A 70774-nucleotide genomic window follows, 5' to 3' on the forward strand; every position below is an offset into this window, starting at 1 on the left:
ATGTACAGCACCGGGCCAAGTTATCTAAAAAAGGAAACAGGAAAAACACAGGCAGATAGAGTCGCTTTGTCACTCGGTTACACGCGGCCACATGACTATATTTAAGGCCTGCCCCCCCCCCAGTTTTTCCTGCTATTTACCCGTGTTATCTCACAGCGACAGTTGTGGCTTGAGCAGCCATGGTATGTGCTGACTGGGAAAGTGAGACGGTGTATCTTGAGAAAGCCCACAAGCCAAAAACCGCAGGCGGCAGCTTCTGACTGCTCTCAGCTGCTCTCTCTCTTTCTCTCTCCCTCTCTCTCTCTCTCTCTCACCAAAAGCCCCCTGTTTAGACACCAATAGGCAAAGAGCTGTGAGGCGTGTTGCAAGCCCATAAATGAGGAAGCAAAGATTTCAGAATTATATAGCAACGCTGGGCGGAAACAGCAGTGCAGTGGTCGCTTTTGCAATTGGAGTTTTTTGTTTTTTTGACACTGGAACCAACGCAGAATGACCTGGACTTGCCTGCATGTGTCTGACGGTCACTGGTACGAGGGGTTGCTCCCTTTCTCCCACCTGCCCTGGTATCTCCTGGCCACAGAAATAGAACCCCAGCCAATCCCATGCTCCCCTGTTCCTGCAAACTTTTGCTTCTCTGGTGTTGTCATGGAAACTGGGGGGGGGGGGGGGGTTGATCATTACAAAGGGTTATCTCTGGCCTTTTTCTTTATGCTACATAATGACTTTGGAGTCATTATTATTTCATGCTCCTATTTTGTGTTTTAGTTTGAACAGCAGCGGGGGGCGGAGATGGCTGCATGCAGGCCTGAACAAAGCCTTCATTTTGTTTGTTTGTATGACAGAAGATTGCAGTTGAGAGCTCGGCTTCTGCCGGGTGAAAGCAAATCAGAAACAGACAACTGTGTAGTGCCAAGAACACGGCGGCGGTTTGGGCGCCGTCTGACCGCACGCGCTCAGTCAGAGGATGCATCGCTTATTCCACGTCTCCTTTATCTGCACGCCTGTGCCATCACAGTGGCAGGCTAATAGATAACAGGAAGTCTGATGTGCTGCACGAACGCCGACGGTTATGCCGCATGGGCAGCCGCGCCAGATGCCCGCAAGGGGTCTGACTCCATCATGCGGTCTGGTGGGGACGTGGTGGGCCGGCAGGCAGATGAGCCCCAGAAAGGTCTCACCCCCCCCCCCCTCCAATGTTATGGAGTCCTAAGCACATGGAAATTGAGTGTCACGTGTCCACAGTTAATCAACGCTGAGGATAAGTGGCCTTTCTCCCCTCTATAAGGGGGGTGGGGGGTTTTGGTGATGGTGCTTTGGGGGGGGGGTAATGCTCACTGCAGGAGAATGTGGTCGTGTGGCCTGAGCATTTACACAGCTGGATGATCTGCTATAGAAAATCTGGTGAAGTACCGTAGTGAGGGATGCTGCTGCAGTCGGGTTGCCTCCCCCAAGCCAGTGGCCTTCTGGGAAACTGGTCCGCGTCGCGAGCAGCCAGGTATCCGGCTGCCCCTAAGCTGCCGACGACAGCTTCAGTGGATCTCAAACTCATTTAAAGTAACATGGCACCCGGGGGGGAGGGGGGGGGCACTGCTAAAGTGTCACAAGAAGAGTGAGCAGAGTGTACACCGACATCCCTGCTAGGGTGATGGGTGTTGTTCACACCGTTATGGTGTGAAAAGCTTGTGCGTGCTCGTGCGCGTCTGTTAGTGTGTATTGCTGTTTCTGCAACTGCGTGGTTTTAGCAAATGTTTCCACAGAGCGGCGAATGGCTTTGTGAGCTTTGTCTGTTTTTTTCTTCTGGCACAGTTACTATGACAGAAGCGTCTTGGGTTGGAATCTGTTCTCAGACATTTACACAGTGACACACTTTAATGACTTTGTTGTCGCCGACGCAGTGACTGCTGGGCCGCAGTTCTGCCCTGTTTTCTTGTTTCCTCTGCGTGTTTCAGCGTCTGCCTTTTCCTGGGGACGCTACTGCTGCCTCTCTCTGTTGCCACCCTGCATGCTTCTATTCTTAACACCAAAAGTATGGAAGGTTATCGTCTGCATGTCGACCGTTGCCTTCCCCCGCGTCCTGCGGGTCACATCCGGTGTAGCTGCCAGTGTGACTCAGGCACATCAAAGTTGGTACAAACAGAAAACTTCAAACCCTTGTCCTGGGAGTTGCTCACTTTTTAGCTTTTAAGGATTTTAGCTTCTAACAAGGGAGGTGTAGCAAGCACAGGTAGGAATGCTCGAGAGAGACAAAAATCCGAAAGGAACGTGTTCCAGATGCTCCATGAGGAATTTGCTCTGTGTTTAACGCAACATCAAACTGATTTACGTTCCGGCTTATACTGAATGACCCTCTGTGTTCCTCTGCTGTAGGTCTTCTGTCAGATTTGGACCACAATTTTGTTATATAAACTGTAATAGAGTTTATATATATATATATATATATATATATATATATATATATATATATATATATATATATATATATATATACACACGGCATTGAGCTTGAATGTTGTAAGGAAGAGGCCAGGTGTTTAGAATGAATATATTTTATGCTGGCCTTAGAAGCTCCTGCTTTCAGTGGTGGTTGACAGACGGCTGGAAGAGAATTTGTCTGAATATCAAAGCTTTAGAAACCAGCTGCACCGTATAGACTTAGGGGAACTGAGGCTAAGTGGACAGAAGTGAGCCAAAGCAGACCGAAGTGGGCCAATGCAGACTGAAGGGTGCTAATGTAGGCTAAAGTGGGTTCATGCAGGCCTTGACTGCCATAACAGTGTCCCTAATAGAACAACCCACAAAGTCCATCTACTCATACTGGTAGCATTGCTGGAATAATGTTGTGTTGGGATTTGAATGCAAGGTTTTTTATCTTTCTTTTGGGAGAAGGTGGCAGAGGTGGGAGTGGCTGGTTTGAAGCCCTGCATCCATCTCAGGACCATGGTGTGGATTAGAGAAAATAAAGGGCAGAAACGATAACCCTGTCGTTAGGCGTGGGGGGGGGGGGCAGTCGACCACGGGACAGGCAAGAGACAGGAAGGTGAGCTACAGGGCCCCTGGCATGGTGAGGGACAGGCAGGTGAGCTACAGGGCCCCTGGCATGGTGAGGGACAGACAGGTGAGCTACAGGGCCCCTGGCATGGTGAGGGACTGGCAGGTGAGCTACAGGGCCCCTGGCATGGTGAGGGACAGGCAGGTGAGCTACAGGGCCCCTGGCATGGTGAGGGACAGGCAGGTGAGCTACAGGGCCCCTGGCATGGTGAGGGACAGGCAGGTGAGCTACAGGGCCACTGGCATGGTGCTTTCGGAGACTTTTCACACTCACACTGACTCACACAATTGCAAGTAGTCTCTTACTAGCAGCCTACTTATCAAGACAGTTCATGTCTAAGAGATGGTGAAAGTCCAGTTAGTCCTGCATCCCCTGTGTCCCCTGTGTCCCCTGCGTCCCCTGTGTCCCCTGCGTCCCCTGTGTCCCATGTGTGCCCTGCATGGATTTCCCTGGTGATCACCCTGCACTTACTACAGTCTCACGTCCACAGCTTAGGGATGATTTTTACCCGCCATCCAATACATCTGTCCATTGCTGAATTAATGCCCTTCACCTCCTAAGAGCAGAAAACATGAACCTCTGTGGATTCATGGAAGATTTATTCCCCCAAAATCATGAGGCAGCACATGGATCTCCCATGTTCCTCCATGAATTCTGTAACCTGCTGCTGATAAAAACATTTTGGGCCACCACCCCATCCACCCCCATCCCTTTCTGAAGGACAGTATCAAATAATATGTTATTTAATGCAATACTGGAAATGTGTTTCATGGCAAGTACCCCAGAAGCAAGATGCAGTAATGCAACCAAGTGCGCATTTATGACGGCCCATTGCCGCATTTGCAGACTTTACGAGCAGATTTTAAAGCGATGTCTTAAATCAGGCCCCTGATTTGTTTTCCTAGCAATTAGCTCATTTCCGGATCTTATACGTCGCATGCGGTGATCCGCAGATTGCCCCCTCCCGGAACTGTGCTGGAGTGGGGGGGGCTCGGGGGGGTCCCTCGGTCTGTGATTAACGGTGGCGGGGCAGAGCAGGGGGGCAGGGGGAACGAGGACACCCACTCACACAGACACACGCGCGTAGCGCTAGCCACGGCCACAGTGCGCCGGTATTGATTGTAATAGCCGACCGCGGCGTGGTGCCGCTCCGACTGCTTTTATTGGGGACTGTAAAATAACAGAAGAGACGGCCTGGAAGTTTTCCATGTATTCCAATCAGAATTTGTAAATTGCCCCATTGCCTTCATTTCCAGTGGTTACTCTTGGAACATTAGCAATTATTTTCACATGGGCTTCGCTCATAAAACCAATAATCTGGTGATTTAGTGGCTCACGGCGCCGCACCCCACCCGCCCCCACCCTGCTCCCCTGCTCCCGCCCATCCATCTTGCCACCTATTAGTTTTACTTTCGTGGGACAAATTGCTTTTCGGTTTGCTGGGCAGATACTGAGGAAAATGGGTCAGTGCGTGTTTGGCTCCCCCTTGGAAACGGAGAGCGAAGTGAAGAGCAGCCCCATGCTTTTAACCCATCTAAGGTGCCCGCTTCCGTATATACCATTATACTATTTGTGTTAGTATTTTGTATAAAAGAATAGTGATGAACTTCTATTCAGTGCTGCTCCTATTCAGTGCTGCTCCTATTCAGTGCTGCTCCTATTCAGTGCTGCTCCTACTCAGTGCTGCTCCTACTCAGTGCTGCTTCTACTCATTGCTGCTCCTATTCAGTGCTGCTCCTATTCAGTGCTGCTCCTGCTCAGTGCTGCTTCTACTCATTGCTGCTCCTATTCAGTGCTGCTCCTACTCAGTGCTGCTTCTACTCATTGCTGCTCCTATTCAATGCTGTTCCTACTCAGTGCTGCTTCTACTCAATGCTACTCCTACTCTGCAGTTCCTACTCATTGCTGCTCCTACTCAGTGTTGTTCCTACTCAGTGCTGCTCCTACTTTATAGACATGGCTGCCAGATTTCTTGAGGGCCTGGTCTTATTTTTGACCATGATATACGGTGCTCAATCAGGCCGGTTTCACAGACCAGGTCACACTTTACCGGGGTAAATGTTATTCTGAGCTGAGAGTTTACAGTGAAAGCGCCTGGTTCCGTTATTTGCTGCCTATTTCCTGCTCCTGGTAGTGTGGAATGCGCGTTGTTATTAGTGACAACATTATGCATTATGTGGCATTATGGGCGCATGCTGCCCTGCATCCTGCACTGCGTCCTACACTGCGTCCTGTCCTGCGTCCTGTGTCCTGCCCTGCGTCCTGTCCTGCGTCCTGCACTGCGTTCTGTCCTGCGTCCTGTCCTGCGTCCTGCACTGCATTCTGCACTGCGTCCTACCCTGCGTCCTGCACTGCGTCCTGCCCTGCGTCCTGTCCTGCGTCCTGCCCTGCGTCCTGTCCTGCGTCCTGCCCTGCGTCCTGTCCTGCGTCCTACACTGCGTCCTGTCCTGCGTCCTGCCCTGCTTCTTGTCCTGCGTCCTGCCCTGCGTCTTGTCCTGAGTCCTGTCCTGCGTCCTGCCCTGCGTCCTGTCCTGCGTCCTGCCCTGCGTCCTGTCCTGCGTCCTGCCCTGCGACCTGCCGCTGTTGTCCTGTAGCCGTGTGTTATGAAAGGCTGAGCAGAGAGCGGGCCGTGGCAGGTCTGGCTCCCCAGGAATCAGGTTTACGGCTCTTTTCCAGGGCGTCTCGATTATTGAGATGGATGGCCGGGGCCCTTGGAGGTGAGAGGGGCTCTGCTATACCGTGGCTCGCTGTGGCTGTCCACATAGCCGAGCTCCATCATCCTATTAGCACATCCTGGGGGGACAGAGGGCTGGAAGCCAGGGAGATGGGCTCAGATTAGCTCATGAATCACCACCCCCACCCCCAGCACCCGGGGGGAGCTGGTACCACCCTGAGCCACACAGTTAGCTGCCGCGAGCTGTTGGGCATCAGCTCCACCTGCCCGGAGCTGAGGCCTGGACATCAGCAAGCGGCTTTGGCAGGAAAGGCAAGCCCTTCCAGGCCGCCGGCTCCCTTCTCCCACACCTCCCCCGTCTGCAGCCAGCTCCGGGCCCCGGCTCCTGGCCTGAGGTAAGGGGCTCAGTGGGCCGGACGTGCAGCAAAGGGGTCCATGTGTCAGGGCTATGAAATATGTGTCTTTGGCTCTTCTCTACTCATCATGAAGTCGTGTAATAATAGAAAAGCGAAATGGGTCCCAGGGTGAGGCTGTCCCCACGGACGCCGCACTCCCCAGAGCGACCTGTAATCACAGAGCCTGAGATCTCTCACACAGGGGGGGCCGGGGGGGGTACAGCTCCAGTCGTCTTGGTGGGACAAGGGCCACCGCCACTAGTCCGATGAGCGTGGAGTGTGCCACTTCTGAGACTTGACCGGTTCACGGGGGGGGGCATTCAGCCCTCAGAGGTCAGCTTGGAGCTTTCTGGCCCGCTGGCCCAGGCTGCCCTATCTTACCGGCTGGATCCAAGTTCCCGTGATATAATTACCCAAATGTAACCTTTAATCTTACAAATTACACTGGAATACAAGATGAGAAGCCTCTGCTCTTGCACAAACTTGTCATTTAGGAATTCAGGCATTTAATTTAATTTTTTTTTGCCTTCTACTTCTACATGTGAAGCAAGATGTTCTAGATGAACATGGTGTCTGCTTTTCAGGGCCACCGTAGTGCGATTTCCAGGCATTTGGGCCACTTTGCTCTGCCACTGGGGGCAGCACAGGCAGGAAAGGGGTGTCATCACATGCTGAGTCAGGGGGGGCAGGGCAGGGCGGGGTGGACTGGGCTGCCTCCGGCTCGCTAATCCATGTCGGAGGGCAGTTTAACGGCTTCCGTGCAGTACTGCGATCCAACATAAGCAGCGCGGCCATGCATTGGGCAGAGCGCCGACCACACTGCAGAGTCCCCTCCCTCCCCCAAAACCACACAGAACTCTTCCACCACCACTTCCAAAAATACAGCCCTGTGCCCCCAGCCTGGCTGTGGCACCCCCACATTAAGCGGCTTCTCCGGTTTCTTTGCAGAGGTCAGAGGAAAAAAACACACGACTGCAGGGTTACAGTTACTCTCAGACATGATGAGCGCCTGCTTCTGCTGCTAGCCGGGGGCGCGGCCTGTGGCGGCCGGGCCGGGATCCCATGCACATGAGCAGAGCCGCCGGCGAGATCCCACGCGTGGCCGGGCCGGGATCCCATGCACATGAGCAGAGCCGCCGGCGAGATCCCACGCGTGGCCGTGCCGGGATCCCGCGCACATGAGCAGAGCCGCCGGCGAGACCCCACGCGTGGCCGGGCCGGGATCCCATGCACATGAGCAGAGCCGCCGGCGAGACCCCACGCGTGGCCGGGCCGGGATCCCGCGCACATGAGCAGAGCCGCCGGCGAGATCCCACGCGTGCCAGCAGCCTGAAGCAGCACAAGCAGCAGCCACTCACGGTGGTTTTGGTCGCAAGGTAGATTACAGCGAGCTGTGGTTTCACAGCGGCGCAGACGGAGCGCAGCCCTGCATTTGCTGACTCAGTGCCTGCCTGGCCCCCGTCTCCATGGCCGCCCCCTCCTGAGAACCGGGGCCCACATTTGGCCTCACCGCAAAAACACTTCTGTTATGAAAGTGCCCCGAGGCTCTCACCCATGGCATCCGCCCTGCAGCCGGTGAACTTTCTAGATCTTTTTTGCCTCTGTGTCACATCTGTTCCCAGACGGTGCCCCCCGTCCCCCCTGGTGGAGTCTGACCACTTTTCTGGCTTGGATGGGAACCGTAAGGAAAATGTCAATCGCGCTCTGATAGGTGCATGTGGCAAAGAGGGCAGGTCTGGCAGGGAAAACGGAAAGTGGGCTGCAGGGGGCGCTTTTTCTGGCCCGATGCGGCTGACCTTTGCTGTCGTCCCCCACCTGCAGATCCCGTGTGGCCGTCTGCTGCACCTGGTGCCCTGTGAAAATGCAGCCGCAGCTGGAGGGTCTCGTGAGCCATCTCCGTCACCTGCTCTGGTCTCCCTCTTCGCCTCCTGAGCTGCACTAATGAACAGGCTTCTAATTACTCACGGCTGCTGCTCCTCCACACTCAGACACATTAGTTGTTGTCAGGATCTTGCACAAACATTCCTCATTACAATTCTCTCTCTCTTGCTCTTTCTCCCTCCCTTTCTCTTTCTTTCTCTCGCTCTCTCTCTCCCCCTCAATCCCCACTATGAGTTTCTCTACACACAGTACCCTTATGGCAGAAGCGGCCTGTGAGATTTTCTCATTTTACACTCCTGACACAAGTGGCTTATATACACGATCACCCCGCCACGCCATTTAGGTGCTTGTCCACCGCACCAGGTACTGTACTTTTGGTGTGCCGAGAAAGCATGGTTCTCCAAGGTGTCGGTTTTCCATTGGCACCGGTGCCAAATGACAGAATAACGCAAGGCGGGGTATTTTGTACTGAATTTGAAAAATGGCTGTAGTATATCATAGGGATGGACCATGTGCGATAATAGCAACATCGCATGTTATGCATAACCCTAACTCCTTTTTTTGTTTTATAAATACCCCAATACTTATCACAACAGAATGACATTGCTAGGATCCTAGCATATTTAAACACATCCTAGTATGTTAAACAAATACTTTTAAAATTTCTTTCCATGCCATCCTGATCTTTTTGTCGTATCTATTCTTCCGACCAGATCGGCGTATGTTTTTTTTAGCTTGGTTTATCATTTTTTTCCTGAGTTTTCAAGGCGGCGTTTGGATGGTATTTTAGCTGCAGGCTATTTGAATAACCAGTCGACAACAAATGCGTTTCAAGTCCCAAAGTACTAAAGTACTGGTACTCAACCGTAAGTCAGTGGAAAACTGAAAGTACCAAAAGTACCTTTTTGGTCGGTGGAAAAGCATCCTTTGTTTCTTCTTAATGTCTGCACGTAGCAGGTACTTGTTCCCGATCTGCTGAAGCTGAGGCTCTTTTCTGCCAGGGGCTGTTATCTGCTGTTGCGTGCACGTTTGAAACCCAATTTCTCCATCACAATTAGGCCTATATGGTAGGATTAAAAAGATTAGCTCTGAAGATCATTTGAGTAAAACCACGTCCTGAGAAAACAACAGCCACTCTTATCTCCCAGATCTCATATATATATTGTGCCACTTTGTTTTAGCACGAGAGCAATGTCTGTGTTCCATCTGACACAAACTGCGGCTTTACACAAACACACACACACACACACACACACACACACACACACACACATAGACACACACACAGGCTCACACTTGTGGTCACTTGGAGATGCAGAACGCCGATTAGAGATGTATCTCACATTGGCTTGGCCGTGACGCACGTTCTGTGCCGGGACCGTACCTCTCGGGTTCCTCCACCACATCCTGCCTCTTCACAGAGTCTCCCACGCCGCTGTGAAGGAGAGCGGAACATGCTGGGGGGTCAGTGCCATGTGATGCCATGTGACCCTGGAGCGGTGGGTGGGGGGGGGGAGGTGGCTCTCTGTGGGGGCGTGTTGCCCCGCGTCGTCCGTCTCCAGTGCTGAGTCTTCCTCCTCCCACCTCTCGCTTCTTACGGTCCCGGCTAAGGCCGCTCACTGTATCACAGCAGCCATGTCGTTTGGTGCTGCGGCTTATTTGCAGGGGAATGGAAGACTTTCACTCTGGACCTGTTGTGCTGAACACTAACGTTATGGGATAAATACACAAATATATACTCAAGACAAGCGCAAGATTCAGACCCCTAATCCAGCCAGAGAACAGAGGAAGACAGGAAAGATGCTGGATTTGTCTCTGTGACGAACCTGGCAGAGTAAGACAGGGGTGGGGGCGGTGGGGGGGGGCATGCCGGGACAGGGGGCAGAGTGCCCTGCTAGCTGATTGCTCAGTGGAGATGAAAATGTGTTTTCAGATTTCTGCCTGACATGCTGTCCTGGGGGGGCGGGCGGGGGGGCTGAGTGGCTGGGATTCCTGCTGGATGTCTTGGGGGGAACAAGCTGTCAGTGATAGACATGGCGTGTATGTGTGTGTGTGTGTGTGTGTGTGTGTGCTTGTGCTTGTGCCGGCAGGTTGTGTTCACTGGGTACCACATAAACCATGGGAATACCAAACATGTGGGCTGGGGGGGGGGGGCTTGCTGGTAGATTTACTGTACAAAACCACCCCTTTCTCATTCTTGCTTTAAACGGTTTAACAGAATGAAATTCCTTACCCTTACACTAACATGCCTGAGGGCTAATTCAGCTAGGATGGTGCGGAGCAAGACTGGGCTGCCCACCCCCATTCCCACTCCCAAGAACGAGGGGGGCCGGCCAAGGCCCGGGGCTCAGATACATTGCAATGATAGTGGGAGCTGGAGTGTTTTTCCAGGGATCACTTAAACACACCTGTTCCCAGGAGCCACCTGCAGCCACGGCCAGTAGAGGGCAGTGTCTGGGCAGGACGTCGCTCGCACAGCAGTGGCCAGGCTCGTTACACTGCTTAATCACGCCGGCTGGGATTGCAGTTGTATCACAAAAACAAAAAACGTCACTTCATAGTGCTGCAGTGACACAGACTGTGTCATATGCCCCCAGGGAGGTGACTGTCGCTCTAAAGAGTCAGACTTTAATATGGTTACAATGAAGCATGTTTTTAAGAAAGAGAGTTTGTAGATAAACAGGTGCTGGCAGACACAGTCCAGGCAGAGCTACCTGAACGCGGCCCGTCAGCTGAGCTGTGGCCAGTGTAAGAGACTGGGAGATTCCCCGTTCATTTAGGATAAACGTGAACCTGCGCCGTTACACAGCTGCACCCAGGCCGCGGAATATAAATAAAACGTACACATTAAACGTTTAATAAAAAAGCGGCTTTCCGCTCAGCGGCGGTATCTTGAGGAAGCAGCCGGCCTGCATCTCGGCCCCCCGCCAGCCGGGTTTGTTGGGAGCCTCCGCAGCCGTTCTCATTAAAATCCCTGCTCTGGGAACGACATATAACCTTATCATTGTAACTGACTGCCTGCTTCTGCCGTGCAGTGGCATTCTCGTCTCCACGCCGTGGTCACCCAAAGGACGTGTTCATTTTGTTTTAACTCTTCCGCCACAAGATGAGTTTAATACTCAATTAATGTCGCTCGCACCCCAACACGCTGAGGGGATGAATCACGTACTGTATGCCTTGTGGTGTGGCTTTGGTAGGATACAGCCTCCCTTAAACAGACATGTCCTTGTAATCTGGCACGACACTCGTTTCCTGCCAGAAACCTGAATCCATTTCTGAGGAAAAATCTTTCAAAAAAAAAAAAAAAAAAGATCTCAAACAAGTCAGAGTTCATTTTACCATCTGTCCAACGTGGAATTAATGGCCCGCTGGTCGATCACTTAATGGGAACCTTCTCCGCTTATAAGAGACCCTGCTTCATGTTCTACGGCCATGATGTGTGACAGTCCCCAGTCAACACTCCCCCGGTAAACGTGGCCCAGCTTCTCACAGTAATGATTTATGTAACTGTGCAGGGCAAAGTCTCATGACATCATTTCCTCTTCTGCAACGTAAATGCAATCACAGATCTGTCCAATTATCCTCAGGACCCCGCTGCTTATCCTGCCTCTTCTCATGACATCTCCACAGGAAACATGCAAGCGATGGGCCTTGAGTCATCCTGCATCTTCGCGTAGCGATTCTCATAGGTAGTAGCATTTTTAAAGTGGAAGCGTCTCCAGAACATGTCAGGCCTATGCGGTGAAAGCCCCCACCCCCAGGCTTTAGACTGCCGAGCTGGGAGATGGTGTGAACAGATAGTGCACAGATGGCGGACACTCTCATCTTTGTGTCCTTTATTTCTGCTGGCAGGACAACAGCAGCCAAAGACTGGTGTCACCTTTCATCACGCGCTGCCGAGCCATGGATCTGGGGGTGAGGAGAAGCTGAAGTGTCTGGGAGCTGCAGGCGGGGGGGTTCCATACCGCCGGTGTGAATACGACATTTAAACTGTGCTTTCTAAATTTAATAAAAACTGAATCCCATTAACACACACTAAATATACAATTTGTTTTAAGCTTGCCATGGGTGCTGATTATGGTAATGCGTTTGGAAGCTGGAGGCTTGTTTGGAAGACGTTTGGAAGGTATGAGCTGATAATTAGAGACGCGTCCAAAGAAAGTTAGACCTTCGTTGGAAAGAAAAACAAGGTGCTTGCGTCTGCCATACAAGGACCACGCAAAAGTGCTGATTCGCCGCAGATGTGCCGATTCGCTCTGTCTCGATGTTCTTGTTTGTACATAGAGGTGCCCCTATCCTCGATGTTCAGGAAGCATTTGCTTCATACTCAGGGAATCAGATGTGCTTTCCAGATGATGAAAAAGAAGGTCAGAGAGGCCGAATCTCACTCGGGAACCAATAATCCGCCAATTAGGGTGCAGGAGGGCAGTGCACCAGGGACAGATGGGATCCAGAGCGGCCAGCTGTCAGCAGGCACTTGTCCGCAGTCTTGGAGGTCCTCGAGGTGTCCCTGGATGAGCTCCACATTGCAGGAAGGGGGGCCTAGTTGAGTGAGAGGGGCCGCCACACCTTCTGCCCGATCCACGGCCATGTCCGGATCCCGCTCCTGATCCCGCTCCCGATCCCGATCCCGCTCCCGCTCCCGCCGCCTGTCATTCCGTTCTGTTTCTTGTTCCCACCCGTTTGAGTGGCAGCCGACACGACAATCCGGGGTGGCCTCATGCCGTCCCACAGCGGAGCCCGTGTCATTCGGTGGGGCGTGAAAACTGTTTGTGTGAAGTTAATTCTGCCCGGGGGGGGAGAGCTTTGCTATATTAACATGTGGCTAGAACAAAGGGGAGGAATCATCTTTGGTGGAGGTCATAAAATTAAAACATGAAAATGAATTGTAGCTGCCTGGGGGGGCGAATAGCCTTTGTTTAGTGTCAGGTGGAAATGGAGCGCGCTGTCAGGACTCGTCTGCCTTCCCCGCTCCTCCCGCTGTAAAAATCCAGCCGTGTTCTTTGGCATCTCGAAAGTGTATAAGAAGAGGCGGGAGCATTTCAGGATCTCTGCCGCTGAAGGGTCAGGGTGCTCTGTCCGCCCAAACGGAGCGAAAACCAGACGCTTAGCGGGACAGCAGCCTCACTAAAAACAGCACTAAGGTTTCAAGGTTTTTTTTTTGCTTTTTGTCTGATGGCATGCAAGATAAACATACAAACGTAAACATACCAATACTGCAAAAGCGTGAGAACGACTCAGAGTGTTTCAGTCATGTGAGCAGCCTGTCCGTTCCCTTCACCTGTTAGACCATCTGCTGTTTTTGGTTTGTTTTCCTGCCTGTTTCCCCTCATTTTCTTTGCCCTCCCCCGATTGGCTAAATGTGCCTCCCATCTCACTGGCATCCCATCCAGGGTGTGCCCCGCCTCGTGCCCTGGGCATGCTGGGATTGGCTCCTGGCTGGCCACGACCTCGTCATGGGTAAGCGGTTCAGAAAATGGATGGATTTCTGCACAGCCCTAAAGCCCCCCCCCCCCCCCCTGCATCTATGTGTCTCGCGGTTCTGTTTGTCCTCCCCGCAGTGAGTCTGATATGAAATGATATATTAGGCTGTAGATGAAACGATCTCTTTGCTGGCATCCTGCTGTCCTTCCTTCTCAGTCCCTATATTGCTGTTCGCTGGGTATATCCCAAAGTCTGGGATCTCACTAAAGTTTTTAAAAATGACCCACCACACAGCTTAATATGTTAAAATGTTGCCAGTGATTATTGACCTATTGACCTATTGACCTATTGACCTGTCTGTTAGCATGGTCCTTCAATGTAACAGCAAAACATGCTCCTTAAGGGCACATTTATAAATGATAATTGAGTTTATCTATAGAATTTAAGGTGTGTTTCTGACATAAATTGACTATGCATGTTCTATTATAATTGTAAAGTACAAAATGCACTGTGAAAATCCTTGAGGCATGTTAAAATCCACCACTGAGGGCACCAGCGGGGCTCTAGTGCCACTGGGGGGGGGGGGGGCAGCAGGCACCAGAGGGGCTGCTCAGCACTGTAGGGAGATACTGGTCCACAAACTGGCCGGTGGCACAGTGTCAGTCTGGAGCTCATTAACCAGCTACCTTTTGGGACATGTCGGGGGGGAGGGGGGTGGGCGGGTTAAGCGTGAGAGAAGGCAATCAGCCATTTAGCACCAACTTAACGGGTCCTGTTGCCGGGGGGCGGGGCCACTCCGATATCAGTGGACGAGGGCTTGGGATCGATGCTTTCATCCTACCATTCCACATGAGTCCCCCCCAGCTGCCCAGACACCCCCAGACGTGTCCCAGGGAACGGCCACTTCGCAGAAGGCGTGAGGCTTCATTCCTGAAATCGAATCTGATCTTGGGACCAGATTAGTATTGAACTTTATTCCACGTGAGCAGAGTCTCCGTGGAATTAATTGAATCTTGGTTGGATGCTCCTGAAATCCCGCATCTTTCTGCACGGCTTGACAAATTAAAATTCATTAAAATGGGATATTTCTCTCACAACTTAATTTGGAGGAATCGCACCAAATCACACAAACACGCACTGCTGTGTTTATTAGCTTTAACAGTCGCCAAGTAACAGTTTGCGTCCGTCTAACAAATGTAATAATTGCACAGTGACTCGTTCGTCGGCTTCTCCCCATCTCACCTGTTCCCGTACTCCCGCCAGGCGTGAGCTGGGTGCACGATGGACCCCCCACATTTCGCATGGGGCCGCACCAGGGGGGGGTGGGGGCTCACTGCGAGCCACAGAGGCACTTCACCATCCCGCTACAGGAGTGTCCCTCCCGCAATCCCGGCCTGTTGACCATGCTTTGCTCGGGGGCCCTCACTGGAGTGGCAGCATAGAGGCCACTTGAGCCCCCCGCCCCCCCACCAGAGGCAGAAGGATCACAAAGCCCATGCTAATGAAAGGCACCCTCTCTCTCCTGAATCCGTGACTCCAGTTGTCTGCTTATGTCTGCATGGTAGCACCTGGACTCAGAACAGCTTCTTCTCTGATCACCATTTGAACCTGAGCAGCAGGTTGCTTCCAGGTTCAAAATTTCTAAGACAGCAGCACACAAGAACAAAGAGAAGCAGGAGACACCGGGAACGACCAGAAACCAGCCAGGTAGAGGGCAGAAGTGACTTTCTAACGCCAGAGATGACCGTTAACTTATCCGATAGTTTCTCATGAATCGCAGGACGAAATCAAGTGACTTTCAGAAGGAATGGGACACATTAAGTGCAGGTGTGAAGTGCACTGCTAGGACAGTTTGTATCAGGCTGCTAGAAGCAGGACTGAAGTCCTTTGTTAATGAGAAATAGAGAAGAATCAGGCTGCAGTTCGCAAAAAAAATACTATTGACAGACTCACACCCATAAATTGAAAATTGAGTGAAACAAAAAAGTGTGTGTGTCTTTGTGTGTCTGTGTTTGTGTATGTCTGTGTGTGTCTGTTTGTGTATGTATGTGTGTGTGTGTGTATGTCTGTGTGTGTATGTGTGTGTCTGTGTTTGTGTATGTCTGTGTGTGTGTGTGTATGTCTGTGTGTATGTGTGTATGTGTGTGTCTGTGTTTGTGTATGTCTGTGTGTGTGTGTGTGTGTATGTCTGTGTGTGTGTGTGTGTGTATGTCTGTGTGTGTGTGTGTATGTGTGTGTCTGTGTGTGTGTATGTCTGTGTGTGTCTGTTTGTGTATGTATGTGTGTGTGTGTGTGTGTGTGTGTGTGTGTGTGTGTATGTAGATGAATTCATGGTCAACTGAATGTGTTGCTGTCACCACAGGGGAGGTCGACGTTGGGTAGCTGAGCCATCGGCCCCCCACCTCTGAAACGGCCCAGTGGGGGCCCATTAGACACTTTCTTTCTAAGTATGCATATGAAACCTCTTCTCCATATGATACTACAGGTATTACTTCCTTGTATACAAACATTCATGTTCTGTAAGCTATTGATATTTCTCCAGACATGAAGGAAAACTGCCTTCTTTGTGGCCGGAGCTGATCTGCAGGCCATCCATGGACCCAGATGAATACATCCAAGGGGTCCATACTGTGTGAAGAGCATCTATCCTAAAATGCAGCTCTCAGCCACCTCACAGGGGAGAGGAGGAATCGTGTAACTGTCACCACTAACCACAGTCCAGCTTGACTGATTATTTTGCCTTAAGTTGGTAACCTGTCTGGTTGACTCTCTCTCTCACTCCCTCTCTCACTCCCTCTCTCTAGTGCCCTCTCCTTCTATCTCTCTCTCTCTCTCTCTCTCTCACCTCTCCAGCAGAGCTCTCGTCCGCTGCCAGATTGCTTCTCTTGTCCAAGTCGCTTCGTTCTCATGACACGCTATGGGAATTTCACGCCCTGTGGGTTCTGGGTCAGCAGTGACGTAAGGACCAGCTCCAGCAGTGTGAACCTGAATCACGGCTCGCGAGGGTGGGGGGAGGGGGCGGGGGGAGGGCAGTGACGGGGACACCGCAAAGACGGCGTCACAGGACTCCCATGTCGCTGACTGTCTTTCAAGTCACACACGACAGGTGTCGCCATTTTTCCCGCTTGCTGGCAAACAGGGCAGGAGACGCAGTGATGTGACAGTGAGGGGCCACCAATCACCCCTGAGGAGCTGAGGCTGATGCCAGTGACGGACTTCTTCCCTTTAGATGGGAGGGAGCGGATTTATTACTGAGAGACACCACATGGTCTGTCTGAGACCATGACTGCCAACCGGAGCAGGACATGGACACTAGGGGGCGTTTCTCAAACGCCAGCCTTGTTCCACCTGGGCTAGATCTTGACTGAACACTTCAACAAGTGCTCCCCTGGTGGCAGGATGTTGATAAGTGTTATATTCTAGATCTTTCTGTCTCTGCCTGCTGAGTCCCACTGTCCTCTTTGCATCTCCATGCCACATCTTATTGCAGCTTAATTTTGCAATTGAGCCGTAAGGGATGAGTGGGGGCAGTCACCCCAGTGAGGCCTTCCTGACACTGCCTAATGGCTTCTGTGTCCCACCCCAGTCGCAACAGAAAGGTAACTCATGCAGAAACGCCGGGCAGCATGATCCGGTGGCAGCCGCTGCTTCCTGCCTGCTACAGTCTGTGACCTATAACCAATTAAGATGCCGCGAAGCCTGCGTGCAGCTTCGCAGCTCGGCTGCGTGCAGCTTTGTGGCTCTGCTGCATGTGGCTTTGCAGCTCGGCTGCGTGCAGCTTTGCGGCTCTGCTGCATGCGGCTTTGCGGCTCGGCTGCGTGCAGCTTTGCGGCTCTGCTGCATGCGGCTTTGCGGCTCGGCTGCGTGCAGCTTTGCGGCTCTGCTGCATGTGGCTTTGCGGCTCGGCTGCGTGCAGCTTTGTGGCTCTGCTGCATGTGGCTTTGCGGCTCGGCTGCGTGCGGCTTTGCGGCTCGGCTGCGTGCAGCTTTGAGGCTCTGCTGCATGCGGCTTTGCGGCTCGGCTGCATGCGGCTTTGCGGCTCGGCTGCGTGCAGCTTTGAGGCTCTGCTGCATGCGGCTTTGCGGCTCGGCTACATGTGGCTTTGTGGCTCTGCTGCATGTGGCTTTGCGGCTCTGCTGCGTGCAGCTTTGTGGCTCTGCTGCATGTGGCTTTGCGGCTCGGCTGCGTGCGGCTTTGCGGCTCGGCTGCGTGCGGCTTTGCGGCTCGGCTGCGTGCGGCTTTGCGGCTCGGCTGCGTGCGGCTTTGTGGCTCTGCTGCATGTGGCTTTGCGGCTTGGCTGCGTGCAGCTTTGTGGCTCTGCTGCATGTGGCTTTGCGGCTTGGCTGCGTGCAGCTTTGTGGCTCTGCTGCATGTGGCTTTGCGGCTTGGCTGCGTGCAGCTTTGTGGCTAGGCTGCAGTTTGGCCTTTTTACCGCCAGCACAGAAGCCGCAATTGGCTGGTCATGTTGGACTCGTGGCCCCGCCTCACTGCAGCCCCCAGGGACGGGCAGTCACCGCACAGGACACATTTTGGGCAGATTTCCAGAACTGTGTTAAGTGGACAGCGGGAAGAACCTGATAGGGGGAAAGCAGCACTCAATCAGTCCAACATGTCTGAGAAATGACAGCTGTGTTGCAGTATGGGGGGGGGGGGGGGTTATGCTATTAGTGATAAAAGTACCTTGGCAGATTTCAGCACCATGGACCAGTGTGTGGGGGGGGGTCATGTATGGCTGGCACTTCAGGACCCCTGCTCAGCTGACCTTGGTGCAGATCTTTGCCATAGAGATGCCAGCCAATGGGAGCTCTGTCTGCAGGATCACAGGTGGCACTAGCCAATGGGAGCTTTGTCTCCAGACTTATGGGGGGCGCCGGCCAATGGGAGCTTTGTCTGCAGGCTCAAGGGAGTTTGGGATTTCCCCTCGCTGGAAGGGTTCACCCTCCACATGAGAAGTGACATGCTTGTTTTTAGAGAGGTAAGTGCAGTGGGTCTCCCCAGCTAATGCCCCAGCCACTCCTTCCAGGGCTCCCCTGCTGGTCCCCCGTGATGCCCGGGACCGAGTCAGTCTGCTGGGGCTGCAGCCCGGCAACCCCCACCCACGACCAATAGTAGCTGTAGCATAACTCCTTTGTCTTGCCAAAGGCTTTTAGATCCTGCTCCTGGCCAGAGGGTATCAGGGTGACTCGAGAGCCTTTGTTCCCTAGGAAACGAAGCCAGGGGCAGTAATGAGCTCTGTGCACTTCTTACTGGTAGAGAGGAAGGTTTAAGGTGTTAAAACTGGAGAGGAGATTAAGAAAATAATTTTAAAAAAATTGCTGTAGAAGAAATGTCAACGATGGTGAGGTAGGGCAGGATGATCCTGTGATACGGTCCCATCTAAACTGGCACTGATGTCACCCCAAAGCTATTTAGCCAAGAGGAAGGGGGGGGGAGCTTTAGGGAGTTTCAGGTGCGTGAGTGTGAGAGAGCCAGCAACTGACTGAATGGCCAAGACCAGACGCAGGGTAACATGAGGGCTGTGTTTATGTAGGGCTGGGTTCAGCGCGGTACCTCGCGGAGTCATTGTTTCTTACTTTGTTTATCACGCCCTTCAAAAGGGGCCTGATTCATACACCAACCTGTTTGTGCTGTACTGGAAACCCAGTTTATGCTCGAGGGCAGAGTTACACGCTTCACTGCTCAGCCGCAAAAGCTCCCCGCGCCGCCCTGCCGGGATTGACACCTGCCAGGGGCCGTGATTGGGGGGGGGGGGGCATGTCTTGCAGCAGCCAGTGAGAGGGGGCCAGGGTGGCCCCCCCGGCCTCACAATGGGGCCTGTTTCACAGGTGTGGAGGTGGTTAAATGTTAACTGTGGCTCATTGTGCAGCTCTGTGGGTGACTGTCCTCCGGGGCTCATTTCAGCGAGGTGCTTTGTAGTGTTTATGACACGGAAGGAAAACAGGAAGAATTCAGCTAGGATGCACTGGCAAAGAGAACCCTACACTGAATGGGGGGGGGGGTAATGATAAAACAGTGTGCGAAAAGCCCCAGCCAGCAACGGGTGTCTCATCTCGCAGGGTGGGGGGGGGGATCTTTTTGAAGTGCACCGTGAAGCCAGCGGACAGGCCCGAGTGCCCCAGCCACTTTGTAAACAGCGCGATGGTGATCACAGCGAAGTCACCACGTCACCGAGTGTGCGGCGAGTGTCGGATGCGTCCCCCTCCATCACCAGCTGATAACGCGGTTCTTGGAGCTGTCGTCCCCGGGAACCCAAAACGGTGTTGGTCTATCGGCAAGCCGGTCTCACACGCCCCCGCCGGAGCATCGGATGGGGGGAGGGGGACACTTTGTCAACCTCCTTATAAAAGCAGCTGCCTCTATGCCATTGCTAAAAATACTGTCCGTGCTCTGAAGGGGTCTCAGCCTGTCACCCCCCCCCCCCCCACACAGAAGCTGAATATATCATTCACTAACAACACCCCTGGACTACCTTTCTGGGAACGCCAAGGCGAAGCGCCGAAAGAGTGCTGTGAGCACTTCCTGTAGTGGTCTCGTCTAACTTGGCCCACGGAAAAAAGTGGCAATTAGTATCATTTTAGAGAGAAGAATCTTTGTAATTCTTCATCCGCGAGCCGCTTGACAGATGAACCCAAAGAGAGAGCAGCAGCCAATCGCAGGGACCTGGTCGGCGTTGCATTGTTACATCGATCATTAGAAACTGGAAAGGCAGCAATGCGGGGAGATGCGTCCGGCCCAAAAGCATCATCACCGAGAGTAAAAGCAGCCACTGCACGCCCTGGCAGATTGGTGTACGGAGTCCCGGGGAGCACTAGGGGGGGCAAATCCCACACAGACACAGCTATTGATTCCTATAACAACAAGGGAAAGAACCCTCAGTTGCGGAAGGTCTTCTGCGGCCTGGTGCTCAAGCCTGCCTGCTGTTTACTTTGGGAGCCTTAACGAATCGACCTGATAGGCAGCTGTGTTTTCTAAAGGCTTACACCTCACAGGTGTCTTTGGAGAGTTTTGCTTCCTTTATTATGGGATTAGAGTAAATCCATCCAGCCAGATAGGATTCTCAGCGGACTTCTCGTAGAAGTTTTGATTTTTTTTTTCTTCGTTGGTCATGAAACCTGGCAACTCCAGATTCTGCATGATTACCATCCCCCCCCCCCCCATCACAGCAACAAACAATCCACAAGCTGGATCGACTGGCTGCCCCACCGCCTCTGTGCAAATGTGGCTCCTTGAGTTTTTAAGATATTGCCAAGTGGCTGTTGATGTCAGAGAATTAGAATTTCTGAGTGGTAATTGGCTCCTCCCCCGCTCCCAGCCCCACCCCCCCTACCCGGCACCCCCTCCAGTCCACAACATTCAACTCAGGCTGGGGCTTCTGCCAAAGTCTCCGTCTTTTGTTTGGCGACACTGTTCATGTCTGCATTTGTCCCTTTTGATAGTGCCTTTCATCCTGTTTGCATTGATTACAGGCTGACGAGTCACCCTGATACCCCCCGGCCCATACATCCCCTTGGTGCACACTGGGCCCATTGTGAGCTGGAATGTGTCTCTATTCATACGCAAGCCCACATAAGAAAGCATGTCAGTAACCTAGAGGCAGCGCCGATACATGGACCGCAACCCCGTCCTTCACGCCACTAACAGGAAACTTGCTGCAGAGGGGAAAAATGAGGCAATATAATTAGTGATTAATTTATTTATAAGAAGCATTTTTATTCCCTTTTAAGATCGCCGCTTATTATGTCACCACGTCGACATTCCCTGCTGACAACAGGGCTGTCAGATGCTTTGCGAATAATCGAATCATTAGGCAGGGCCTTTATCAAGCAGCCGGCACAAACACGGCCGTCAGACGGAGGCTGTGCTATAATTTAGTAGCGTCTCATTTTTACTGCTCCGTCGTTAAGAGGGCTATTAAGATTTCTGGCCTCTCGGGTCAAGAAGAATCAAGTGTGGGGCTGGAGACAGCAGCAGGGCAGCTGGGGGGGGGGGGGGGGGGTAAAAACAGAGCGTGAGCAGGGGGGCGGGACAGGACAGACGGAATCGGATCTGTGATTGGAAGCTGCCACTTTGAAACGCAGGAGAAGGAACGGCTTTATTTATTTATTTCCGCCCGAGACCTGTGGGAATTCCGCTGTGAGCCAGGGGAGACGGGGCCTTCTCAGAGAGGACGACCCACACTCTGTGAAGAATTAATTCCGCCTCTGCAAACAGCCCAGTTTGTAATGCCTAGGGGTAGAGGTTTTGCAGTGCCTGGGATTTCACAGTAAATAAACAGTGCGGGGATCTCTGAGTGGGAGGCCCCTCTACTAGGGGTTAGGCCCCAATCTTTTGTTGCCTGCAAAAGATTAGCCTGCCAGTTATGTGTGTGTGCATTTACGCTTCTCACACAGCCTACGGTCCATCTACAGTAGCACAGAGATACGCCATATCCCACAAGGATAATGTGACAGCAACCGCAGGAATCAGGTGTCTCAATGTGCCACTAAACTTGCTTAATTTCTACACTTCTGACACCCGCGCTATAAAAACCGAGCAGCAGAGACATCCTAAAGCCCCCTGAACCTGTTTGTGAGAACTATTTAATGTATGAGCAGCAAAATGTCACGTATATGAGCTGTACTTAATTTATCATTCTTAAGATCTAAACTAGATTATACTGCTGACATTGGCTTTTTAAACATTATTTAATGTCGTATGTGTAAATATATATGTGTGCGTGTTCGTATGACTCCCCGACTATACGTGCACCGAGAAGGGTAGAGGGGCGAAGTGACCCCGCTCGCCCGGCATCTCAGCTCCAGCCCGGGGATTCGCGGCTGCCACTCCCGCCCCACGTGGGGCGTCGCAAAGCTCGCAATTAGTCCGCCAATGAGAGCGAGACCTTCTTCCGGGTCTGACCCCGCGGCGTCGCTCCCCTCCGACACGCCATCAAACGTCCGGCTCCGCCAAGGTCCCGTAGCCGGCTTCTTTTATAACCCTGCGATCTTAATGTCATAGTTTGCGACAAAACGAAGGAGTAATTATACTTTTTTTTTTTTTACAAGAAACCAACCAAGAATATAGGGAAAACAAAACTTGCTCTAATTGGGCGTGAAGTTTCAGTATTTCAATGACATTTTCCCGTCCCCCCCTTAGTAAAACGGCTAAATAACATACTCGTCTCCCATAACAATTTGTGAGATGAAGAAAACTAAATCGGTACTTTTTCCGTACAGGACAGACGTACATATTACGCCAGAAATAAAAAGGTCTTCATTTAAATGGTAGCAAGAATACAGCATTCTAGATTAAGGAACTACGCCGGACTTATCAATAAACCAGACACATATAGTTGTTTTGGGTTAAATCGCGGAATTTTGGGCTTTCATAAATTTATCGCTCTTTTTGCATTTTTGTGTTATTTTCTATTATCAGGGTTTTTCCTGTTGTAAAAAAACAGAACGCCTCCCCTTTTAGGGATGAGGAACCGCAGGAAGGGATGGCGCTAACCAAAAACACGAGCGCTGAGAAATACGCGTATTACCTTACACGTGTTAAAAATTCCCTTTAAATCTACTAAGAAAAACAAATGACGACGGAATCCGCTTGGTTGCAATGAGCCTGTGTGAGTGGGGAAAAAAGCTTTGTTTTGCGGTAATAAAAATGTATTCGTTGAGCAAAAATCAAACTGATATTTAGCCCCTACTTGTTTTTTTTTCCCTTTGTTTTATGCAAGACCCTTTTTACCACATGGAAGTGACAGATTGTTTGAGATGGAGGGAAAAGCCATTCGAAGCTAATTAAGCAGCCATTCCAAGCACTATTCGCAGGCGGGAGGCTGAGAGGCACAGGCATTTGTCAGCGCTCGACCCCGCGTGGTATTGATTGACAACACGGGGCCCTGACTGACAAGCTTGCTTCGCTCCAACCAATAGCCGTCGAGCGAGTATCACCGCTGCGTGCTCATTGGACGGAGCTCTAGACGGCTCACATAATCCCACGTGGGTCAGAGTAGTGCAAAGCAACACGTGATAGGCCGTCTTTCTCGAGCGCAGACATGTTGTGCCTGAAATTGTAGGGTGTGCAGATAATACGCGATGTCTAAAAACAAAAAGTAATTTAAATGTAATTGGTCGAGGAGATAAGTTTGATCATCAATGCACGACTTAAAGTGCAAAATGCTGTTCACCTACATTAAAAGAAATATTTAATTTAAAATGTATGGCCAGTTGGTTTAACTTTCTGAACCATATTATGTTGATGTCATGAATTTTAAACCCTTGAATTATTGAACTAACAAGCACACAGGATACACAAGACACTTTCTGCGGTAGTGAAGGTACCTAACTGTCTAGATAGCCCACAATTGTGGTCACGGGACAGAATGATCCACTAACGCTTTATTATTCCGACTTACTGAGCAATTTGTTATAGCGTTGGGCGTCGTTCTGTGTTATTATTCATAGAAAAATTAATAACATAACGCGTGTATGGCTATTTTGGTTAAAGAGTTAATTAATTTCTATAGATTTCATGTCGCATTTCATGTCATGATTTTAAACATCGATGTAATGAAACAGATTCAGAGGAGAAAATATCAGTAATAAAAATCAAAATCATCGTTTGTTTCTTTTGTGAATTCTTTATGCGATTTACATTGGTGCGTGAATCATTATTATCGCTCGTGTATAAGCTATTTTTTCAGTACCTGTCCGAGTCCAAAATGGCGAATATTATGGGAGACATTCCGACCAATCAGTATGTCAAAGAACCACGGACCCCACGTGGGATTGCCACTCTCTGATTGGGCCATGTAAGTAAATTCCTTGTGAGAAGCCTATTGGCTGGTGCGCGGCGCTCTCGCGGCAGTTGAACCCTCATGTCAGTGTTCTGTCTGTGTGTGGTTCAGGCGAGCTTGGTGTAGAGGCTGGAAAAGACGCGCGCCGAGTTGCTTCATCGCGAAGCTCAAACTTTTCCGCAATTTTAAACATTCTTCGGACTCGGAGGGATGGTTTCGGACCTATCGCAGGAGTCGTCAGTCTGTTTGCTCGGTCGGGACTGGCATGTTCAGGAGTTTTTCTGCGGTTAAAAACAAAGTCCCGGGGCATTTGCTGTCCAACCTGCAGTCGGACTGGCGTTCCGATCCCGTCCTTCTCCACGGAGTCAGTCGACCGTGATCGCTCGACTTCCCGGCGAGCTCACTCGGGAGATGTGCGTACGGCTCTTCTCCCGGCCAGGACTGTAATTTCGTCGTGCGACGTCGGAGTCGCCGCGCTAGATCGCGAACGGAAGAGCTCCGGACGCGTCTGGACGAAATACTGCTGCCCTTCGCGTCCGTGGCGGACGAGACAAAAGGTAGCCGGAGCCATCAGATCCGCTTGTCTGTACGCGTGATGGCGAGCTGGTTACAGCGCTAATCAGTCTGCTGGCTGCGCGATCTCAGTGCTACAGGAATCCCAGTGTGGCTGCCTTTTTAACACAGAGAACGGGTCAGAGACTAACGGGGGAAAGATCAGCAGGCAGACTGCTATCTGGTGACGCTTTCTAGTTATTAGTTTTCACGTTTCGTTGGTGCGGATCGAGGGCAGTTTAATTGCAATGTAAATGCGTGTCTTGTATAGGTCGCTGCTTAGCTACTGCTTGACAAAACCAGTCGACCAGCTTGCAATTTTCCCGATCATGCTTTCTAAGATGTTTTCTGCAAATTGTATATAAATAACCTGATTTTTTCTCCATTGAGAAAATCGACCGAAGTACTCGATTTTCCTCCTTTTTTCCCCATGGAGAATATTGTGCGACTGCTTCGGCGGCTCAGTTTTTGTAGTGCTCGAGTGGGCTGCGTGTGTCTTTCATTAACTGCCTGCCTAGCACTTAATATTTCGTTTTTCCTCTTTCTGTCCCTTTTGTTTGCGACTGAAGAGGATAAGGAGCTGAGCACCGTGTCTTGGTGACCAGGACTGGCCGCCGTGTCCGAGCGCCTTGTGCAGGGAGGGGTGGCGGGCCGTCGCTCTTCCTCTTGGATTACCGAAGTGTGTGTTTCCTGGATTTCCAATTAAAAAGAGGAAAGGGGGGCCAGAAAGTGGGGGATACCTTCAAGATGTATCCGCAGGGCCGGCATCCGGTAAGTGGATTTAAAGAAACCAGCGCCACCCCGCCACTCGGGGGCTGACTTTCATTCCCGTCCGCTGACACTGGTGATTAGTAAGATGGGGGTGTTTCAAATACCGAAAAATCAAAGCCGTGTTAAATCATATCCACTTTTAAGCCTTTGTTTTTTCTATCACTTTTTGTTTTGTTCCATGGCCGTTTCGGGCCGGCGGGAGGGGCACAGGTTAAGCGCAGTCGTCTGTCGTCGGTTGCACTGTTTATGTGATGGTGGTTTATTATTGCCATAAAAAGGGGGGGGAGGGGCTGGGCTGTGGGACCCGTTCCGGGTGTTATACCGGCGGCCGGGGAGTGCTGTCCCCCGTGCTACTTTCCCAAACACCGGCGGCGTGGTTCTGATGGAAATAATGCGGCTGTAATCCGGACCCCGACGCCTGCTGCCGGGCGAAGGGCTTCCATACCTCTCGAAATCGCGCTCTTGTTTTGGTCCCATGTGCTGTATTTTTTGCTTTAACGTATCAATGTCATTTAGCTTCATTTTTATTTCATATTCTATCTAATCGACAGACTCCATGCTCAATTTATTTTCATTTACTACCCCATTTTCCCTTAATACCAGTTTGATGCCTTTTTCTTAATTCATGATGTTTATTACTTTTTCTTTTTTTCCTTTTCTCCCCTAGGCGCCCCATCAACCTGGTCAACCAGGGTTTAAATTTACTGTGGCGGAGTCCTGCGACAGGATTAAAGATGAATTTCAGTTTTTGCAAGCCCAGTATCACAGGTAATAATTTAAAAATGCATGGGGGGGTTGAGGGTTCTTACTTAACCCCAGGATGTGGTGATGTGTGCAGCATGGATGCACAATGGCAAATCCTGTGCCTAATGTAATTTAAGCTGCTGTGTATGTGATGATGTGGTTTGGGCAGAGGCACCCAGCTGCGTGCTAATAGTCTGATGGCTCTGGGTATTAAGTTAGAGGGAATTCAAAATGTTTGACATGACTCGGTGACCTTTTTTTTTTTATTATTAATGAACACACAAGCGAGGAGACTGACTTATAATTGACACCTTGCTTTCAATTTCAGTCTTAAGGTGGAGTATGATAAGCTGGCCAATGAGAAGACGGAAATGCAGCGTCACTACGTCATGGTAAGACGGGACTGTGCTGTCTCTCTGGGGTGGCCCTGTGCACCTGGGCTGTGTAGGGGGGGGGGCTGGGACATGTGCACGGCTAATTTTGAGAGCTGTCCATCTTATTCCCCTCCCCCCCCCCTTATGAAAGACCTGACTTGACTTGGAACGCAGTTTCACGGAGCTGCCTTGTTTTGTTGAGCTGCGACCGTCTTCCTTGGGGTGGGTGATATATTTAAGGGGGGGCAGGGTGGCCAGAATGACTGCAGGCAAGCGCACAGCAGGGTAAAACAAAGTATATCCCTTTATAGTTGACCCAGTCACATTTGCTAATAAAAAAAACAGAAACCGAATTGTGTATTAATGCTGTTTTCACCTTAAGGAATCGGAATGCTAGGATCATTAAACACTGAGCCGGGTGCTTGTGCAAGGTTTAAATAGAAAAGATAAACAAATCATTTCCATTTGTACACGATATAATGGTACAGGTTGAGCAGTGGAGGTACTCCTTATCTTGTTTATACATACTGTACAACGGTTGACTTTATCCAGCGCCGTGGTACTTCTGTTAAATAGTTTAATTTTTTTTTTCTTTCCCGCCGGAAAGGTCGTAGTGATCTGGGGGGGGGGACTAGCTTAGGTAAACACAGAGGAGTGACTGAGACCAAGCATTTACTTGTGGTGCTGGGTATACAGCTGCCACGACGTCTTGACTCTGATCTAAGATTTACGGGCCCCTTGTTTGAAAAGCCGACTGAGGCTCGGGGCTGCTGAATGGACGTCTCAAATCAGCACTTTTGGGGGTGTCTCCTTCCCCCACCCTGCCCTGTTTTCATTCAGATGAGAACAGTCACCTTTCACCGGGCTGTGGGGGTGGGGTGGGGGGGGAGCTGGTTGCGGCTTTTAAGCAAGGAAGGAACTTGAGAATTAATCAGTGACACTTTCTGTCCAGTTGGTACCTTCCTCTCCTGCTCTAAGTGGCTTTTTTTTTTCCTCCTTCTTAACCCCCCCCGTCTCTCAGACGGAAACCGCATACCCACCGAGAGTGTCTGACTGCTCTGCCCTTTTCTGAAACCTTATTTTAGGGTGATGCTTGGCAGGGGGAGGGGTCCCCCGTTACATTTTATATGCCCCCATTTGTATTTCAGTCACTTTTTCTTCCAGATGATTTGTCTTGAATTTAATGTCTTGGTTGTCCTGAATTTGGTCTGAACTTTTGCATGTTGGGTGCCGTCATGAGGTTTAGCATTTAATTTTCCGTTTCTCCTTTTTGTTTTCCAGTATTATGAGATGTCCTATGGGCTGAACATTGAAATGCACAAACAGGTATGTAACCGACTTGTGGGTTGTTTGTGGGTTTTGTAAACTGTTGTGGCCTCTGGGGCAGCATGTTGCCCGCAGGGACTCGGGGTGTGGATGTGGGCGAGGGCTCTGAGCTGCCGTCCGCGCCTGGGGGGTGTGGCTCTCAGCGTGGCGGCTGCGCGGCCTGGCCCGGGCCGTCGGGAGCTCTGGCCAGACTGCTTAGAGAACACTGACAGGTCAGCAGGACAGAGGGCCTTCTGGGGCTGCTTTGATAAGATTAAAGTCAAGACTTTGGCAGGAGGGGAGATGTGTGACTTAATAACTAAAGCGAATGGACTCTGAAGATTAAACCTGATTATTGCAGCCTCCCTAATGCCTAACTAACAATTAAAGGAGAGCCGGCGCCTGGCGTGACGGCGGCTTCCATAGGTCTTCTCAGAAGGTTTGCTTGACCTTGTTTCTGGTTACTCTGCACAGGATGTGAAGTCCTTGTTTCACAGTTTAGTCCTTTTGTTTAATTTATGTGCAGGAAGAAAAAAATGACTTAATGGTGAGATCTAGGGAGACCTGATGACCGCCATTCTGCTCCAGGAGCTAAATAAAAGCGAAGTGTGAATGGCTCTGTTGTATTTATCAAGTGTGTGTGGTTTTTTTTTATGTGAAAGTGGAACAACTACGGCTCCTGTCTCCTGTGAGAACATGGGGGGGGGGGGGGGGTGTGTTATTTGTAGTCCTGGGAGACAGCCCGGCCCAGCATAAACTGGTTAATCGACTTGCTTGGATTAGTTCTGCTCTTATCGATGGCCCGGTGGGTCTGGCTCAAGGCTTTGAATAATTCATGTGGCAGCCATCTTTACAGCAAAGCGCTGATGACATCAGCACTGTGTTAACGTCTTGGAGTGGGGGGGGGGGGGGGCGGGGGTGACAGAATAGGCTGGGCTTCTTCATGCGTGCAAATGTATTTGCCAGGTTGGGTGATTTATTCAGAGCTGGGGGGTACACCTGCCTGCCGCAATGGCCCAGTAACGGCAGAGACCTTATCGCCATGCTGGCTTGCGGCAGTGGGGGCCCCCAGCCCTGAGATTACCCGATAATGTCGGCCACAGTGCTTTGTTTTGACAGCAGTATTACTGCTCAGGAATTGGGAAGTAATTGTCTTAGCCCGCTGTAGATAAGCAGTTTTAATTATTGTAGCTCGTTACGGTGCTCCTGCGCAGCCTCCCAAGTGCACGCCAGGTGGGGCTGAGGTCTTGTGCGAGGTCACCTGTGGGCCATTGTGTGTGCGTAGCTTCGCACACGTGTGCACATGAGACTCGTGGGCTTCCTGACTGGAAGTCGCAGAAGCTCTTGTAATCGAGGGGTGCTTTGTGAAAGAGAAGCCCTCATTCAGCTTCCGCAGGGGTAGGTGTGAAGCGGTGGAGAGAGCTTGTTCAGATGAATAATTTATACAGGATTCTGGGAATTATTTGCCAAGGTGATGATGGTTGACTTGTCCCTGAGCCAAAACAAACTTGTGCAGTGTTTGAGGTGCGCGCAGCGCTCTCTGGGGGGGTGGGCTATGGAGATAGTCCCTAGTTACGGGCAGCCTTAGAACAGCTCCTGAAGCGTTCAGTTAGGGGGCGTGGCTGGGGTTCAGCGCTCCCTGGCAGGGATGCACGTGCCTCTTTATGCTGAAAGCACGCTGTCCTGGGTGGATTTTAAACCAGATGTCTGAATTATTAAAACTCTGCTCAGGAGAAGCTACACCGCGATATGTTTGCGTGTTCTGGTCCTACCTGGAGATGTCCTCTCCTGCGAGAGCTTCACGGCTGGTGAAGTCATGGTTTTCTTTTCCCTTTTTCGTATGGGGTGCTATTTCCCACCCCTCCTAATACTGCCGTGCTCGGGTTTGTTCAAGACGATGAACAAATGTGAGCGCAGAGCAACATTTAACCCCGCGTGCCCTCCCCCTGACCCCAGATCGATACAGAGGCAAACGGTAATGTCGACTGTCAGTCGGGTCCCAATTAGCTGGGCGGGGGGGGGGGGGCGCCTATACTCTGGGATAAACTGGCTGTCCTGCTCTCCTGGACCCCCCTTTACTGGACCCCCCTTTACTGGACCCCCCTTTACTGGACCCCCCTTTACTGGACCCCCCTTTACTGTGCCCAGTAGTGCTTCTAAACATGTCAGCTTAACGTTTTATTAAGTAATGATGATATGAACCCGGGGTGGCTGCACAAGTGCCCCCCCCCACACACACAAGGCCTCTCATGCTGACAAGTGGCTTGTCGTTAAAGGTGTGCTTTACCTATTTCATTTCCTGCCCTGGGATTATTTGTGGCCAGGAAAAGTGAAATGCATTGCTACAATCAACCCCCCCCCCCCCCCCATTTAAAACTCCTTAGCATCTCACTCAACACTGCCGGTGCTGATAGGCGCAGACAAATGGCTTTAACGTGCCTCTGACTGGCTGGCCTGAGAGCCCTTCAGCGGGTGCTAGACGCTCCGAGTGCCTCTGATTGTCACCCTGCTCACCACTTCAGGGCTCTGCTGTCGTTGCCTTGGTGATGGCGTCCTGTTTGTACCCCGCGCTGAAAGCAACCCAGCAACGTTCCTGCTCCGGGCTGTGCGTGGAATCTGGCGTGTCTTTAAACATGCATCTGTTTGGAGGGGGGGCAAGGGGCAGATGTTTGTGTTTTGATCTCATTCTGGATGTTCCCATAGCGAATGAAGTGTCAGATTGCGAAGGAGGTGTGTCGGTGACCTCGTTGGGGTTTCCTTTTCGAAGGGGTGGTATGCCCCCCCCCAGTCCCCCCAAGTCACAGATGAATATAAACGCGTCTGATAGAGTGGGGAAGGAAATGCAGCCTTCCTGGGCTCCTATGTGCTCGCTTCCGTTTTGGATGGAGCGGTGTATCTGCCATAGGCCGGATGGGGAGTCACCTGACCTGGGTGTTGTGGGGTGGGGAGGGGGCAGGCAGGCAGTCCTGCATCAGTGTTCCCATCACCTGGCTTTACCGAGTGATTCCAAATCATTGAATGACTTGTTAGGGTGTTCAAAACGCAAAAATAACCTGGCCTACTGTTGTGTGGCTGTCCCTGGGTTTAGGGACTTCCTCATGTGACAGAGGGTTTCATTTGTCTGCCTTAGAGCCACCTGTAAGCAGGAAGGCAGGCCTCGTCTCCCTCCCTCTCTCTCTGACTGCCCAGCCCCCTCCCCCCTCGGCCCTCCCTCTTCTGCCCGTTTTATCCGCCATTAATTTGCAGATCTGATCGACAGCCTGAAAATTCAATTTAATGACCTGCCTCTGTGCACTTAATATGATTTTACAGCCTGCTACGGTCAAGCAGAGGTACAATTTACATAATGATCAGAGTGCGATAGGGCGGCTGCGGTTGCTGTGGCAACCTGGCAAGGGGCTGAAGAAATGGTGGGGGGCTGGGGTGTTTGACAGACAGGGAGGGGTAGGAGGTGGGAACGGAAAAGCTCTGAGTCGGAGAGTGTGGCTGCCCCGGTCAGGGAGCTGAATGTGGCACGTTTGGGACACGCCTCACCCCTGGGTGCCGGGATTGGATCACACTGGGGTCATGCTAATCGCCTGAATGAGGGTGGGACTGAGCTAATGAACCCCCAGCCCCACCTCGCACTTCGTCTCTGTAGGATGGCTTTGGTCAGCGTCGTTTTAAGTACTTTGACACATTTTTGCAGTGTTTTTAAAACGTGACGCGCTTTGGGTGGAGGGCTCTGTCTGCAGCCATCTGGGGTCACATGAAGGCATCGTGTTTGGGAGCGGCTTGGCAGTCGGCTTCAACTGACCTATTTGATTTGTAAGTCGCTGCCATGCTGAGCGTGTGTGTGTGTGGGGGGGGGGGTATCTGTCCTTCACGTGGCCCTGTTTGGGAGCAGATGTGAGCCGCCTCTGGGCCCCATCGAGTGGCCTACTTGTGCCTGCGGTGTCGCCCTGCTCGGCTCGGAGGCCTCGCTATGAAATTATAAATGACCAGCTGCTGGTGCAGCCCCTCCCGGCCCAGGCGTGTGGCAGTGATACAGCCGGCTGTCTCCCCGCGCACATGCACCAGGGCGGCGCTCTGAAGTGGTGCCCAGCGATCCTCCCTTTGCTAATGGACGTGGCACCGGCTACCGGAACGGGGATTCATCCTACTTTTAGCCAAGCCGCCCCCCTAGCCCCCCAGAACCGCCTGCTCTCCAGATGGACCCAGCAGGCAAACGGGCCCAACGGAATGTTTGGCCGGTCCAGAGCCGCCAGGACCGCTGTGTGGGGCATCCGGGTGCCAGGCCAGGGCACGGTGGCTGAGTGTGTGTGAGTGTGTGTGAGTGTGTGTGAGTGTGTGTGAGTGTGTGTGAGTGTGTGTGTGCCCATCCGCCCCGCCCTCGCTCACCTTCACCGCGTCCTCACATGTCACTCAGGGGCTGATGATGCTGAACCACCCCTCCCTGTGGAGACCAGCCAGCGGGAAATCTCACAGTGAAACCTCTCTTCTTTTGCAGACTGAGATTGCAAAGCGACTCAATGCAATCCTCGCTCAGATCATGCCGTTTCTGTCACAAGAGGTGAGTCCAAAAGTTCATGTATATAGTTTAGTCTGCGAATTACTAGTTACCCTGTTAAAAATGAGTATTGTAACTGTTTTGATTACTTCATCGGAGTAATGTAACTTTACATTTGGTTACTTTTTTTGATTTTTTTTTCTGACAAATATTTTAAACTGGGAAAAGCTGAAGTCTCATCAGTCCGCTGACCTGTATTGTTTGGCAATATGCCAAGAGGAAGCGTTACTGCATGGGGAAAAGATTCAGAGCAACAAAATGAAGAAAATAATATATTTGGGTTTTAACTCCATTATAATCACCAACATCAGTAACTAATTTAATTACAATTAATTGAATATTTCCATTGTAATTTAATTATGTAATGCTGCACATAACTACCTACGCGCCAACACGTAAATGATATAATAATATGTTTAGTGATGTTGGTATAATGTTGTCTCGGAGTGTTTGGCCCCCCTCTGACCCAGCCCTGTGTGTCCCTCCCCAGCACCAACAGCAGGTCGCACAGGCTGTTGAACGTGCCAAACAGGTGACAATGACCGAGCTGAATGCCATCATCGGGGTACGTGGACTTCCCAATCTGCCCCTCACCGTGTGTATACCGCTCTTTATTCCTTCATTTGACCGTTGCCGGGGGTGAAGCTGCACACAGGGGGCAACAGAGGCAGTTAGAGGAGGGGGGGTCCAGCGGCTGCTCCTGTGTCAGGGTCAGCTGCTCCAGGGTCTAATGATCACTTGCACGTTTGATTTGGCCATCTTACTCTGGGGGCCGGGGGGGCGGGGGGGGTCAGACCGAGAGGCTAGGGGCTGTGAGGCAGCTCGCCGTCGCCCCCTTGTGTCCGCAGGCTCACCCCCGCTGCTGCTGCTTGTGTGTGTTTTTTGTCGAGCTGCTTCCGTGTGTGTAGCGGCGTGTTCTGCTGATGCTGTGTAATGGCCTGTGTCGTTGCCCTTTGGGCGAGTCGGTGCTGTTCCCATTCATGCATGTGTCTTCATTCCGCCCCGAGGCACGTGAGTGTGAGAGTGTCCGGGGGATTTTATGGACTTTCGACGCTGCCATTTATTAATTTATTTATTTATTTTACACGTTTTAATTGACCACTCATCACAGGTTCCGCTTTAATCGGGCGGAGCGGTGTGATCGCCCCCTGCTGGTCAGTCTGTCCAGCGTCGCATTCCTGACACGTGTGGAACCGCACATCCTGTGGAAAGATGCTTGTTAGCAGCTCTGCTCCGGCAGACAGGAGCCAGGCTTCCTTCTTCCTTCTCCTTTGTAACACCCCCCCCCCCCGGTGCTCACGTAGCCCCCAGTTCTGGTGCCGTGTGGCGGGGGTCTGCCGGCCTGCCTTGATTAGCCCCCGAATGCAGCCATTAGGGGCCTGTGCAGCAGGTCAGGGCAGCTGCAGGCAGATATTGGAATTCAATTAAGGCAAATGAGCCAGGACTGTGACCCCCTTTTTCAAGGTAATTGCTTCCTCGAATGCAGCTGAATGCAGCTGTTGGTGAGGCCTGTTAAGCAGACGGCCGTTACAGGGGGTGGGGTGGCTGGGCCTCAGTACACACGCACGCGCACACACACACACAAAAACAGACATTATTCGCTGGATGGAGATGACAGGGGCTCGATTCTGGCCCCCACCCTCCTTGTGTGAGGCTGTGGGTGGAAAGGGATTCGTTACAGATTCATTGTTAATCAGAAGCCAGCAGCATTTGGCAGTTCTTTACAGGTGGGGGGGGGGACAGAATGCAGTGTGTCTGTGTGTATATTTTACACCTGTTTCTTCCCCCCTTCTTACTGGAACATGCGTATGACCGATAGGGGTGACTCCTAACAGATCTGTGGCCTCTTAAATAAGCCCCCCCCCCCCCCCCCATCCCTGGGGACATGTGAACCATGTGCATGTAAAACACTGCACCCCCCGAAACTGTTAGCTCATTTTGCATAACTTTTAATCTGCACATTTGAGTATCAAATTCTGGTCCCTGTTTCCTCATCTGGCTGCCGTGTCACTGCGGTTCCGCGCTGTCCGACTCCCCAGGATGGTGCAGCACCGATGCCCTCAGCGTCACCCTCTGTGCCCGCCGGCTGCGGCCCCTCACCAGCCACCAAAGTGCCCCTAGGCCTTCTGCTTGAGCCTTTCAATGCCGCTGCAGACGGAGCCCCAGTCACATCTGCGTGCTGGAAGGTCGCGGCTGCTTGTCTTTGGGAGAGGGGGCTGTCTCTCTTGGCAATGATGAGGTGCTGGGGGGCGTTGGTTGATTGCTTCTCTGTGCAAAATGTGTAAATTCCTTGTGTTGAGGGGGTTTGGGGGGGGGGGGGGGTGTCTGAAAGTGCCGTTCACGGTGTGAGAGCGAAATCCTGCCATTGACAAAACGGCCTTATGACTGACGCTGCGTGTTGTGCTGTCCTGTGGTCCCCCAGGCAGAGCGTCCCGGTGGTGTTTTTGTTTTGTTTTATTCCACACCACTCCCGCCCATCCCCCCCCGAGACTGACCTGCATCTCTTTGGTCGTCTGCTGATTTCGCTGCAGCTTTATAGTCATTTGTACAATGTAAGTGTGTCAGGATGCAGGTCTTTATACTGGAATATTAAATTAGAATTAGGTGTCCTTCTGCTTCCCGCCCCCCCCGCCCCCCCCCAGCTCCTGACCTTCTAATGAGGCATCTTGATGATCATCTCGGCGTGTTACCCTCATTAGCCAGAGTGAGCTAGGATCTTCCTCCTTGGATTAATTGGTTGTTGTGTTTTGATGATTCCCCCCCCCCCCCCCCCCAACCCCTGTCTCTGCACAAACAGGCCTTTTCCTGACAGCACCAGCATTAGTAATCCTGACGTTTTTAATTCATGTTAATGTGTCTTTCCGGTGCAGGTCTGCTTAACGAGCACACGATGTCCAGGGTAATGGCACGTGTGCTTGCTGTTGACCTCGCCCCCCATGAACAAACTCTGGAAACATTTCTTCAGAGCTCACGATTAGGTTTTTTGCTGATGGTGATGTTGAAGGATTATTTATTGTATGCGGGCGCGCCCCCCCCCCCCCCCGCAGATGACTGAAACGCACATGTTCGGGTCGACCTCACTCGTAACCACCGAGGTCAAACCAGAGGCCTGTTAGTGAGGATTTCTGTAGCGGTCATGAGTCATCGCCGTGGCTTGATTATAATTAATTGATGGCTCCGCTAAGTGTATTTTAACCTTGTTGTAAAGCAGTCACCTCGGTGCTGAGTGCCTTTTAACTGCAGTTTGCTTCCTAGAGCCCCTTAAATATTGACACGAGTGTGTGGCAGAACACGGGTCCCCGAGTGCAGGTGACTTTGGGCTGGACTTTCTGAATGGAACACTGACAATGTTAAGCATGGCTAACATTTAAATTGCTCTGGGGGGGTGGCGCCAGGACTCGCCGGGACTCGCTGGGACTTGCCGGGACTCGTGCATATCAGCCCTGTCTCTCATGTGACTGGCTGCCCTGCTGTTGGCTTGGTGACACCCTTCTGGCAGAGGCCCCTGTGAAGGACTGACCTTCAGACCCTAAGCTGATTGCCTTACGGCGGAACACTTCATAGATTTTATTATTCTCCCTTTGCCTTGTGAAGGGTGCTGCTCACTGACGATGCTGTCCAGTACCTCTATCCATATCCATGCATATACAAGTGGTGTGTTGGACTGGTGTGTTGCTGCCTCGGGGGCATTTCAGGGTAGCCAGTCCCATGGCTGAGGACTGTTTTGCAGGTGTGGCCCACAGCTGCCTCCCTACTGTGTAGGCGGAGCCTCCGCCGGCCATGTGTAGGCGGAGCCTCCGCCGGCCATGTGTAGGCGGAGCCTCCGCCGGCCATGTGTAGGCGGAGCCTCCGCCGGCCATGTGTAGGCGGAGCCTCCGCCGGCCATGTGTAGGCGGAGCCTCCGCCGGCCATGTGTAGGCGGAGCCTCTGCCGGCCCTGTGTTTGGGCATGCCCCTTCTTCCTGGTTGACAACGACCGCCCTCCCCCCCTGCTGGCCTGTCCATCCACAGCAGCAGCAGCTCCAGGCCCAGGCGCACCTATCCCATGCGGGCCACGGCCCCCCTGTGCAGCTGCCCCCACACCCCACCGGGCTCCAGCCACCTGGCATCCCCCCCGTGACGGGCTCCGGCTCTGGCCTGTTGGCATTGGGAGCTTTGGGCAGCCAGGGACACGTCCCCGTCAAGGACGAGAAGAACCACCATGATCTGGAGCACAGAGGTGAGGAGCTGACCGTACGCCAGCCACAAGGGCTCGGGGATCCGCTGGTTAATGGTCTACTTTATGGATTTTCTGTGTGTGTGTGTGTGTGTGTGTGTGTGTATATGTGTGTGTTAATTTGTTGTCTCTCTCCCTCTTCTTGGTCAATCAACTTGTCACTCGCCTGCCGCCATTGCTCTCATAAAAGACCGCGAGTCCAGCACGGTGAGTCTACCCTCTCTCTCTTCCCGCCGTACTCCCTGAACACTTTGCCCGCCCTCCCTCTCTCCCAGCCCGCTCTTCCTGCCTGCCTTCCAACTCTATCGCCGCCCGCCCTCCCTCTCTCCATGGCATACTCCCTGAACACCCACCCGTATTTGCCCGCCCCTCGCCCTCTCTCTGCCCGCCCCTCGCCCTCTCTCTGCCCGCCCCTCGCCCTCTCTCTGCCCGCCCCTCGCCCTCTCTCCGCCCGCCCGCCCCTCGCCCTCTCTCCGCCCGCCCGCCCCTCGCCCTCTCTCCGCCCGCCCGCCCCTCGCCCTCTCTCCGCCCGCCCGCCCCTCGCCCTCTCTCCGCCCGCCCGCCCCTCGCCCTCTCACCGCCCTCTCTGCCCGCCCCTCGCCCTCTCTGCCTGCCCCTCTCACGGCTTCACACGGCTCCCGCCACACACGTTTACATGTGACAGCGCGCAGTTTGGGTTTCGTGCTTGGCTGCAGCCTAAATCTCAGCATGGGGATTAGCGTCTCTGTAACTTTGTCACAATTAAAAGGGACTTTAAGGGGGGAGGGGGGGGAGCTCAAAGGCTTTATCCCCCAGCATCGCTATTTTCAGATGTTCTCCCTCCCCTTCTCTCATTCCATTAGCACGTAAATATTTATGACTACAAATGCAGAATTGTTTCCTCCTCCTTACCCGGCCCCCCCCTCCACCCCTGGTGTCCTGCTTTATAAGCGAATTATTACAGCTGCTTGAATCTTCCTGATAAATGATGGGGCTGCCCGTGGCGGGGATCTTGTTTCCAGCGAGTGGCTCCTGTGAATGGCCACAGTCATGTCTGCAGAAATAGAACCCCTCTGGTGATTAGCTGTGCCCCCCCCCCCAGCCAGACCTTCCTGTTGTCCTGGGACATCTGATAGTGTGCTGGTGACTTCTGGGACACAGTCTTTCTAAAGTAGGCCTGCTAATATCCCCCCCCCCCCCCCCAATAAGCCATGTGTGGGGCTTTATCTACCCCCTAGCAGTGTTCAAGCCCTTTTTAAAGATGGCGGTCAGGTGGGTGCGCACGGTGCCACACCCACTTTACCTGCATTATCTGCGTCCCCACATTGCAGTTTGATGCTACAGCATAACTTCCTTGACTGCTTTTTAGCATCTTAAGATGTCCACCTTGTCCCCCCCTCTCAGGCACGTGATTTGTTAAAGCGGCTGGTCACATGGGCCTCAGTGAACCAGTGGTTTCTTGAAAGCTAGTCCACGTGCCTCTGTCACGTGACCTCATTTCCTCCCCTCTTCTGCGGTTGTAGAACAACTCGGTATCGCCGTCGGACAGCCTACGTACCGCCAGCGAGAAGCACCGGGGCTCCTCCGAGTACAACGTGGACTCGAAGAAGCGCAAAGTCGAGGAGAAGGACAGCATGAGCAGATATGTGAGTGACCCACGCAGTCTTTCCGTCTGCCACCCTGCTCACTGCTGATTTAGCCCCCCCCCCCCCCTCGTGGTGACACTTCTCTCCGCTCTTCCTGCAGGACAGCGATGGAGACAAGAGCGATGACCTGGTGGTGGACGTGTCTAACGAGGTGGGTGGGTGGGCTTGCCATGCATTTCTGCATCTCCTTGTGTCCGCGTGTTTTCTCGCCCGCTTACGTCCTGCTGGCTGTCGTATAGGACCCCGCCACCCCGCGGGTCAGCCCCGCCCACTCCCCTCCAGAGAATGGCCTGGACAAATCGCGGGTCCTCAAGAAGGACGCCCCCAACAGCCCTGCTTCAGTGGCCTCGTCCGGCAGCACGCCCTCATCCAAGACCAAGGAGCACGTCCATGTAAGCCCCTCCTTTCTCAGGGAGCTGCCCGCCATGACGTACCTCCCTGCTACTGCTACTTGCACGTATGGTTCAGGCATGAAGGCCTCCTCATTCTCCTACTCCTGCTGTACATATGTCTATGATCACCACATGTAGAGCATCATGAATGTCCTGCTACTTCACGTATGTTTCATGTCTGCTTGGCTCATCTGGGAGGTGCAGCCAATGCATGTGAGGACTGCGTAGGATGGCCTGAATAAGGAGTATTTCCATAGCACTCTGAATTTTAATATAACCCCACCCCCCCACCCCAAAACAGAATGACAAGTCTTCCACACCTGTCCTGAAGTCCAACACGCCTACCCCACGTAATGATGCCCCTACCCCGGGCACAAGCGGCAACCCTGGACTCCGGCCGATTCTGGGCAAGCCCCCTGGCATGGAAACGATAGGTAGGGCACTTGTGTTCCCGGCCACCCCCATGTTCCCCCCCTGCTCCCACCGCCCTCAGAGCAGCCAATCGTTTCCCTTATCACTCTTCCCACCAGCTCCGGCTCTGAGGACCCCGCTGTCCATCGCTGGGTCCTATGGCACACCGTTTGCCATGATGGGTCACCACGAGATGAATGGTGCCCTCACCAGCCCCGGGGTCTATGCTGGCCTGCACATCTCGCCCCAGATGAGCGCTGCAGCAGCTGCCGCTTACGGCCGCTCTCCCATGGTGAGTGCCACCCCCTCCGTATGCTTTCTGGATTTTCCGGTGAGCTTTGCCCATTCGAGTCTGGTGGATACTCTGTGAGCTCCGGAGCCTCACCTCCCCGACCTTGCACCTACAGGTTGGGTTTGATCCTCACCCACACATGAGACCCCCGGGCCTGCCCGCCAGCCTCACGTCCATCTCCGGAGGAAAACCGTGAGTGTCCCCCAGAATCCAAATGGTGCGGTGTAGAATCCGAAGGGTGTGGTTTCTCGAATGGCACGCCGGCTAGTCCAAATGACGCCCTGGCTAGTCCCTGCTCAGCAATGCTGTGCACTTCAGCTTCTTATTAAGGCTTTTGCCTAATTGTGCTAATTGAGCTACCTGGTCCCGTGCAGCAAGATCACCTAGTTCTCCAACAGAAATGTTTGGTGACATCGCTCTCTCCATCCGGCCCAGGGCATACTCATTCCACGTGAGTGCGGACGGGCAGATGCAGCCGGTACCCTTCCCGCCCGATGCCCTAATTGGGCCCGGCATCCCGCGGCATGCGAGACAGATAAACACGCTGAGTCATGGCGAGGTGGTGTGCGCAGTCACCATCAGCAATCCCACGCGGCACGTCTACACCGGCGGCAAGGGCTGCGTCAAGATCTGGGACATCAGCCAGTCCGGGAGCAAGAGCCCTGTGTCCCAGCTCGATTGCCTGGTGAGCTGCTCTCCGGATGGTCCCCTTCTGAGGACACGATCAAAACGCGACCCCATCTGGGTTTCCGGAGATGCTTCCCTGACTCTGTGTTTTCACGAAAACCTAAAGTTTGTTTACCGTTGTTCTTCTGGAACAGAACCGGGACAATTACATCCGGTCCTGTAAGCTGCTTCCGGACGGGCGCACGCTGATCGTGGGCGGGGAGGCCAGCACGCTGACCATCTGGGACCTGGCCTCACAGACGCCACGCATCAAGGCGGAGCTCACCTCCTCGGCGCCCGCCTGCTATGCTTTGGCCATCAGCCCTGACGCCAAAGTCTGCTTCTCCTGCTGCAGTGACGGCAACATCGCTGTGTGGGACCTGCACAACCAGACCCTCGTCAGGTAGGCGGGGCTTCCCGCGACTGGCCCGGAGTCCGGACATGTGCAGCGCCGCCGGGTTCTTAAGGCCATTCTTGTTTGTGTGGTTGCAGGCAGTTCCAGGGCCACACAGACGGGGCCAGCTGCATCGACATCTCTCACGATGGAACCAAGCTGTGGACTGGGGGGCTGGACAATACGGTGCGGTCCTGGGACCTGCGGGAGGGCCGGCAGCTGCAGCAGCACGACTTCACCTCCCAGGTAACCCCCCCCCCCCCCCGCCCCCACACACATCCGATTGAGACCTGTGGGCTGCCAAATCCCAGCAGACTTTTGTGAGGTCGTGACTTCTGACCCCCCCCCCCCCAATGCAGATCTTCTCCTTGGGCTACTGTCCGACGGGAGAGTGGCTGGCCGTTGGCATGGAGAGCAGCAACGTGGAGGTTCTGCACCACACCAAACCCGACAAATACCAGCTGCACCTGCATGAGAGCTGCGTGCTCTCGTTGAAATTCGCCTACTGTGGTGAGGGGGCTGTATTCCTAACGGTTTCCCTCTTGGTTTCCGCTTGTGGACCTCGTCACGATACCGTTGTGCATCCTGTTAACCTGGGTCTGTGTCTCTCTGCAGGTAAATGGTTTGTGAGTACTGGAAAGGACAATCTGCTGAATGCCTGGAGGACCCCCTACGGAGCAAGCATATTTCAGGTATGCCAGATCCGTCCATCCAATCGGGGCACACACGGGCCGCCATAAGGTGACACTGGGCCACGGAGAGTAATCGGTACTGGATAATATGGAAAGTAACCCGATCATATCTCCCCCCCCCCCCCCCCCCCGCAGTCAAAGGAGTCCTCGTCCGTCTTGAGTTGTGACATCTCGGCAGATGACAAGTACATCGTCACAGGCTCTGGTGACAAGAAGGCGACAGTCTATGAAGTCATCTATTGAGTCCTGCAGGCGGCACACTGGAGCACCATGGGTCCTGGTGGCGAGATCTTCACACACGTGCACACACACGCATACACACCTGCCGGCCCCCACCACTAGAATCAAGGTCTTGGACACAAGTTGGACTGGGTTCGGAGGTGTTCTCTTGCGTTCTCACCCGTTTGACGTCCTGTGTTGGAAGCCCCCAACCCCCCCCCCCCCCCCAACCAAGTGAGCGTGCTCCATACAGCACTAGAGAAGTAAATATCTGGCTGTAAACCTCCCCCCCAACCCATATTTCCTTCCTCGGATTGTTTTATTTTTATTTTTTTAAACGAGAAGAACTTTCTGTAATGCTGCTGGAAGCGGCTCATTTTTTTCCTTTTTTCCTTTTTTCCTTTTTTTTTTTATCGTGCTCCCTGGAAGTCTTGTGAAAAGTGTAAATATTGGAGTAATAAAACATTTTATATATATATATATATATATACACACACTTATATATTTTCTTGTCCCTGGTACCTGGTGATGATTCTGTTCTTGTCGTTTTCTTTATGCCTGATATGGGAGATGAAAAAGTAGTTCGTTAATATTATTTTTTTTTCTTTTCTTTTAAGGGGTGCTTTGGATTTTTTCCCCCCCAAAGTGCTTTATTCCAGGCTGACCTCCACTGTTAACAAAGTATAGTTTTCCCAGAAATGTATTTTTTTTGCTCTGGAGTGAGTTTGAAGAGGATTTTCCCTGTTGGTGTTGGATGCTGTCCGATGGCGTGCAGGGAGCTTGGGGCCCCTCCCTCAGGCACTGCCCTGGTGCATGATGGGAGATCGAGGCAGAAACCTACCTGTAAATGAATCCGCTTTAGCTGTGCAGGTGGAAATGGGAGGTTTTTTTTTTTTACTCAGCGTTTTGGTTACTAAGTGTCCCGTGTGTTGTCATGGCACCCGTCCCCATTGGTCCTGCTGGAATTGAGAATCGTGTTGTCCAATCGGTGCCGTGCGTGCGGGTCCCTGCCCTGGTCTGAACCAGATGGATGAGGCTTTTGTTTTCGTTTTATCTTTTTCTTTCCTTCCCCTCACAGTGCCTGTATTCCTGTGGGTTATGTGTTGGGGGGGGTCTTCAACAGGGATAACGCTGCAGTATGGCATAATGAGGAAAGGGGGGGAGCAGTTTGATGCGGGGCCCCTGGCGTGGGGCCCCTGGGCTGTGGCACTCGCTCCCTCTTTGTAACTGGCTTCTCAAACTCACACCAAAGTATGTAGCAGACAGTCAGCACTGAAAATATGTACAGCGGTTAATGATTCAATAAAATGTTTTTGTAAAAAAAAAAAAAAAAAAAAAATCTATATATACACACACCTGGGTGTAAAGAGAGATGTATTAATTCCCAAACCTGATTACGTCTGAGAGGTTTAAGATGGATTTAAGAGCCAAATCTTTATAGTGTTGAACATTTACATAGAGGTTTTAACCTTGTATTATACTGGTTAAATAATTGGTATGTAACATTTTAGGCATATTTTTTGGAATGAAAGGCACCACTCTGTAATAACTGTGTGACAGTAACTACAAAAATGTAAATAAACTTTTCCTTTTAAAGTTAGCGCTGACTTGGGAGGGCAGCATTCGGGCACGGTTGGCATTCGGGCACGGTTGGCATTTGGTGTCGCTTTTAATGTCAGTCTGAACCAGTAATGTACAAAGGTCACCTGGCTGAATGGGAAGGCTTGTGCCAGTTGCTGCTTAGACTAAAGGTGGATGTTGTGGAGTGGGGTGGGGGGCAGCCTTCTGTTTTTGCAGCTTTTCTGTTTTGTAGGCTTTCAATCTGACTCGGCGGTGGGTCTGAATGAAGACTGAAGAAACGAGTGGGATGCGATTCCCGAAAGTCGCGGTGGATTCTCAGTCGTTGCTGATTTTGCACCGTGTGGGGGTGGCGGTCACGTTTCCCCAGCGCCTGTGTCCATGGCAACCAGGCATCTCCACCCTCTCTCGAATGAGCTGTCCTGGCTCTAGGTCGGATGTGCACCCTGGGTCCTGCCGTGTGCCGGGTTCCTCTCACACCCTCACCATACGCTGTTGGCTTGTGCAGCCATCGGAGCCTGGAACGGCCAAGGCGGACCGGTGGTCCTAGCGCCAGCTCAGCGTGGAGGACGTGGCCCCGTTCTGACTTCTTCCTTTCTGCCCTGAAGCTGGATATTTCTGAAACTGGGCTGCTTCAGCTTCGTGGGTTCTCCGCATTGAATAAGGAACTTGGGGGTGGCACTTACTACCCCCGGACCTTCAAGGCTTTCTTCAGAATGAAGAGGTTCTACACAGTGTGGCCCCCCCCCCCCGCCCCCAAAGGAGGAAAATTTATCTATTTCCCGGTTCCCTGTGTGTTTCCCTGCTGGCCCCCGGGTGTCCTTCGTGTTCATTTTCACATTCTGCGGGAGGACTGGGGCATGCTGTCCGCACCGTGCTGGGGGTGTGATGGACGCTGGGGGCGGCTCCAGTCACCGGTGGGCCGGACATGTGCCGCGAGCATCGGGGGGGCCGGCCTCTGACAACGGCAACAGGGGTGGGGTCCTCTGCCGTCCCAGATGGCACCCTGAAAGGCGGCAGCTCAACTTGGGTCCGATTTGTTTGTGTCGTCTGCACGGCATGGAAGCCTCAGTTTGGCGTGATGGATGGTCCTCGAGAGTGAATTGAACTGCGGTCAGAACCCGCCTTGCAGTTTTGAGACCCCTCCCCCCCCCTTGCCGTGTCACTGTACCCAGACCCAGAACCGCATGCCTCCCATGGCCTGATTTATTTACTATTTATCTGCAACATATGGAATTCTACCTCTGTCTGTATCTGCGTTTCATTCTGAAACCTGGTGCTGATTTTTGACCTGGCTGCGACCGCGCTGCGCGCATTTCCAAACTGCACGTCATGCAGACAGCCCATAAATTGCTTGCAAACAGTCATCCTTTTTTTTTTTTTTTTTCCCTGTGAAATCACACGTGTTGGCTCCGAATAGCTCGAATCAGCCCCAAAATAATATTAAATGTTATATTTCATTATTTAAAATAAAAATCCCTGAATGTGGCGTCTCTGGGCATGATGTCCGTTTCTCCGCAGCTTGGTCCTGCTGGCCTCTGAGTGCCTGTCCCCCCCCCCCACCCCCCCAGCTCTCAGCCTGAAATGCTAGGCTTTCATATACTAGGCTCCTGTCCTCCCGCCCCCCCCCCCTCCTGGCTCTTCAGATACCCTGGTGCTGGAGATAAAGGCCGGGCTGCAGGAGCTTTCAGTGGGTGGGGGTGGGGGTGGGGGGGGCGCCATGCCTCGCCCCCCAGGCTGCCCCTCGAGCTGGGCTTCTGTAACAGTCCTCACCTTTCAGCTCCTTTGTGCGTCCCTGAGTGCATGTGCGGCCGGACGGGGGCCGCAGAGTCCCGCTCCCCAAAGCGGGGGCTTTCCTCCTCACTTAATAAGGCAGCTGAAGAATACCTGGAGATTAAAGGGCCCCCACTCCTGAGAGCTCCGCGCTGGAGAGGCTGAGTGCTTATTGTTCCCGGCTGGGCTCCATACACCCTGCTGACCTCTTCCGGAGGAGGCCTCTTTTATCGCCGCGGCCAGGAGTGACCGCTTCACACAAAGCACACTTTGGATGGGGGGGGGGGATTTGTAGAACGGCATGTTTTTTTTTCTTAATCGCCTTCTCTGATTTCTTGTGTTCTTGGTGTTCTTGGTTGATAACTCTGCACCAGAATCCTGTTTCCTCACTGAGAATCGCTGCGATGGGGAGGGGCAGCTGGATAAGATGGGGGGCTGGGGGGGCCGTGAAGGCACACGGGCACCTCTGATGCTGCCCTGCTCTTTGCCCCGAGGTGCTTCACTGATGACGTGGGCTTGGCTACAGGTCCGTGCTAAAGGGAGGGGGGAACGGTGCCCCCCACCCCCCCGAATAATCCTTTAATCGTTAGAGTATTGGCAGTCCTGGGTTTTAGCTGCGAGGGATGTGAAAACCCCCAGTGCTTTGTGATTACAGTGTTTGATCTGGGTAATAATGTCTTTACTGTTTGGCTGCGGGGGCCTGGGGCTGTGTGGCTGTAATCCGCCGTGCATTCCATCAGAATTACGTTTCACAAAGACCACCGGAGCGCGCTCTGCCCAGCAGAGGAGCCGCAGCAGGGGGAGGGGGGCCGCGCTCGGGGCAGCACTGGCCGGGGACGGGGTTGCTATGGACATTTGGGGTAGTGAAAGGGGCAGAGCCGCTTCCCGGGGGACAGATAGACAGACGGCGGGTTCCGTGTTTGTTCTCCTCGGTGGTTCTCTGCTCCTGGGTCCCTGCTAACCTTAGGCTGCTTCCTTCTTGTTCTCTTGGCTCCAGATGCCGATCGAAATGTCACGTGGTGAAGTTCTGCGTATCGCTGACGTTCCCAGACCGTCAGAGGCCTTCGCTGGGCGACCTTGGCTGCATTTGATCAGATTCCATCTGATGTAGATGTGGTAACCGGAGGGTTTGGATGCGCTATCTTGACGTTAATGCCGGTAGCCTGGGGGTCACAGCAAGGTTAGTGTAATGCCTGTGATCTCATAGTGTCCACTGAAATATGGAGGCCATTTTGAACCTTTGCAGTGCAAGTCTCTAAGTACAGCAAACTCTAGAAACTAGAAACTTTTGACCTTTGACCTCAACTGAATGTTTCATAACATTCCGGCTTGTCCGTTGTAGAGTGTGGTTTTCACAGTGGCCGTTCGGTGTTCTTTTGGGGGCTGTGAGGATACGTCATTCCTCACGCCTCGCCGTAGAATGAGTGTGTGATGTGGCCTGACAGATTAGTGAGAAACACACACACTCAGGGGTCATATTAATGTGCTCTTGTGGGATGTGAATAACAATGAAACATCCTGTCATTTTCGCTCTGAACAACATGTCTTTTTTTGGTCATTTTCACATGTATAGAAAAGTTTTATAAAAATCCCCTCCGGCGTGTTGTGTAAGCGAGGGCCCCGTTACAGTAAGCGGCTTGCCCCAGGGCACAGTGTGCTGCCTGACCGCTGTTGGCTGACTCATTTCCTCCGTGAGGATGCATCGCCGTGACTTGCGGCTGTGGTCTCCCGCGTCTCTCCCGCGTCTCTCTCACTCTCTCTCTCACCCTCTTTTAGCAGGTCATGGGTGGGTTTAGCGTGATGCAGATTCATGGGCCAAAGAGCCCCAGAGACACCCCCACTGCGGGCAACAAGCCGGTTCTGTGAAGTACAAGTGCTTGGCATGGCCGTGACGACCAGATCGCCGACCCGCGCCGTGGTTTGGTGATCCATTACCCTCTCCCCCTCCCCCAGTTGGAACAGTGTCACCGGGTCACGGAGACCTGTTTTTAGCCATGCCGCGATCTTTCGGAGCGGGAAACCGGTCATGTCAGGCGGCTCCGAGCCGTAGGAGTGTGTAAACGATGCCTGTGTTATATCTGACAAGCCCGTCCCCCGCACCGTTTCTGTGTGAATCGAGGCAAGGCAGCCCGGATTTCCGGTGGTTGCCGTGAGGCCCCCCCCATCTGGCCTCCGCTCATATTTACTTAATAATTTATTACTTTGGTGTGTATGACTCAAAAAAAGGTTCAGCTAGAAGGCTGCTGCTGTTTTCCCCACATATTCAGGAACTGCGCGGTTTGATGGTGTGTTTTGGGTGTGTCCACGACAGGGTGCCCGCGCCGAGGGCTCACAGGAACCGCCAGGAAGTTCCACACACTGACAAGCAGCCGCTACCCAGCACTGCCGATGTCTGATCCTGCAGGGCATCTGACAGACAATCTACGTGACTCCTGGGTCCGTGTAGGTCCGGGGCTTCCCCAGCTGCAAACCATTCTGCTAACTCTGGGTCATGCATCAGCTGACAGTGTTTCGCGGAAGGTTCTAGAGTAGGGGTGTCAAACTGCAGTCCAGGGGGGGCGGAGCCCTGTGTAGCTTAGTTCTTTCCCTGTTTCACCACAAATGATTCAGCTCAACAGCTATGTGGTAATTAGCGCAAGAAGTTGAATCAGGTGTGTTAAACGAGGGGAAACCCAAAAATGAGCAGGGCTCCGGCCCTCCAGGAGTGGAGTCTGACACCTGTGTTCTAGAGCCTTACCCACAGACGGCACTGGGCAGCCAGCGAAAGCTGACTCTCGAGCCAAGCTCACTGAGAATCATCCATGGAGAGACATCACGGGGCAGCCAGCTGTTACTCTTTAAAAAAAAAAAAAAAAAAAAGTGTATCTCACTTTTTGCTTTTCGTTCTGAAACTAACCACATTAAAATATAAAAAAAAACATGCAAATTTTGAACTTTTACAAGAATGTCATGCAAGTTCAGAACGGAAAAAAAACTGTTAGGTTTGAATAATTGTCCTGAGAACCAAACTAACAAAATGATGTTTCTTGGATTTGCCTCCATCCCAGATAGAGGTAGTTTATGATGAAGCATGTAATTCTGGCTGAGTGGAGATGCTGAAAGGCCCCATTCTGACCTTTTTAATGTTAACAGTCCAGTAATAATAATACCCAGCTGCCCCATATGTGTGTTCACTTAGTTACACGTTAATCCCCAGTTGCCTCACATGTATGTTCCCTTCATTACACGTTAATCCCCAGTTGCCCCACATGTGTGTTGCCTTACATATACACTAATCCCCAGTTGTGCCACATGTCTGTTCCCTTAGGTACATGCTAATCCCCAGTTGCCCCACATGTCTGTTCCCTTCATTACACGTTAATCCCCAGTTGCCCCACATGTCTGTTCCCTTCATTACACGTTAATCCCCAGCTGCCCCACATGTGTATTCCCTTAGGTACATGCTAATCCCCAGCTGCCCCACATGTGTATTCCCTTAGATACACGCTAATCCCCAGCTGCCACACGTGTGTTCCCTTAGTTACATGCTAATCCCCAGCTGCCACATGTGTGTGTTCCCTTAGTTACACGCTAATCCCCAGCTGCCACATGTGTGTGTTCCCTTAGTTACACGCTAATCCCCAGGTGCCACACGTATGTTCCCTTAGTTACACGCTAATCCCCAGCTGCCACACGTGTGTGTTCCCTTAGTTACACGCTAATCCCTAGTTGCCACACGTGTGTGTTCCCTTAGTTACACGCTAATCCCCAGCTGCCACACGTGTGTGTTCCCTTAGTTACACGCTAATCCCCAGCTGCCACACGTGTGTGTTCCCTTAGTTACACGCTAATCCCCAGCTGCCACACGTGTGTTCCCTTAGTTACACGCTAATCCCCAGCTGCCACACGTGTGTGTTCCCTTAGTTACACGCTAATCCCCAGCTGCCACACGTGTGTGTTCCCTTAGTTACACGCTAATCCCCAGTTGCCACACGTGTGTGTTCCCTTAGTTACACGCTAATCCCTAGTTGCCACACGTGTGTGTTCCCTTAGTTACACGCTAATCCCCAGTTGCCACACGTGTGTGTTCCCTTAGTTACACGCTAATCCCTAGTTGCCACACGTGTGTGTTCCCTTAGTTACACGCTAATCTCCAGCTGCCACACATGTGTGTTCCCTTAGTTACACGCTAATCCCCAGTTGCCACACGTGTGTGTTCCCTTAGTTACACGCTAATCCCCAGCTGCCACACGTGTGTGTTCCCTTAGTTACACGCTAATCCCCAGCTGCCACACATGTGTTCCCTTAGTTACACGCTAATCCCCAGTTGCCACACGTGTGTGTTCCCTTAGTTACACGCTAATCCCTAGTTGCCACACGTGTGTGTTCCCTTAGTTACACGCTAATCTCCAGCTGCCACACGTGTGTGTTCCCTTAGTTACACGCTAATCCCCAGCTGCCCCACATGTGTATTCCCTTAGATACACGCTAATCCCCTGCAAGGGGCTATAAATTAAGAAATCTTTCAAGTGAATAACAATAAGAACATTGATGATTATTGTAATGATGATAATGACAGTATTTAAATAAGGAGCCATATGGGATTTAGCTGCCCCCCCATAAGCCTGTATGAATTGATAGGCAACATGGTGGCTCCGCCCCCTTTCTCAATGCCCCGTGGCGTGGGGGGGGGGAAGCGACAAGTCTCCGGCTCACTCACATGGCTTAGTGTGTTTGCTTGGCTTTTGTTCTCAGACCCTGACATGACAAGAGATCACCCCCCCCCCCTCAGTAAAAACAAAACAGAATGCTCCACTTAAGCGCGCAACATGTTCCCTCATGGGGCCCTCGGCGCTTAGGAACAGATGGCACGGCGAAGACGGGGGGCCACAGTCAGCTGCACCCCCTACAACACAGAGGAAAGTTGGGGGGGGGGGGCGGTTCCACCAGCTCGGGTCCTGCAGGTCCCCCCGCCACTGCCGCAGATGCTCCCACGTGACCCATCGTTATAACAGCCTGATTCTGGAAACTGCCATCTGCCCCCCTGTTCCCAGCCCACCCCGCCCTGGCTTTGACATCCTCTCCCGCTGCAATGTCCTTTGTCCTCATCGGCCACCTTATCTTTGCATAAAATAAGGTAGGGGGTGTTCAATTGCTCCCGCAAATATGATGTGAAAGAGCGGTAGTCATCCGCACGTTTCCGCTCGCTGGGCTGCCGTGCCGTAGAGGGGCCGCTGCATGTCAGGAATGCACCAGAGCCGTTATCCGGGGGGGCGGGGGGCACTCAGCTGACTGCGTTTTCTGAAGTGTTACTCTTTAGAATTTCTTACATAACTGATTGTGCCATTATGTATCCTAATCACCTTTGCATGTTAACATATTTTGGAAGTGTTGTTCTGGATTAAGTGATCCATTTTTTAATGCAGGCTACCTGTTCGCTGTCTCCTTGTCAGCTGATATCTCTGCTGTATTCTGTGCTAATTGGTCCAAAGATTTTGAATGCTTTTCAAAAACGAGCTTAAGTTAGACATGGATTTGCAGCCAGCTATGACACGGCAGTTACCCTCCTGCCTGCTGTGAGTGCAGTTACCCTCCTGCCTGCTGTGTGTGCAGTTACCCTCCTGCCTGCTGTGAGTGCAGTTACCCTCCTGCCTGCTGTGTGTGCAGTTACCCTCCTGCCTGCTGTGAGTGCAGTTACCCTCCTGCCTGCTGTGTGTGCAGTTACCCTCCTGCCTGCTGTGTGTGCAGTTACCCTCCTGCCTGCTGTGTGTGCAGTTACCCTCCTGCCTGCTGTGTGTGCAGTTACCCTCCTGCCTGCTGTGTGTGCAGTTACCCTCCTGCCTGCTGTGTGTGCAGTTACCCTCCTGCCTGCTGTGTGTGCAGTGTGCCTAGTCTCCCTGGTTTCTCTGTGTTTTTTCATACAAATATATGTATTTATTATACTTGTGGTGAGGGCACATTTGTTTTTAAATTTAATTATAAGCACCACAAACAAAAAACCCTGTGCATATACAGGCATTATCCTTCATTTGAGTGCCCTGGGGGTGGCTTGCACAACCCCACTATTTGCCTATTATAAGCAATTCCAATGAGGAGTCAAATGAGGTGTGTTTGGAAAAAAAGGAAATGTGATGTAAACGAGGTTGTGCAGCTCCTGGGGGAGACCCCGCCCACTAGTCCTGGGGGAGACCCCGCCCACTAGTCCTGGGGGAGACCCCGCCCACTAGTCCTGGGTTTGACCCCGCCCACTAGTCCTGGGGGCAACCCCCGCCCACTAGCCATGGGCCTACTGGGCATTTGTTGTTGCTGAGGATGGATATATGGAGTCTTTCCCTTGAGGGTGGGGGGCAGTATTCCCTGCTGGGGTAGGTGTTACAGCTCTGCCCCAGGGAGGTGGAGTGCGAGAGGTGACAATGAAGGTGACTGTGCTCTGAGACTCCATGAACAATCACTGTAGCTGCTTTTGTTTGGGGTGAGTGTTGGTTAGGCAGGACAAAGGGTAAGCGTGGATGTTTATATGTTTGATGCTCTATATTTTTACACCTCTGTGGACTATTACCTTAAGCTCAGTTCTTGAGCTTTCAATAATATTTTTATGCTATAATATTTACGATTAGGATCATGTTTTTAAAATTTCAGGAATTGTCCCTATATGCCGCCTGTGTCTGAGTCCTGTATGTCTGTCCCATATGACCCTTGTAAGCCACCAACCTGAGGCTGTTTGGCCAGGTGAGCTCAGGCTATGGGAGGGGATCTCCCTGGTGTCTGTGATCGCATTTATATTGGATGGTTTCCAGGAGGAACCTGCTCTATCTATGATTGCAAATCTCCGGTAGGCGCTGCTTAGTGCAGAAATACACCATAGATAGATTTATCATGCTGACATGCATGCAAACGAGCGTAGCTCAACGGTTAGGTGAAGCCGCAAGACGCACTGGCGCACACCCACTATGACGGTGGTGTCGGAGGGAGCTGTGCTCTGATTGGGTATGAGGCGCCCCTCCCCAGCCACACCCCGCATGCTGGAGAGGGACCCCACCCATGTCTCCCTTGCTCCAAATCCCAGATGTTTCTCTCTTTCCTGAATTGTCTCCGGCCTTCTCTGATACCTTCTTTTGAGTCCAGAAGGTGCCAGGGCAAGGGCCAGTTTCCTGCGAAAAGATGAAAGTTATGCTACGTTGGCCTGAAGGTTTTGTACAGGATTGAAGCTTTTTTAACTAGTTGGTCTTTCATCTCCTTCCAAGCAGAATGAATATTCATTACTTCTGCTTCCGTTTTTTTTTTCTTCTTTTTTTTTTTTCCCCCCCAATAACGGACGGGCATTTTGCTTATCGTGATGTTCAGTTAACCCATGCAAAGCCAGGGCTGTGGGCCGGGACCTCGGAGGACGGGCGCTTGCCTCATGCCAGCTAACCGAAATGTAAATGAGCTGCAGTGTGGTTCTGGGTGGTGCATAAACAGATCGCAGAGTAGGGGCGGGTGCCAGGTAAACATGCGTGGCTGGCACGCAGATTAGCGGCACAAAGGCTAATAAATGATACACTAGGGCCTTAAGCAAAGGACAAATAGCATCAGATTAACCCTAATGCTTTAGTGAGCAAGCGCCACGAGGCCCGATAGGAGGGGAGGAACCAAGAAGGGAGAGGAAAATCCCCAAAGTTAATGGGGAAGCCAGTGGCGGCTTTATAATTAGCTGACATTTCCGCATGTGAGCACGGCGTTATGGAGTCTCTGCATTCGCCAAAGCGCCAGATCTGTAGGGAGACTTTTTGTGTTGCAGTCGATGCTCACGCTGGTGGGGAAGCTCCCCCAGCCACGGAGTCCGGCTCCTTACGGCTGCTTCTCAGGCCGTCCCAAGCCGGCTGGGTGACATAATTCCTGCAGTGTTGCCTGGTTCTTCCCTTGCACCCCCGCTAAGTGGGAGGAGCTGCCCAAGGAGCCTTATGAGATTCCCCAAGCACCTCCGCTGAGACCTCTCTATCCCAAGGAGCAGTGGCTCTATTTCAAGATGTCTCCAGATCTCCGAAATCCACACCCTGTCATCAGAGTAGGCCCGGAATCCTCATTTCAGCCTTGTGTTCTTTTGGACATTCTTTTAGGCTACAGATCTATGACGCTATTGTACTGTATACGCAGGTCTAAATTTTTATCCATTATTATTAAGTACTGTACATTCAACATGTATTGCACAAAGCTATTTCTGCACTCAGGCCGTGTTAGATGAACATGTTGGTCTGGGCACCTCAGTCAGGCAGACAGAGATCTCTCCTCCCAAGCTGAGGCTTATACTGAGGCTTACAAGTGTCAGACCAGTTAAACTGCATTTAATGAGTGTCTGTGTATTTTATGGCTATTAATTGTACTGGTATATTGCCTACTACCTGTATATTGCACAACGTCTGAGCACAATGTCTTGTCTTATTTGCTGGTATATCGTGAGATGGCAATAAAGTTCACTTTGACTTTAAAGGAAGAAAGGGATAGCCAGCTAGGGATAGCCTGTTAGGGATAGCCAGCTAGGGATAGCCAGCTAGGGATAGCCTGCTAGGGACAGCCAGCTAGGGATAGCCAGCTAGGGACAGCCAGCTAGGGATAGCCTGCTAGGGATAGCCAGCTAAGGACAGCCAGCTAGGGATAGCCTGCTAGGGATAGCCAGCTAGGGATAGCCAGCTAGGGATAGCCTGTTAGGGATAGCCTGTTAGGGATAGCCAGCTAAGGACAGCCAGCTAGGGATAGCCTGCTAGGGATAGCCAGCTAAGGACAGCCAGCTAGGGATAGCCTGCTAGGGATAGCCAGCTAGGGACAGCCAGCTAGGGATAGCCTGTTAGGGATAGCCTGTTAGGGATAGCCTGCTAGGGATAGCCTGTTAGGGATAGCCTGTTAGGTGCTGATTAGGTGCTGTACTAATTAGCAAGTGAAATAAAAGCAGATCACACACCTAGCTGTATAGAAACATGTAAGGAAAAGCATAAGATGAAATAAGTTACAGGCAGCATGAATATGTATAGAGACTGGCAATAGATAGGTCAAGGGGAAATGGGGACGTTTTGTTGATCGCTTGTGTGCGTTTTGTGAATATTAGCATATTTATGTGCGTGTCGGCATGCTAATTAGCAATGTTGGTGGATATGTTGTTTTCACACCAGTGTCTTAATCTATATGTATTATAAATATTTCCCAACCATGAACTAGTCTCCTAATGAAATTGCTAAAACAACTCCATGTTGGTTGAGGCGCAAGGCGTATTTTGCATTGTTATTAGGTTTAATTAGCACACAGTAGTGTCATGCTGCCGGCATCCTCCTGTGGCATCATGCAAAAAGCGTGCGCTTTGGTGCAGTGTGACACCCCTGCGCTCAGCACCGTGAGCACGCCGTGTGCTACTTACTCTGTGTAGGAATGGGTGTCATTAATGGTGACCTACAAAACCATGTTGGTTTGCTGTGGTCACACGGTATAAGGACATTCTGTCCAAGGCTGTGCGGGAGTCTCCTTCAGTAGGGCTGCTCTTGTCTGTGGTAAATATCTACACATCGACTATCTTAGGCCTCATGAGAGTCCTGTCTGTATTGGCTGTGTACTTCTATCTTTGCTGTGATTTAGCAGAGCCTGGACTGCGACCTTGTCCACCTGTATGTCTGAGATGGCAAGGTGACGGGTGCCAGTCCCCTTCGTTTGTGTCTGCCCAGGCGATAGGAGTAGTTGCTAGAGGCCTGAGCTGCTGGGCCCCTGCATGTACAGGGCTCCCGGATGCTCCAAGATCCTCCCAGATACTACTGGATGTTCTTGGACGCTCCTGGATGCTCTCAGACGCTCCCGGACGCACCCAGATGCTCTCAGATGCTGCCGGATGCTCTCTGACGATCCCGGACACTCCTGGATGCTCCCGAACGCTCCTGGACACTCTTGGACGCTCCTGCATTCTCCAAGACTCTCCCAGATAGTCTTGGATGCACCTGGACGCTCCTGGATGCTCTCAGACACTCCCAGACGCTCCCCAAAGAAGTAGCTTTGAGATATGTGTGGAGCCAGTGCATTATAGGGGCGTGCTGAGCCATGTTCTAATCCGTCACAGCATTGTAATCCCAGGCAGCAGTGTGAAGGAGTGCTTAAGGAACTGGCTCTGCATGCGAGGGAGATTGTTGGTTCGCATCCCTAAGTAGTGGGCTCGTTCAAACTGCTGGGGTGTATGCCTGGACCACAGTGAAATGAGCCAGCACCTGCCCGCTGTTCTCAAATCACCGATGACACGCTCATGAAAGCGCCCATCTACATCTCTCTGAAAGTCCTCCTCCAGCTTCATGACAATGCTTAAGCTTGTTTGTCTTAATCAGTCTTAAACAGTTTATCTGGCTTAATGACTGGATCCATGTGACCTGGCAGTTTGAAACGGACCTGAGTAAGGAGATAATGTGACAAAAGACCTGCTTAAGAAATAAACAGGCAAGACATTCAAAAAGGATGCAAACTCTGCACACGCAGAGGGGAATCAGAGGGGCATGGGGATCCTGGCAGATTCTGGGACTCCCTACTATGGGGGGTCCCCTGCTCGGCAAAATCTATCGAGGGTACCCCGTCCCCTGGCCCCCTGCTCTACAAATTTCTTTGTATTAATTGTGCCAACCCAAACGGGGACCAAAGGTGACGCTTTATCAAGAGGTCCCCATATGGGTCGGTGGGCCCAGCTGAAAGGGGGTGTGTTCTGGGATTACATATGCCCCCCCCCCCACCCCTTAGCCTCATCCCCATCTGACGCTGCCCCTCCTCCATCTGATGCCAAACCCTCCTTACCCCAGTGCCCGTCGACACCACCCCCTACCACATTACCCTCATGCCAGTCCAACACCATCCCCCCCGCCGTACCCTCCTGTCAGTCTGAAGCCACCCCCCCCCCCTTGCCCTCAGGCCCATCTGATGCCATCTCTCACCAACCCCCCCCCCCCCCCCCCCCCCGTCTGACACCATCCTCCCCCTTACCCACATGCCCATCTGGCACTGCCCCCCCCTTACCCTCATGCCCATCCGATGCTGTGCCCGTCCATGCCATCCTCCCTATCCCCTCACTTCGTCTGGGCTAAGACGCGCGCAGCTGCTGCTGGCCGTCGTCGTTGCCCTTGTCGACTTCAAACAAACAAACAAACCAACCAAAAAACCAGCGTTCCTGCATTAACGACGAAAGCCTCGGAGAGCCAGGCAATCTCACGCACCCCCCCCCCTCCCCCCGGGCTGCAGATTAAAGCAGGAGGAAACATCACGGCGGCTTCGGTAATTGCCCTGGTGTCTGCAGCAGACAAAAGCCCCCGCTCCGGCAAATCCTCCAGCAAATCGTCAAGAGGCAGTCAAGGATTCTTCAAGACCGCAGCAAATTGTGCGGCTTTTCCTAGCGAGCGACCAATGGCTGGATATTATGAGGCCGCTGCACAGGCTTGCTCATAATGACCAGCCGCTCTCGTATAATGGAGTGCTGACGCAAAATGGCTGTTTTGTGCGTGTTGCCTGAATGGAAAGCCGTCATCTTCTTTGCTTTCACCGTCTCCCCCCACCCCTGTATTTTTTTGTTCTTGGCTGCTCGTCCTGATTCCCCTCCATGTCGTTGCTGCCGTTGCGTTTGGCGTCCCCGTTAGCATCCTTAGCATCGTTAGCAGAGCGCTCCTTCTGCGCTGACTAACAGCCACGTCCATTGTAGCACCTTTTGGCCCAGAAGAGTCCTACAAATCCGGCCGGCCCATTTTGTGCCGCTCACAAGTTTGCAAGTAGCTAATGAGCCGTTTGCCGTGCTTGTATTAAGGGGTATAGCAAAATTAATAGGCGCTTTTGTCAGGAATCCCTGAGGCCCTCCCTCTCCCTCCCTCCCTCTCTCTCTTTCTCTCTCTCTCTTTCTCTATCTCTCCCTCCCTCTCCCCCAGCTGTTCCCCTCTCAACCCCCTTTGTATGAGTGCTACCTGCTTGGCACTTTAATCCGTGTAGGGTGCTGTGGGGGGGTGGGGTGGGGGGCGCAGGCAGTACTCATTGTCGGTTCAGTCATGTTTAGGAATCAGCCGTTTTCCAAGAACAAAGGAAATTAATTGGTGTTTTAGGCCTAATGAGACGGCTGTGAAAATTAACAGGCCTCATCAACAGAAACAAACAGAATCCTTCAGCGGATTGCAGAGGTTCATCGCTCTGGCTAAGCTTCTGGCGCAGTAATAAATCGCAGGTCAGGAGAGACCATCTGTGCTTTTCTAAAGCGCCGATGAACAGAGCGGGAGTGGGGAGGCCTTGCCGGACAAGATGGTGATTAAGGAGAAGAGACGCGGGAGAGGCGAAGCGAAAGCTGACCCCCAGTGTCACATCACAGTCTGACTACGGCAATGGGAGGGAAATAAACAAACAAATAAATAAATGGACAAACAAACAAATAGATGATAAACAAATAAATAAATAAAGGCCGCTCTCATTTCCATGTGAAAAGCCACCGGCTTTAGAATATACGTTCAGAAAGCCAAAGAGCTCTGATTTCAAGGCATATTTAGCCCCTATTCAGGGAGCAACAAAAGCCAGGCATTCAGGCAGCCAATAGTGGGTCCAGTCTGATTAGGTGGGGGTGTGGGGGTGCCGGGGGGGCCGGGGGGGCAACCTGCAGAGCTGTCCCAGATCTCATTCGCTCCCTCTGTTTACTTAATCCTCCTCCTTCTCCCACTGCGGATCTGTATTTTGGGAATGGGTGAGCAGTTCTGAGCAGGGTGTGTGTGTGTGTGTATTTTGTACTTTGGTTTTGCTATAGAAATGAATGGACAGTCCCCACAAGGATATGAGTACAGTCTGTGTGTGGATTAGGTTTATATTACATTGTGGGGACCAAATCTCTCTGAAGACTACTGCCACCACTGTCATCAGTCCTGTAAGCAGTTTGTGTGCTTGAGTGGAAACTTATTTGATTCCCTCATGATGAAGTGGACGAGCGACGTGCCGCTGGGTGAATGTTTGATGACCTGTAGTCTGATCCCCCCCAAAACAGAACGAGGCTGAGGTGGGAAGGTTGCTGTCTTGCGGGAGCTCTGCCACGAGCACGCTGGCCCTGTTTGTCGTCTATTCCGTGCCGGTTACAGCAGTTTCTTCTGCTCTCTTCCTTAAGGTTCAGCTGCTAGTCTTGTAATGTTAAGGTGGCCCTGTTTGCTGTGTTATAAGGCCCCTTACATAAATCACTGACTTGAAGCCAGGGAGGTCATATTTAGCTAGCTGACATTTTACTATTTGGTAACGCTTTACATTAAGTGCACCTTCATAATGTATTCATTAAGCATTCATAAAACATTCATAAATTTCATGCAAGTACACCTTAACATCGTAACATCCCTTAACAGCTGTAATATACATTAATAACAAAAATTACACAATTATGGGGGCAGCATGGTGGTGCAGTGGTTAGCACTGTTGCTTCACGCCTCTGGGACCTGGGTTTGAGTCTCTGTCTGGGTTACATGTGTGTGGAGTTTGCATGTTCTTCCCGTGTCGTCGTGGGGTTTCCTCCGGGTACTCCGGTTTCCCCCCACAGTCCAAAGACATGCTGAGGCTAATTGGAGTTACTAAATTGCCCATGTGTGATTGAAGGTTGTGTGAGTGAATGGTGTGTGCGTGTGCCCTGTGATGGGCTGCCCCCCCCCGTCCTGGGTTATTCCCCACCTCATGCCCATAGCTTCCAGGATAGACTCCAGACCCCCCGCAAGCCAGAAGGATAAGCGATTTGGAAAAAGAATGAATTACATGATTATGTTGTATGTTATGTATATTACAGCTGTTAAGGGCTGTTAGGATGTTAAGGTATACATACGTGATACTTAATGAATACATTATGAAGGTGCACTGAACGTTTTATGAATGCAATATAAAAGCATTATGAAGGTGCAGTTAATGTAAACCTACTATTCTATACAGCATGACGTGTAATTCTGACATAGTGTATAATAAAGTTTCGGCAGTGGTTCTGATTTGATGGTTAGCCTGTCTGTCATAGTGACCATAAGAAATGTAAAACCAAACAGCACCACGGTACCTTATCAGTCCTGGTATCCTGTGCAGTTGAGGGAAGTGTGGGTCTATCGTCTTATTGCTGCAGCAGGAATAAATAAAAATTGCTGTGGTGGTAATTGGTAAATCTGTGTGTGTCATCGGGTCCAAGATGACTCCAAATAAGCCACACAATAAGGAAATTAATCATGAATTCCATTCTTCTGTGCGATAGCGCTTTTTTATCTATGTTTTCTTCAACACACAAATGTCGCACATCAAAGCATGTTGGGCCAGGATTGTTAAGTGCAATATGAGCGCAGACCATTTGGGGGGGGGGGGCAATTATACTCAGGCACGGTACATGGCAATTGGACCAAATGTGAGTACAGTACGTCCAACTGCACTGTGCTGCAACCCACAGTCTAGTGTACTGTGCCTTGGCACTGTTCAGGTATGCAGTGTCACGCTAGTCAAACGAACTGGACTTTAAGGGTCAGTCACGCTGGGGTATGGAACGCATCGGCTAGTGTGAGTGCAGACTGACTGTTACTGCAAGAGAGAAACAGCGACGGTACCCCCCCCACCCCCCACCCCCCACCTCCATCTGCGGCTTGCAGTAACTGCGTCGTAAGCAGGCGGTTTCCACGGCCGCGTGTGAAATCTCCCGGCTTGTGCAGCTGGAGGGAAGCGTGCCGTCTGCACGGTGATGCGATGAGCCCAAAGGTAGCTGGGGCCGCCCGCCGTAAATCATCGCCGCGCTTGCCGGTAATGCCGCACTCTGCCGGTATTATGGTGTACGGCACTAATCAGTCTGTCATTCCAGCCAGTGATAAAAAAGAACTCTCCCTCGCTACTGAAAGGAAAGCATTGCTTAATTATACTTGGTGTAAATGTTTTCACACGTTTAGCTCACGGTGCCAGTAATGATGCTGATGTGCCATTTTGCAGGCTTATCACACTGATACTGAGGCTTTTCCTCAGCTGATCCCAGGTTTCCAGTTCGGGGCATTTTATCCTGTCTTTCAATCCCATCTGGGAAAGATATTGCGAATCAATAAAAAAGCTTTTTCTGCTAAACTTGCTTGTAAACATGCAGTTTGCTACATACAATTTAATCAATAAAATAATTTCTGCTGGCTGTGGTCAGATTAAAATCACTGTGACTGGTGTGGTATTTTTAAACCAGTAATAGGTAGTAAAAATATCATGCGTCCGTATGGTGAACACATGACAGGAGTCATCGTCAATTTTCCGCCTCTCCTCCAGGTGCAGGTGAAGATTCCCACCAGATGATGGACCTTTTGCTCCTTGGCAGACGTTCCAGGCCCCCGGTGCCCAGAAAAAGCAGATACGCTAAAATTATTTCCCACAGGTAACCCAACTAAAATAGGATAATTGGAGTCAGTTACCTGAATACTTTGTTAAACTATGAAGCTGAGGCTGGACGATATGAGTACAGCTGACTTTGCCTCTTATTGTCAAAGTGAACTTACCAGCTACTGCAGGCACTTCATGCTGCCATCAAAGGAAATTCCTGAAGACCTTCTGGAAAGTTGTAGGTGTGGATCTGTCTGGGAAGCGTTAAAAATCCATTCCTGTGGCTTTATTGTCCACTAAGCCAACTTTATTAACATATTGTCCAAATGGAGAAAGTCTAGGAGCAAAGTGACTCTACAGAGGAAGGTCCATCCAGCCAAAAGCGAAGATCGTGTTGTATAACAAAGAATGCTGTCTGTTACATTCTAAGGGAACTGGGAATCTTCTGTGTGTTTCTATATTTTAGCGGAAGTAGGCAATGGTGTTAAACGGTATTAAACCACTTTAAAGGGTTTAATTTCCATATCCACTCCACGGGCAGCTCCCTCCCAGCCTGGCCGTGCATCATGATGCCAGCCGCCCCCTCCCTGCCATGGCTGCCAGCTGGGGGGGGGTTCATGACTCCCACATCAGAAATATGGGCAGGAACAGGACACATGGCAAAGTGGCACGATGGAAACCACCCCCACAAAAGGCGGATTTATAGAATGCAGTGTGACTCCTATAGTTACCTGTCTGGGGGGGTCTGCATCAGGTGACTGCTTATGGCATGCGGCCTCCCCATACCTGAGAGCATAGATTCTACTCAGAAATATAAATCAGCTTTAAGAATGTGAGTGAGGGGGGAGGAGTGCGGGGGGAGGACATGGAGACTGACATTAGTGGCATCAGCTTCCTTATAAATCAGCTTCCTTGTGTCTCTCAGTCTTTGTTGACAATCTGATAACATTCAATATAAAAATATTCGAAAGATGGGAGGGGCAAATAGTTGTTTGTTCATGGTCTTGTAAATTCCACTTATTTCAAGACTGCGTGCTGTTTTGTCAGCCCTCTGATGGTATCTTAGTGCTGTGTGAACTTCTGATGTGATAATGTGAGCGGCAGCCTGTGTTCTGGCCTCTGGGCTCAGATACGCATTCCTGTAAGCAGGTAAGAGGTACACACGTCCGTCTGAATGCAGCACTGGGCTTCCTCAAGCTCAAAGAAGGATTTCCGTTCTGCTAAAGGAATCCAAATGCCGTTTCCAAATACAACTGGGACACTTGATTTAAATCTTGTCTTATCATAGTGTGGCTCCTTGTGCTGTATAGAATTATGAATATAGGCTTTGTAAAAGTTTGGCTTGTTTTCTTTATTCTGATGTCATATAAATGTTTGGGCTGTGCTGGCTGACATCTCAGTATGTTACTGTGTGGCTGATGATGGGTCTTTGTTATTTGAAATGCATGCATGAGTGTTTTGGGTTGTGTCGACCTCATCTGTGTGACGACTTTGGAGCAGGCTTGTCTGGATCAGAAACGGCACCAGGACATTGTCTCCCTGTGCCATTCGTCACCATCGACATAGCAAATTGAATTCCTGGGAGTCCTCTCCATCAAAAAATAATATTGCTGGAGAAGTCAATATTGCTCTGCCTGTTCGTTTAAATTCAGCCCGTTTCCCTCGTTAACGAAGTCCCGTTCTTTTTAGCATCTGTCCATTTATCTGGCTCAGAAGCCACGCCTCACCACACACACGCCCTCGCAGGAGCATCGACTTAGAAATCCATAGGTATTGATTAGTTGTTTACAACATCATTGGAAGTGTCATTTACGAGGCCCCTTCTGCTGTGAGGCTGTTCTTACTCTCGATGCTAACCGCGTGATGGTGGGCCAGAGAATCCTCTGGAAAAAGTCATTAACGTTACGGCACCCCTGTCCTGCTGATCGGAGAGAGAATGGATCTGATCGCTGCCCAGCGAGGTGACTGGAGCCTCAGCGTAATGCAGTCTCCTCCTCCATCCTCACTCCTCGTCTCCATCTTTCATGATCTTCGGCCCTCTTCAGGTAGCAGGATTAGTGTCGGTTGGGATCGATGAGTTCCTCCGCTTCATTTCAGAACCGGACCTTCGCCGTTCCAGACGATTATGCTAAAATAGTTTTGCAGTAGAAAAAAATGTTTTTTTATGGAACAGACTACAGGTCTGGCTTTTGATGTGTCAGATATAAGCGTCTGCTGGCGTGAGATGAGCCCCTGGCCTGGATCCTCTTCCTCTGGACGGCGGCTGCCCCCCCCACAGTGGCTGGAAGGCCCGAAGCCGCATTTTGATGACCGTTGGCATGATTCCTCGGGCCTGAGGCAGGAACACGGCAGCTCCTGTCCAGGGGCGGGGTATCCGAGGGTTGCTACTCGCCCCCCCTGTCTGTGTGAATCGTTTAGCGAGAGGTATGATGTCATATCCCTCTGGGCCCTCTAACTGGGCCACAGGCTGGATGCCTTTTAGTCGAACCGCTGGATATAATCCTGAACTCAGCGAGTGTTTCTCTGCGAACAAAGAAGCATCGAATGCTAATTCCCCGCGACCGTCACCCTCCGCTTCCCCCCACAGTCCATCCATCAGCGGGACCGCAGGAGTCGCCTGCTGTTGCTTTAATCGATTGCTAATGGATTCAATTTGATAATTGAGCAGCTGCCTGGAAGCCAGAGCTGCAAGCGAATGAGGTGGAAACGCCAGAGGCAGTCAGGCAGGCAGATAGCCCCCCCTGCCAGCTCCAGCCCCTCTCGGCTCTTTGTCTACCGCCAGGGTGACTGATCCGAGGATGTTGTCTTAACCTAAACTCTTACACCTCTAAATCCTGTCCCACCCTCACCCAGAAATGCTCTAAGACCTCTTCTCAGGAAGCAGCAGAGCCTTTCGGTGAGTGAGTAGCTTGGGGGTGGAGGGGAGGGGCACAGGCGTGTATGTGCAGCCTGCTTCTGCGCTAATCCCAAGTTTTTGTGCTTGGAAATCTGAGCCATCGTTGTCGGCCTTGCAGGGCTGCCAAAGTGCTGTGGGCGAGACCAACCCCCCCTGCCCCTGAAGATGGTGCTGTGGGGCCACTGTGATGCTGGCCCTTGCCAGTGGCTGTTGGGGGGGGGGGGGTGGCTACGTGTTGGATCTGTCCCACTGGGCTCCGTCTAGGAGGTGAGCTCATCCAGCCTAATCCAGACATGTGCCATGGGACCGGAAGTCACTGTCTGTTTGGTACTTTAAAATACACTTTTTCCCCTGGACTTCTCTCACATTGTCTCTGCGGTTCTCCAAGTTTAGACCTATGACTCAAGAATACGATTCAAAACATTTAACAGCAAGGAGATTGCCTTTATGCAATCTCCTGCGACAAATATAAAACATGCACTACATTTTGACACATATTGACAGACATATGGGGGGGTGGTGCAGGGAACTGTGGGATTGATTCTTTGTGTGTCATGTTTTGTGTCCCCCCCCCCCCGTTCACAGATAGTTTCTTCCAGGTGCACCATATTCCTTCCATGGTCCAAAGACGTGATTTACACAAGCTGGTGTCTCCACGTTGCACGTCGGATTCAAACCGATCTTGGCTTTTCCCAGATTTCGTCAAATCCCTGATTTATACCAGTATGTCAGTGTTTCCCAACCTTTTTTTCGCCATAGCACACTTTTCATATGTTAATTATCCCTGGACACGCCATTGTGTAACATACGCTGCTAAGTGGCTCTTACCAATAACACGCGTCACCTTGCTCTTAAACTCTTGGTTCAGGATCAAGTACATTTTCTGAAATTTTCGTTTTCAAAAATGTGTCCATGATCTTGTATTCTCACTACAGGGCTGTGTGCAAATGGTCAAACACAGGCTATATACACGGACAAGGGTCAATAGTAGGGCGGGCTTATTCTCGGCTGTATTTCATTACATGACAAGTGTGCCTGCAGGCTATTAGACAGTTAAATGGATAAAAAGTTGCTTTGTCTATGCCATTTTAAGTTCATTCATAATTTTACTCTTTATACATAAGCTTATTTTATTCAGTTTATACACACACAGACATATGGCACACCTGGCCAGTCATATTGGCACACTGACACAAACATGCTGCGGTATGTCATGAGGTAAACGGCGATCCCTAGATGTCCAAAGATGTCAGGAAGTGGCTCTGTTTATTACCCAGTCTGACTGGAGCCTCGGGCTAACAGGAAGCCCATTGCCTGGGCCTTCAGTGATGGCGAATGGCACTATTGTTCCGGGGGTGGATCTTGGGTCCATCAGCGGAGACCCATGTCCCTATTGGTCCGGGGGTGGGTCTTGGGTCCATCAGCGGCGGCCCATGGCCCTGTGTGTCCGGGGGTGGGTCTTGGGTCCATCAGCGGAGGGGGGTGGGTTGGTGACAGCCATACTTTTTGCTGAGCGGGGGCTGGTTCCTGCTCTCTCATTAGCACCCTGTCCTCCCCAGCAGGCTCCGTCTCTCACATCCGGCCTGGGGAGGCAGCATACCTGGCACCCGTGGGGGGGTCCTGGCTTGGGGTGCCCACTCATGGCCCGTCTACCATCCTGCCCCCCAGCACGCTCAGACCACTTCCTCGCATGGGGGGTGTGTATGCACCGTCAGTCGGCTGTCCCCCGCTCGCTGTTCCCGAGGCCGTGTCCAGAGGACGGCTCTTTCAGCTCTGATCGATCTTCCCAGCATGACGTTGGGCACCAATGGAATGGAGGCGGCTGCTGCTTGATGTTCGTCCAGGCTGGGAGGGAGCTGGCCAGGATCTCCCTGTAACATGGTCTTGCACCTCCCACTGACTGGTGACGACTCCCCTAGAAGCACCGTGTCTTCTTCTCTGGACTTTAGCTTGGTATGAAAACCATTTGAATTATTTTACTGTGAACTATAACTGTTACAATATGAAATATAAACATAAAACCATTGTGTGTTCTGATTTCCGCCTCACCCACACGCCGCTCCCCCCTCATCACCATGGCAAACTCCTGTTTACAGCAGTGCTTTTAGACTTTTTAACGTGAGAGATATAGCAGAGGGCCTGTGGCACTTCTGCTCTCTATGCACCGGTCAGACGGCGGAGAGGCCCTGAGACAGATCTCGGCGTGCGGAGGAGTGCGGGGGGAGGAGAGCAGGAGGTGAGGGAAAGTGTAAGGGAAAAAGTGGGGGGGGGGGGACATGGCAACAGGCGGGCAGGAGCCAGGTGTAAACCCCAAATGGACGCCTCTAGCGCCTGAGGTTAATTAACGGCTCTGCTCTTCCTCTGCTTTGATTCTTGTCTTTCCTTATATTAATTATGTGTCCATATGGAGAAATACATATTTATGTTACAGATTTCTCTTCTCTTTTCCTCTTGGGAAGATTTCCCATCTGGACATGACAGCACTGAGGAATTATACGCCTTCCACCTCAGGAACTATCAGTTACGGTAGTCCCCCTGCCCCCACCCCCCTGCCCCCACCCGCCACCCCCCACCTGGACCGCACCTCCTTCACACAGGGACCTGGACAGCCAACAAGAAAACCTCATGTCACCCGAATGCGGCAAAAACGTCGCAGCGGGTGTGGATTCTGCAGAAGCCTTTGCATGGGAGGCTGGCATGTGAGGGGGCTGCAGTGCATTGTGGGTGATCTGGTTGCTTGTCCATATGTCTGTATTGCTTTGTTTCCTAAGCCGTGTGGCTCTGCAGGAAAACTCAAACTCGGCTTGTGTTCCTGTTCTGGTGTGACAGTGCAGCACCAGCATCCTGAGGGCGGCCATGCAGCCCCCACTCACTGCAAGCCTCCACTGACCCGGGGGTGTCCCTCTGACACCTGGGCCGCGGTTCGGGCCGCCCCGTGGCTGGCCACCCTGCAGTGGGAGTTCCCTGGTTGCCAGGGCCCTTGATCCCCTTTGCACATGGCTGAGAACACCTGTCTGCCACCATAAGGGGGGGCTTTGTGGGGGCACCATCTGGGGGGCAATTACAGACACGGGGCTGCCAAAGTGCGAGACAGAGCGGGCCCTTTCATCAAGTCTGCGGGGAGAGGCATCCGAACAGCATGAAACAAGGCGTCCTGAAAGAAAAGGAAATAGCGTAGGGAAGGCTGTCACTTCACCCCCAGTGCAGACTGAGCGGCGCCCACAGGCGGCGCTGTGCCCACTTCACCCCCTGTGCAGACTGAGCGGCGCCCACAGGCGGCGCTGTGCCCACTTCACCCCCAGTGCAGACTGAGCGACGCCCACAGGCGGCGCTGTGCCCACTTCACCCCCAGTGCAGACTGAGCGGCGCGCACAGGCGGCGCTGTGCCCACTTCACCCCCAGTGCAGACTGAGCGGCGCCCACAGGCGGCGCTGTGCCCACTTCACCCCCAGTGCAGACTGAGCGGCGCCCACAGGCGGCGCTGTGCCCACTTCACCCCCAGTGCAGACTGAGCGACGCCCACAGGCGGCGCTGTGCCCACTTCACCCCCAGTGCAGACTGAGCGACGCCCACAGGCGGCGCTGTGCCCACTTCACCCCCAGTGCAGACTGAGCGGCGCCCACAGGCGGCGCTGTGCCCACTTCACCCCCAGTGCAGACTGAGCGACGCCCACAGGCGGCGCTGTGCCCACTTCACCCCCAGTGCAGACTGAGCGACGCCCACAGGCGGCGCTGTGCCCACTTCACCCCCAGTGCAGACTGAGCGGCGCGCACAGGCGGCGCTGTGCCCACTTCACCCCCAGTGCAGACTGAGCGACGCCCACAGGCGGCGCTGTGCCCACTTCACCCCCAGTGCAGACTGAGCGGCGCCCACAGGCGGCGCTGTGCCCACTTCACCCCCAGTGCAGACTGAGCGGCACGCACAGGCGGCGCTGTGCCCACTTCACCCCCAGTGCAGACTGAGCGACGCCCACAGGCGGCGCTGTGCCCACTTCACCCCCAGTGCAGACTGAGCGGCACGCACAGGCGGCGCTGTGCCCACTTCACCCCCAGTGCAGACTGAGCGACGCCCACAGGCGGCGCTGTGCCCACTTCACCCCCAGTGCAGACTGAGCGGCACGCACAGGCGGCGCTGTGCCCACTTCACCCCCAGTGCAGACTGAGCGGCACGCACAGGCGGCGCTGTGCCCACTTCACCCCCAGTGCAGACTGAGCGGCGCCCACAGGCAGCGATGTGCCATCTCCTAGTGCCAGCTAAATGCTGTCAGGCTACCGTGATGTAGTTAGACCAGAGAAATGATCGACCCCCTTCCACACTAACAGTTTTGGTTGAAAGTAAGTCCTTGCATCTGTGATCAGAATGTGTATTTGTGGGGTGGGGGGGGGGGCAGCTCTTTTGAGTCATGCCATAAGGAGTTTTGATCCTGTGTGAAGCAGAGAAACATACCAGAGGACAAGGCCGCTCAAGTCTGCATTTGCCAGCTGGAGGTGATGCAGCCGCTTTCTGCTGTTAATCAGCCCCTCCAACATCAAACGCTGCTTCAGACAATCTTCCGCCTTCCCCCTCGCTGGCTACAGCTCCCAGGATTCCCTTTCTTCTGTCTCGATCGGCTGGATTTGCCCAGTCCTGCCTCCCGCACCTTCGCGGTGTCTCATGATGCCGGAGGAAGGATCGGTACACAAAAAATATACGCAGGAAGATGAAGTGATTAGTCATTGATATTTTGGTTCTCGTTAAATATAACACAAAAGGCTGCAGCTATAGAGCCCAGATCTTTCTCTGTGTTTTTTTATCTGAACCACTTCTTCTGTGTAACTCAAGATTCAATTTATGCACCAGTTGGTGTCGTGTAATAAGGCTAAACACAGATAATTAAAGCAGAGATATAGAGCAATGGGACTTGGTTTTAATATTAAGGTAGGACTGTGAAATGGCAAATGAGGACATTTTAATGAGGGGGGGCAGCTTATCACGCGTTGGGCGAGTGCTCGCCTTCAACGGGACGCCTAATGAGAGGGCTTGTTGGCGAGCGTAGCGCTAGGCGCTAATTAGCGCTGTTATTCTCCAGCCTTCGCTCGCCGGCGAGCCGCGCTGCTGTTTACATTCGGCAGACTGCAGTGCCAAGCACTCAGCTCCACCAAACATCTCCAAAGGGTCCCCAGCAGATGCACGTTCTTTGAAGAATATCTGGGCCATGGATGTTTCCATGTTTGTTCAGGACATCAGAAAAATAACTGGTGTGTTTTTTTTTTCCTTTTGTCTTAGATTGAGTACAAGTAAGTAACTTGTTTTGACTTCACTGTTGTAGTCCTCATGGTCACCTTGACGGCAAGGCGGTTACCATGCAGGAGAGTGAAGCTGTACTGACTCTGACTGTTTCTCTGCAGTCGTAGTCATTCTGGAGTTTGGGGCATATGACTGGTGTTCAGCAGTCTGTGGGCCACTGTAATGGTTTTGTTGGGCTATACATGGTTAAATGGAAAGAAATTTTCCAGATGTTTCCATGAGCAGAAATCATAATGAATTTTATTAGATATGTATTCATTTGCAGCAAATAAATGAAGGATAAATGTAAAGCAAAAAATGCAAGAAGACCAGGAGCAGATTTTAGCCATGAGGTTGTCTGTTAATGTGCTGGACAAGCGAATCAGTCCATTATGTGAAATTAAAGTTAAAAGCTGACTTATAGTTGAGAACGAATCCTGTATTAAAATGTCTTCTTCTCTGCACACTTCTAATTGTTCTTGTTGCAAATGTCTTATTTATACTCTTGTTGGCTATATCTCTCTCTTCACATCTGCTTATGTTTACTGCAAAGCTACATATCTAATCACCAGCACTTATGTTAGCATGTTAGCCTCAGAGCCAGCTTTTGCTATCTCATACATACAGAAAATGGCAAGCTATTTTTATTTGATATTTAATTTGATAAGTAAACCATGAAATATTTTTTCCTGTTATATCTGATAGATGTATTGTGCTTTTTTCTCCATTTACTGGATGGACAGTGCTGTAGACAGATCAGTGATGGGGCCGTAACCGCGCTTGTGATTAGCGCTCGTTTCAAGTCTCTAGACCTGGCACTTACGTGTGTTTCTTTGTCTCTCATCTTAATGTAGGCCAAAATGACAGAATCTGCATCCTGCCTGCTAATCTGCATGACAGAGTCTGTTTCGGGGTGTAATTCTCACGCTTTGTCTCTCCCAGATTAGTGGCCGCACCCCCCTCACGCTGCCGTGCAGTTTGAGTCTGGCACCGAGGCGGTTCGATCCCCCCCCTCCCCAGAGCAGCCTGAATTCTTATGGGCGTCCCTCCCACACCATTAACTCATCTTCATTGTAATCTGCAAAAAATCGTGAGGTTTTGTCTTCCAAATATCTCTCGAAGTACAATGTAAACGATCATCCGATCGTCTCTTTTTCCATTATTGTAATGCAGGGATAATTATATTTATGTTTGCGTGCAATAAGAAATAATGTGGCTATTTAATTTTGTAGTTTGAATCTGAATCTCTCCCATCGTTACTCCTCTGCGATTATGGCGGTTGCTATGCAGCCTGGCTGTGTGATGGCAGCACTACACACTACTGCTAGTGCTATAAGAATTATCTCAGATTCTAACAGTCAGTAGAGCTGGCAGTCATTAGTCAGTGTCATCTGCCTGGAAGACAGGCCATGTACTGTGCTGACTTTAACATCCCCGCTGGCAGAGGCTCTGCAAACTGAGACCATTAAGCCGAAGAATTTAATGATGAAAGACCTTAAATGCGTGCTAAGATCGCATTAAAAAGCACGTCCCTTGATATGCATCTGCTCTGCCTCCTCTTCCACATGCAGCACCCCACCCTTGCTGCTAATATGCACATCCAAATCTGCTGTAAGCTGATTTTTTTTCCAAGTTGAATGCATCTACGGCTGCATAAGGAAAAACCTTGGATTCTAAACATTGCCATAAGAGGCTGTAATACTTTGTCATGATCCAGTGCTATCAAATAAATTGCAAAAAAAAAAAAAAACATGAAGCATTTAAATCCTTGAGTCAGTATCCTTCATCCTGTAAGGTTCTTTATAATTCAATAAACGGGATTAAAACGCACTCCCAAGCAGCGCGCCCGTTCTGCCCGTCAGCTGCAGCCGCGTTCAGGCGCTCTTCAAGCCTCACCAGATTACAGCGCCTTAATCTTCACAAACACATGTTGTAAAGAATAAAAGCAATTTTATTTAGGAAACCAGAGTCCAAGTTAACAGGAAATGAGCTTTCCTTATAATCTTGTCTTTGGCTTTTTTTCCTTTTAGTAAATGAAAAGTCACATTATAAGTCAGGGTGTGTGGGGCATCCCCCCCACCACAAGGCACCACAATATCCTTCCTGGAAATGCACCTGGCCCTGGCACCCCCTCTCTATCCCCCCCGCATAGCGCCTCCCCCCCCTGCTGCAGGGTTTGTGTTTTGTGAGACGGTGGCGCGGAGGAAGTGGCATGCTGGAGCAGTAAATCTGGGACTTAGGTGCCTTATCAAGAGCTGCAGGAGTGCGGCCGCAGTGGCATGCGCATGCTGCAAGCCTCGGATGCAAAGCGCATTAACCCGTCCCTTTACCCAGAGCCCTGCTTTCTTCCCCTGCCACTGAGAGTGTTCCCATTAAGATTTAAACATTCTGCAGAACGCTACCCTTCCAAACAGTAAATCGGAACTAAACCCTCATGTGTAGGAGTACATTGCTTAATGCACGTTTTGTTTTGATGCCCCTGTCAGTTACGGTGCTTTAGGCACTCTCTGATCCCCGCCGCAGATGCCCTGGGGGAGGCTACTGAACTGTAGTTCTCACTCTGTATTACAGGGCGG

General features: G+C 51.8%; 1 protein-coding gene across 4 annotated transcripts; it reads left to right on the plus strand.

Annotated features, from left to right (window-relative positions):
- Positions 1 to 24263: 24263 nt before the first annotated feature.
- On the plus strand, positions 24264 to 42997 carry tle3a (TLE family member 3, transcriptional corepressor a). Of its 4 annotated transcripts, none has more exons than XM_072717993.1 (21): positions 24264 to 24757; positions 25322 to 25523; positions 26191 to 26291; positions 26596 to 26659; positions 27923 to 27967; positions 32436 to 32498; positions 32986 to 33090; positions 36506 to 36712; positions 36855 to 36917; positions 38213 to 38335; positions 38436 to 38486; positions 38575 to 38727; positions 39029 to 39161; positions 39258 to 39430; positions 39546 to 39622; positions 39866 to 40115; positions 40252 to 40499; positions 40589 to 40736; positions 40850 to 41000; positions 41106 to 41182; positions 41318 to 42997. In XM_072717993.1, exons 2-21 carry the CDS (start codon positions 25500 to 25502, stop codon positions 41423 to 41425), a joined length of 2364 nt encoding a protein of 787 aa, XP_072574094.1. In that variant the 5' UTR covers positions 24264 to 24757; positions 25322 to 25499; the 3' UTR covers positions 41426 to 42997. The 4 variants fall into 4 exon arrangements, with proteins under 4 accessions (XP_072574094.1, XP_072574095.1, XP_072574096.1 ...); XM_072717994.1 differs by having other exon boundaries at positions 32986 to 33060; XM_072717995.1 differs by having other exon boundaries at positions 24265 to 24757; positions 36506 to 36713; positions 36901 to 36917.
- Positions 42998 to 70774: the final 27777 nt, after the last annotated feature.

The sequence above is a fragment of the Paramormyrops kingsleyae genome, chromosome 11 (genome assembly GCF_048594095.1).
Source record: "Paramormyrops kingsleyae isolate MSU_618 chromosome 11, PKINGS_0.4, whole genome shotgun sequence".
Classification (NCBI taxonomy): Eukaryota; Metazoa; Chordata; class Actinopteri; order Osteoglossiformes; family Mormyridae; genus Paramormyrops; species Paramormyrops kingsleyae.

Coding starts and splice junctions, on each gene's coding strand:
- tle3a (XM_072717993.1), top strand. CDS start 25,500: ATGTATCCGCAGGGCCGGCATCCG. Junction 36,918..38,212: donor AAGACCGCGAGTCCAGCACG/GTGAGTCTACCC, acceptor CTGCGGTTGTAG/AACAACTCGGTATCGCCGTC. Junction 39,162..39,257: donor CCCTGGCATGGAAACGATAG/GTAGGGCACTTG, acceptor TCTTCCCACCAG/CTCCGGCTCTGAGGACCCCG.